Source organism: Camelus ferus, chromosome 16, assembly GCF_009834535.1.
Source record: "Camelus ferus isolate YT-003-E chromosome 16, BCGSAC_Cfer_1.0, whole genome shotgun sequence".
NCBI lineage: Eukaryota > Metazoa > Chordata > Mammalia > Artiodactyla > Camelidae > Camelus > Camelus ferus.
The window spans coordinates 37177094-37241223 of NC_045711.1; the positions used below are offsets into that span (position 1 = coordinate 37177094).

General features: G+C 51.9%; 2 protein-coding genes across 2 annotated transcripts; both read right to left on the bottom strand.

Moving 5' to 3' along the window:
• Window positions 1-579: 579 nt before the first annotated feature.
• On the bottom strand, window positions 580-18868 carry KIF18B (kinesin family member 18B). The gene is made up of 16 exons (XM_006173117.3): window positions 18738-18868; window positions 11105-11431; window positions 10368-10525; window positions 9931-10035; window positions 9616-9726; window positions 9339-9536; window positions 9008-9184; window positions 8281-8355; window positions 8013-8113; window positions 7439-7625; window positions 6931-7058; window positions 4129-4334; window positions 3324-3849; window positions 2264-2353; window positions 1674-1777; window positions 580-1458 (listed from the first exon to the last, which is right to left on the bottom strand). Exons 2-16 carry the CDS (start codon window positions 11421-11423, stop codon window positions 1424-1426), a joined length of 2520 nt encoding a protein of 839 aa, XP_006173179.3. The 5' UTR covers window positions 11424-11431; window positions 18738-18868; the 3' UTR covers window positions 580-1423.
• Window positions 18869-27188: 8320 nt separating this feature from the next.
• Window positions 27189-34675, bottom strand: C1QL1 (complement C1q like 1). The gene is made up of 2 exons (XM_006173104.2): window positions 33733-34675; window positions 27189-28247 (listed from the first exon to the last, which is right to left on the bottom strand). Exons 1-2 carry the CDS (start codon window positions 34327-34329, stop codon window positions 28068-28070), a joined length of 777 nt encoding a protein of 258 aa, XP_006173166.2. The 5' UTR covers window positions 34330-34675; the 3' UTR covers window positions 27189-28067.
• Between the last annotated feature and the right edge of the window lie 29455 nt (window positions 34676-64130).

Sequence of the window (64130 nt, forward strand, 5' to 3'; positions counted from 1 at the left end):
GGACTCATTTGAAATTAGCCACATTATTTACACACCACTCACAAAGTGCTAAATGCCTTTAACGTGTTTGTTTTCAGAAGCAAGTTAAACACAGACTCCTGTAATTTTGTTTACGCTATTCATTCATGCAGCCAGCCACATCTTCCTGGGGAGACAGAGGTAAACTTGGGTTGAATTGTCACAATCCAAGTGACAGGAGAGGAAAGCCACGAACGGGGGTGGGGAGAGGAGAGTCGGAAGCTGGTGGGAGGAAGACTGCAATGGGTTCAAGCAAGTTGGGGCTTAGCTTGGAGCCTGGGGACCACTATGGCTCTTTCCCTGATGGCAGGACTCCAGCAACCCACGCCCAGGCTGTAGGAGGATGGAACAGGCCTCTGGGTGTGATAGCTTCTTTACCCACTAAGGAGCAGAGGCCCTCAGCTGAGGATGGGGCTGCGGAGTATGGGGCATCCCTAGGCCCAAACCTAAGGCTTCAGGAGCAGGCAGAGGGGAATGTTTTTTAAACCCAGAAGTTGAGGTCTTGAAGAGTGGGAAGGTGTTGCTATCCTACCAAAGTGTACAGAGAGAGGCACACACCAAGGATGGAGATGGTTTATTAATCATTATAATAAAAAAATATATCTATATCTACACGTGTGTGTATGTGTATATATATATATATAAATGTATACATGCAGAAATAAAGGATCAGAGGATATAAACCCAAGTATTAACACTTCTTATGTCTAGGACCACCAGCATTAAGGCTGAATTTCCCTTTCTTCTTTACATGTCTTTTTACACTGAGTGTGTATCCTGTTTACAAAAGGGTAAAAACAATAAGCTTATCTTCACGTGGAAATCAAAGCACCACCATCTGCATCATCACCGGGACTGTGGCATGGGGCTGGGGCTCTTGCTCCAGGCTGGGGGGATGGGGCTGAAGATGCCTGTCTCTCTCTCTTCCTCTCTCCCTCCATCTCTCTCTCGCTCTCTCTCAAACTAGGAAGAGCCAAGCTGGGACTCCCCCACACCCCCGTCCCATGCTCATCCCACCTCTACTGAAAAGTGGCCATCACTGCACAGAGCCCTGTGTTAGATGGGGATGGGGAATAAAGGCCCCCCAAAGCCACCTTCCTGCACAGAGAGGGTAATAAACTAGAGAGGAAGGATGGCAGCCCCTTTTAAAATAGCAACACACTAACACACAAATGAATATATACAGGCTAAGAAGCTGAGTGTAACAAGAGATTGATAAAGAGGGTAAGTAGCAGAATGAGCGGCAGGGGAAAGAGTGTTAATAAAGGAAGAGGGTGTTGGCATTAGCTGCTCCGAGTTGAGGAAGGTGGGTCAGGGCTCCTGGTGCAGGTGGCTTCAGGGACCTTGGTGGAGCAACTCCCAGCTGACAGTACTCCCCCGACTCCCATCAGTTCCTCTGGCTCCTCTAGTTTCCAGGGCAGTGGGGACTGGAGGGGAGCTCTGCAGGCCAGTTAGATGGGGGGAAGCAGGGAGTAAGGAGAAAAGTGAGGCTGTGTCCCACCATTCCCCATCCATATCCCATCAGTGTCCCTGAGATACTTGGAAGTCCCCAGGTCCTCCTCTCATCTGGGTCTCAGCCCACCCTGTCCCCTCCTATTTCTGGTTGTCATCAGCCACTGTGGTCCAGACCATCCCTGACCCCAAATGCCAGTCACCTGGGATTGCCAGGGGCCCAGCTGGCCTCTTCAAGGTGCTGCTGGGGAGGCGGGCGATGCGGCTGCGGCCCCGGGTGACTCCCAGTGACCGGGAGACTGAGGAACTATGGGAGAGAAGGAAGGAAGGTGGGAAGGTCACAGCCATGCCTCTGGACTGCAGGGGGCTGGGGGTGGGGGTAGAGCTAGACACCAGGCCATGAGAGCAGGGGGAGGCTAAACACCAACAGGAACTCTCAAGGCCAGACTTGAAGGCAGGATTGGCAGCAGGGGAAGGGGAGCTGAGTGGGGTTTGGGAGGGAAGTAGTGGTGATGGGGTGGGTAGGCCATTCCTTGGATTACCCAGTGAACACTGAATGTCTCCCTCATGGAGAGGAGGCCTGTGGCCTTTACCAAAGGAGGGAGACATGCTTCATCTCTAGAATAATCCTATAATAGCAAGAACCAAGTGAACCTCAGTCAGACAACCAGATACTGGCCCTGCTCACTAGACCCCACTGCTGCTGGATCAAGGGGTCCAGAGACACACACACAGGGCTGTAGTTGGTCTGGTGAAAGCTCTTTCTCTGCCCCCAAAACTGCCCCAACCTCACCTGACAACACGCTTCTTCTTGCGGGCTGAGGTCCCAGGGAAGGAGGATGCTGGCTTGGGGCCCTTCATTGTGAACAGAGGCATGGGTCCACTGGGGAGGGAGGAAGATGAAGGGAGGCAAATCAGAGGGGAACCAGAAAAGGGTGCCAGCACCTCCTCCCTCCAGCCCCCGCTTGCAGGGCAGGGAGGTTAGACAAGATGACCTCTGAGGTTTCTTCCCACTAAGAGGCAGATTCCCCTCCCTGCCTCACTCGGCCTGGGCTGACAGTTGAGTGACAGGCCTGTTCTGGGAGAACATCCAGATGTCAGTTTCTGGCGCATCCGGGGAACTGGAGTTCAAACAATTTCACCCTTCCACCTGCCTGGCTCTGAGCTTGTTACTGAAAGGTGATTGGGGCTGTGGGAGGGTTGCTGGGGTGCGGTGGGCATCCTGCTGCCCTTGGTCTCCCGAGTCCAGGTCAGTCTGCCACTTGTACTTGGCCTTGGACTGTCCTGAGCTAGTCACTGTTCCCCTACCCTCCTGTTCCCCTACCCTGCCAGGTGGGCAAAAGGCAAAAGTGAGAGCTTAATCTTCTCACTGAAAAATGCTGAATACAGTTTTCTCAGGATTCCCTTCCCAGTTCCAGCTGCTGGGCTGGAGGGTAAAACCTGGGAGTGGAAGTGGCAGAAACAGGGATTTCTCAGTGGGGCACAGAACTCAGAGCAGGCCCGAGTGATGTGGAGGAACAGAGAGGGCTGGGCTCCCCTCCACATCTCCTGCTCCCTGCTGACCACCCCCAAGGGGAATCTCTGAGCCACTCATGGGAGTGTCACAGATCAGCATGAAGCTGGTGGCTTTGAAGTCCAGATAAGGCAGGGCCCCCGAGAGAAGCAACACCTCCACAGGTACTGCATGTTCTGCTCTCCTGGGCCTGGATTCTGGTCAGACCAAGGGAAAGAGATGCAGAGTCCCAGCTCCAAGTGTGGGGCTGTCTTCCATTCCCTCTGGCAGCACCACTGTTGCACAAGGACCCCTGACTCCCTTAGGGGAGGTCTGCAGGGAGGCCAGAAGGGAGACCCACCTGGGGATGACGGGCTGGTCCCACCTGCTCAGCACCTGGGGAACACTGTCCCAGCTGATGCATTCGTGGAAACCCAGCTTTGAGGGGGGCTCCTCGGAGAGATCAAAGGTGGCATTGAGGTCCCGCGTGGGCAGGGCCAGAGGAGTGGAGCAGTTCTGCAGAGCAGAAGGGCCCAGGGGTACCCGGCTTTTGATGACTGTGGTTGGGCAGCAGTGAGTGGAATGGCTGGACGAGGAGGCCCTTCCTCCTGGGGGAGTGGTGGGCCCGAACGAAGGCTGAGCCTCAGGCAGGGACCCCCTTCTCAGGAAGGGCAGGAAAGACTGGCGCTGGCGCTTGGTCCCAGGCTTCGGGGCTGGGGAGCTGTCTGGCTCCGAGGGGCTCTGTCTCCCCCTCTTCTTCTCTGCGGGTCGCCGGGATGCCTGGGCTGGGGTATGGTCAGGCCCAGGCAGGACCCCCAGAGCATGTATGAGGCCACTCATTTGTCTCGCCATGGTCCGTGTCACGGGGCCAGAGTATCCTAGAGGCTCTGGGCAGAGAGAAGGAGGGTGCTGAGCTGAGATCAGGGATTGGCCAGAAGGAAGGAGAATTTGTAGAATTTGGGGAGAGAGACATGGAGACAGGCAGGAGCCCCTGATTCCTCAGGTCTTCATGACTCCTGGGACTTCTCTGCCGAAGTCCATGATCCCAGGGGTCTAGTCTCTGACCAAACCATAACCCAGCACCTGAGGCCCCAGCCATCCCTCAGCACCAGCTGGGCCTTGGAAACGGCACCAGGAGGCAGAAGCAGAGCAGGGCTGAGACTCACTTGACTCTGAACACAGCTCCTGAGCCAGAGGTGGCCCTCTGGCCGGGCCAGGCTCCCTCGAGGCCTCTCCTCCAGGCTCAGTGTTTTCCTCTTGCACCAGCTGCTGCAGGGTCTCAAACTCTGTGATCATGTCAGGGGTCAGGAGGTTGGCTGCTTGGAGTAGGGAATACTGGCGCTGGGCCAGGCACAGCACCCTGAGGGCCAACCTGGAACAGAGGGACAGGGATTCCCGCTCTGCCTTAGACCAGCCCAGCCAGGTCCTCTCCGCCGTGCACCGGGCCCCATTGCTCCAGGTGTGGGGAGAAGCCATGCGGGCTGGCCCCCTGGGTCCCTGCAGCCTTGCCTCATCACCCTCCCAGCCGTGGCTCCCATCTTGCCACGACCAAGGCCAAGATGACCACAGGTAACAGAGGGAGGCTTTAGCCACCAAATATGTCCCCTGACAGTACCTGGAAAGCAGGGAAAGGGCATTAAGTGGACTCAGAAGGTCTGAGTTTCCTCTCAGCTCTGCCACCTACTGGTGCTGTGATCTTGAGTAAGTCTGTCTCCCGGAGGGGCAATGGAAGGTAGCAGCGAAGAGCCAGGCTCAAGGCAAACTAACAGCCCAAATCCCAGCTCCAACATCTCCTAGCTGTGTGAACTTAAATCACTACTTACCCTCAGTGCCCACAGCCCTAAAATGAGGACGACAGACACCACATAGGGTCATTGGGACAATGAGATGGATTATTTTACATATAAAGTGTTTAAAGGGTACTTAGCACATACTAAGCACTATAATGTTAGCGAATTCTTGTTTTCTACAATAATAATAATACTATCTACCTCGTTAGGATAGGAGGAGATTAAATAAGATAGGCCGTGTTGATCTCAGATCTGAGGAGACCCTCAAAAATGCATCAGTCTGAGCTTTCCACTTACTGATTGGGATCCTGAAAGAGTATGTGTGTATTAACACACACTTCACATGCACTGAGGGGCTATTTAAGGGAAATTACGAGGGTAATGCGATTATTGATGTTGTAAATTTAGATTCTAATAAAGAAAATTTCCTTTCTGTGAGGCACACCTATGGTAAAAGGATAAACACAATTACCTTGGTGGGGATTATTCATGGCCAATCGTTTATCCCCGGGCAGCACTAGCAACCTGGACATCTCTGAGCCCCCTCCTCTGCTTTCAGTGTGTGCTCAGGGAACACAAACTCATTTTATAAAGCAGCCTCAAGGCCTTTTTGAAAGAAGGCAGGATAGAAATTAAAAAGAGTACAGCAGAAATTCATTCTATATCTGCGTGCACCACACATTATATGAAGATTAGGCCACTGAGAAAAGTGGGCATCTGAGGAGAAATGAACTGGCCTGGATGTCAGATGACCGGGGTCTGGCCCCGCCTCTCCCACCCTGTGGCCCCAGCAAATGGGGAGCTGATCTATATCATGGGTTTTCAATTTAGGTTTCAAGAAACTCATCAGAGGACATTTTAGATGGAGCAGCTCTGCTTTATCTGTTCTACATATTAGACCTCAGTATAAGATTTCACTTGAAGAAAGGGCTTTGCTGCTAAAAAAAAAAAATAATTCTGAAAAACCACTGAACTGGAAAATCTAAGATCTACTCAGTGCCCTGGTGGTCTAAGACTCTAAATTCAAAAGCCAAAGTGAAATTATTTTTGATTATCTGGTTGTCTGGGTGTTTCCAAGTATGGAGATGATCTAGAATGTCCTGCAGCCCCTGATACTTGGGGTCTTCCAGCACATTTTATTTGTATCTATTATTAGCTCTAAGAAGTAGGTAGAAAAAGGACCATGATGCCCAAATCACAGCCAAGGTTGAAGCAACTTGTCAGAGACCACAAAGCCAGAGGCAAAGCAGAAATGAGAACCCTGGTGTCCTCTCTCCTCAAAATGGGGGACTCCAGGCAGAGAGACCCTGAGTTATCAGTGGGAGCCCATGGTTGTTCCCTGGGGGCCAAGGGGACATCCCGCCAGTGCATCCTTGACACTCCGGGGCCCTGGGGAGTCAGCAGCAGGAGACAGATAATGAGCCGCTGATTATTCAGGCTGCAGCATTTTTTGCTGAGTCGGGAACAGACACTCCCCGACGAGAAATAAAATTAAACAGGCCCTTCTGTCCGGAAGCTTTAAATACTCTGCCTAGCATAAAGCATGCTGGGGAGGGAGGGGTGCAAGTTTGGCAGCAGCAAAGCTAAGTGGCAAGGGATTTATGTTCTGAGGGCCAAGGAAAAAAATACGAGCAACACCTCTCTGTTAAGCACCGAAAGAATAGTCCAAAAGCCATTTCTCTTTTTGGCTTTGGGTGATAGTTTGTATTTACTTCTGAGAAGAAATAGCCACAGCCAATCTGTTAATAAAGACACATGGTGAACACCTGACTCAGGAAGGCTGTCCCTTCTGCAGCTGCCCAGCTTCTCTTGGCTGCTCCCCTCTTGCTAAGTGCGGGCAGCTTGGCCCTCAGACTGGAAAGCAAAGCACCAGCCCAGGAACCCTGCCCTAACCCGGCGCTGGCCGACTGCCCGGGTGGAATTTGGTATTTTGCGTCCCTCCTGTTGAGCTGCCAGCTACAAGGAGTAATAAATAGAGATGGTAAGTAAACAGAGTAGGTGACAATACCAAATTATTGAAAGCAGGTAAGGGACACTATTGATGAAAAAAGACTTGCCTCTTTAACTAGAGCAGAAACAGAGCTTTTGTGATGTACTTAGCACCAACTCCTGCTCCAAGAGGCCTGGAACCCATTACCTCCCACCTTGGACCCCAGAGGAGAGAAAGAAGGCACCTACTGCTTAGAACAGTCCCTGCCCAGGTTCTGTGGTAAGAGGTGGTCGACAACTGGCTTGGGCTGCAGGGTTGGGTCACGGGACCCTGGTGATGGCTGTCTGAGGTTCTGCTCTGGCACTTGGGTTGGAACCTAGAAAGGGAGGGAGTCATAGGTAGAGGGATGAGGACGGTCTCCCTCTACGTAAGCAGCTCCTAAAACCTGTCCCTCCTCCAAGAGTGGAAATGACAGCTTCTAGAATGACCAGGTCCTGGTAGAGGATCTCTCTCTCCCCATCACTGTCCTCCCTCCCTGCTCCCCTTCTGGTAACACACATGCTCTCTACTTCCAGACACATGGATCTGACAGAATAGTTCTTCCTGCACAAGATCTGAAAGGCTCCTAAGGACTGAGATGTAAGACATCTGGGTGGAGAACCCAGGACTGAAGGGACCTGTGAGTTGGGGCGAGGGTGGGGACGACACATCTCTTCCAAGAATTTCTTCCAATATTCCATGAGCTCCAAGTCCTACCTCCGCAGCTGGGCCTTCATCCTTGTCCTCTAGGGGCTGCTCCCTGTCTGAAGAGTTCCTTTCCACGACCTTCTCCACTTGGGCCTCTGTCCCCAGGCTTTCCTCTTGAAGGACCACTGACCCTGGGCGGAGCTCTGGGGTGCAGGGCTGGCTGGGAAGGCAGGATGGTGAGGGGCAGCTGGGAAGGCTAAGAGGGGAAGGAGAGATTTGAGAGGCAGGAAGCAGGGTCAGGTGGGCAAAGCAGGGAAGGGGCAGGGTCTCTGTGGTTCCCGGTGGTACAGAGTCCATAAGTGGGGGGTGCTTGGGTAACACATGGGCAGTAGCTGAGGGTGGGAGAAGGAGTCAGGGATTTTCTGGTTTAGGAAACATTGAAACCCATCCCTTAACTGCACCTTGTTTTGAATAGGAGCTTATAGGAGTTGGGGTGTGATTTACTCCTCTGACACAGAGCATTCTAGGTGGTAATCGGGGTGCTGGGCACTGAGTGGGAAGCCCTAACCCCAGGTGCCAGGACAGAAGCAAGGAATCCTAGCCCTCCAGAAGCTGGAGAAAGGATGAGCAAGGCAGAACTCACAGCTGATGTGCAGGGCTGGATTTGGGGGACTGTGGGAGGTCCTGCTGTGGGACCTGGGCTCTTGCCTCATATACTCGGAGTTTCTCCCTCAGGGTGGCCACCTGGAAAGAAGCAGCCCAGCCCCCCCCCCCAGAGCCCCAGGTGAGCACAGGAGGTGAAGAGCAGGCAGAGGGCCCTGGCCACACTCCAGTGCTTCCGTCTCTCGCTCTCCTGCCCCTGAGCCTGGGCGCCCTGCCTCCCAGCCAAGATCCCCAGGCGGGCTCCTCACCTCAGCCTGGAGCTGCTGGCATATGGTGGCGTACTGGCTGATGTGACAGTCCAGGCTGATCACGTTGCTCTTCAGCTGAGATGGGGACACAGGGGAGGGGAGAAATCTGTTTGCTCATTCAAAGCAGCTGTTGGCAACAAATGGCCAGCACTGCACTAGGCACCTCACTCACATTCCCGCAACTCACCCTCACGACTGGGGAAACAGGGAGGCTGTGGCTCGCCTAACATAGCAAGAGGCAGAGCTTGCCTTTGAACCCAAGACCCCTGGCTCCCGGACCAACACACTCTGACCAGGCCAGGGGCTTTGCAGCAGTGGCTCCAGGAGTGCCGGAGCTCCCTAGAGGAGGCAGGGAACCTGGAGCAACTCTGCTTTTATCTGTGTTATATGTTGGTGTTTATGTTGTTTTGCCAAAAATATGGGCCTGCTGCTAAAATCAAGTCTGACAAAGATCATGGGTCAACACTCGGCGACTCTCTTATGTTACATCCCTCTTGAGACGATTCTGCCTCAATCACCCCAGTGCTATGATATTTTAAGGGCGAGGACTGTGTCACATTTGTCACAAAGAATTTCCCTGAAGACAGAGGCTGGAGAACTCTTCCCGTGGCCTCGTGGGAATGCTCACTCCAGGTACCAGAGGAAGCCAGGAGGTCCTGTCCCCTCTTCCTGCCAGCTGGGGTCTCCTCCCGCACTCCAACTCCAGGCCACCCCAGCTGGCACGCACCGAGAGTTTGATTTCCTTGGCCCGGTCAGCATACTTCAGGGTGTTGTAAGTGTCCTCGTAGACCAGGCTAGAGGGGCTGATGGCAGCGATCATCACTGTGCGGCAGTTGCCCCCGATGGAGTCCTTGAGTAGGCGGGTCAGCTTGCTGTCCCGGTAGGGCACGTGAGACTTGCGGCCCTGGGGACAGCAGGTGGGTGTGGGGTGAGGTGGCTGGACTAGACAGACCCAGGTTGGGACTCAGCAGCTTTTGGTCCAGGGCTGGAGGGAGGGAGCCTTGGCTCGGGCACTTGGGTGCTGTCCTGGGGAGGACTCTGGCTCTGCGCAGCTTTACCTTTGCGTCGGCCAGGGCATTGAGGACGTTGATGAGGGCCAGCAGCGAGCGGTTGATGTTGGCTCCCTCCCGCAGCCGCTCTCCCTTGGCATGGGTGCTGGACGCCCGCTCCGAGCCAGCTAGGTCAATCAGGCTCATCTTGGCCACCTGAAGGGCCTGGGTCAGGCCTGGAACCCGGTCCTGCTGCTTTACGAAGATCTGGGGGCAGACAGCAGGGATGAAGAGGCACTGGGCCTCAGGAGCCCCAGCCTCAGGCTCTGGCCCGTGACCCTCTCACCTGGAAGATGGCATGGGAGCGGGAGGAAGTGGCGTTGGCATCAGTGGGGTGCTGTGTGCGGTTCCGGTTTCCCCTGGTCAGCATCCCCAGCAGCTGCTCAGCTGAGGTCGGCTACAGAGGAGATGCACAGGAAGGGGGCTCTGGTCGCCCCAGCCGGGACTTTTCCCCCAGCAGTGGGCTGCTCTTCAGGACCAGTTACCCACCTGCTATCACCACCACCTCCACTGCAGGATCTATGACACCCCCAAACTGCCTGGTGAGGGGATCCCAGAGGACCAGAAGGGCTGCTCATCCCACCTGAGCCCAATCTCTTACCTGGTGGAAGGAAAGTCCTTGCACCACCACCCCCTTATCAGGGTCCTCACGGATGGCAAGGGGCCCCTTGGGCTCCAGGAGGTCATGGATCTGCTCATTATACACCTGAGGAGAAAGGGACCGGGGAGAGATGGGAGGGAGAGGCCTGTCAGGAAGCCTCTCCCCTAGAGCCCAGGGAGGGCTGAGTCCCTGGGCCAGGGAAGCATGACGAACCACATACCGTGGTGAGGGCACTTTGTGTAATGTCACCTTGCCAGCAGGATGGGCAGGGTCAGTTGGCATGTGGTCTCTCTCCAAGCTGTGTCCGTCCTCTGGGTCCCCATCTGCCCACTCCCTAACACCCTCTCCCCAACATACCCTCTCCACTCACTCCCTCTTCAGGTGGCTGTGAGAATGAGGGTTGGGGCTGCCCCATCCTGGGGTGCAAACAGCCCTACCTCCTGGTAACTGATGAGCACCTCGAATCTCTTCTCCTCCTGACGGGCCTCGAGCCTTCTGTATAGTTCCATGGTGGTCAGATACATGATGCCGGGGTCCCCCTCTCTTCCCAGCATGGTGTGTGTCTTCCCGGCCCCAGTGGCCCCATAGGCAAACACTGCAGAGGAGAGAGTAGGGAGCAGGGTGGTGGCAGGGCCAGATCCACCTTCTCCAGGGGCTCCCTGGTGCATTTCCACCTGCTTACCCCTTCCCTCCTCCGCAAGCCCCTCTCCTTTCCTTCCGCTCGTATGGTTCCACTGCTCCCACCCACCCGCATCCTTGTTTGCACCACACCTATTGAGTTCTCCGTGTCCCTGTCCCGATCCCTCTACAGGTTTGTGGACTTGAGGGCAAAGGGGTCTCCACCATGGGTGGGAGCTTATCCCTTCCTCAGGGAGGCCTTCTCCAGCCTGGGTAGCTTCCTCTCTAGAAAGCCCACAATTCTTTCCCTCATATCACTTAGCTCGGTTTATAACCACATACCTGTGGGTGTGATTGTGTGATTAGTGTCTTCTCCCCCTCTAGACTGTAAGTATGGAGAGGACAGGAACCATATCTGTCTGATCTGCTGTTGTATCCCAGGGCCCAGCAGAGTGGCCCACACACAGGAGAAGAATGAATGGAGTGGGACCCACAGAGAATGCAAGGGCCAGAGACCCCCTCAACCAGTGCCCAGTTGAGGGGGAGGCGGGCTCACCTGAGCAGTTGTAGCCTTGGAGGAAGCTGTCCAGGATGCCGTGGGTGGTGTGCTGGAACACGTCCTGTTGGGTGGCCGCCTCACCAAAGACCCGGTCAAAGACAAACGTCAAGTCTTTACCCTTCTTCTTGGGGCCATCATGGGTGCCACCCCATTTCAGGCCAAGGATGCCCCCATCGGGCTCCTCAGGGTCAAACACTAGCACCCGCTCATCCACCACCTGAACCACAGGCCTCCGCTGACTCTCCAACTCCCGCGGGGTGGGGGGCCGTACCCGCACCACGACCTGCACCATGCTGTCCTCCACCGCCATGACCATGGCAATACCTGGGCAGAGACATGACAGAGATTAGGACCAGTCCAACCCCAGGCCTGAGCAGGTGCCCCCTCAGCCTACACTCAGGGGTCTTCTTCCACCTCCTCCCCACAGCTGCTCTCCACTTTATACAAGAGAATAAAAGTATTGATGCCAGCACCAGTAGTTAATAAATAACTTTCTCACTTAAAATACCACTTTTGCCATATCCAGATGACTATATTTTTCTTCCAAGGCGTATTGCTGGACTTTCTATTATGTTCCACTAATCTGTCTACTCCTGTGCCAACACCACACTCTTTCCACTCCATTCTTTTACAGAAGACCCACCTCTCTCCCACCTAGCTTTCTTTTTCACAATTTGCTTGGCTATTTTCAGTCATTTATTCAGCCTATTTGACTTTAAGAAAATTTTATCAATTCCATTCCCCTTCCCAGAACACCCCCCTCCCAAAAAAATGCTACTGGGATTACAACTGGAATTATAGTAAATTTACATATTTATTTTATATTAAACTTTTTTGTACAAGAAGATGGCTATTGCCTTTGTTCAGATATTTATTTCCCTCAATAATATTTTCTGTCTCTTCAGATAGGTTCTGTAATTGTCCTTTTAACACAATTACCAAGTACTTTATGGACTTAGTGACTCTTATGAATGGAACACCTTCCCCCATTCTCCATTTCCAGGTGGTAAATGCTAGTGTGGAAAAACATGACTGATTTTTATATATCTGCCTTATACCTGTCACCCTCAAACTGTCTTATTAATCTCAATTATTTTTTTAATCCTTTTTTTTAAAGTTTTTTTTGGGGGGAAGGTGATTAGGTTAATTATTTATTTAATGGAGGTACTGGAGATTGAACCCTGGACCTCGTGCATGCTAAGCATGCACTCTACTACTTGAGCTATATCCTCCCCCAAAACTGGTTTTTATTAGAGCTTACTGAGTTTTCTGAGTATACAATTATGGATCAGAAAATCATTTTTTATCTTTTCTTCTCCATACTTACACCAAATAGTTCATTTGTTGTCGACTGCATTCCCTAGAACTTCCAAAACAGTGAATGGTAATGATGCTAATGAACAGCCGTGTCTTATTCTTGATCTTTAAGGAAATGGCTTTAGCGCTTCACTATTTAGATATTAGTTTTGGACAAATTGTCATTGTCATATTAGTAATTTCATCTGTTCTTATTTTACTCAGAGTTGTTATCAGGGATGTCTAGAATTTTATTTAATGTCCTTTGAGGATCTTCTGATACGTTTATATGTTTTTTTTCCTCCTTTATTTTGTTGATGTGGTAAATTATTCAATATTATACCTGCTATCAAACTAACTGTGCATTCTTGAAAAAAATCCCACCCTGGGCATACTGAAGTCCAATTTTTAAATGGTCGAATGTGTCAACCTTTTCTTTTATGGTTTTATGTCCTATTTAAGAAGACATTCCTTTCCTAAAGTAATAAACACTTTCCTCATATTTCTAATGCTTTTCCTGTCTTACATTTAGATGTTTATCCAGATGCAATTGTGTGTGTGAATGGTATGAGAATATTTCTAAATATCTTTTCTTTCCAAATGGTAAGCAGTTATCTCAAGATTGTTTATTAAATAGTGCATTTCTTCTCCACTAATTTAAATGCCACTTATAACTAAATTCTTATATAAACATGAACTTGTTTCTGGACTCTCCATTCTGTTCTCTCCATCCTTTTCCAGTAACTCACTGTTGTAATAACTGTGGTTCTATAATATATCACCTCATTGTTCTTTTTCTTGGCTATTCTTGGCCATCCTGTCTTGCATATGAGTTTAGAATCAGCTTATGAGGTTCTATGAAAAATCCTGCTAAGATTTTAATTGGGATTATTTTGAATTTATAGATTAATATGAGAATGGCATCTTTACAGTATCAAGTCTTCCCATCTAAGAATATTGTATCTCTTTTCATTATTCACAACTTTATAATCTTCACTAAAATTTTATAGTCTTCCTCACATGAGTTTTGTTTATTTCTCGATGGGTTTATTACCATTTATTGCATAGTCTTTGTTATATTGTAAATAGGCTGTTTTTAAAATTACATTTTTCTAATTCATTTTGCCAGAACATAGGAAAGTTACTGATTTCTATATGCAGATCTTGTATCTGGCCACATTGTTGAACTTCCTTATTAGTTCTAATAGATTGTCATTGATTCTTTTAGGTTTTCCAATTAAATGATGATATAGTTTGCAAATAATGCTAGTTACTTTCTATTTTTAGCTCTCCTATATTTAGTTCCCCACCCTCCACTAACCACTAGGAATGGGTGCCAAATTTTATCAAATGCTTTTTTGGCACTTGCTGAGATGATCACACAGTGTTTCTCCTTTAGTCTGTTAATATAGAGGGTGACATGGATAGATTTCCTAATGTTGCCCTGGTAGTAATTCTAAAAGCTTATTTACCTATTCCCTCTTTTGTTCCCCTCAGATCTCTCTATGCATTTTCCATTTCTCCTTCAAGCCAGCCTACCAAGGGTAAAGATGGAATTTCTGGAATGCAGGAGTCACAGATGTCCTGGAAAAGTTCAGCCCAAGTCTAGGGATATATTAACAAGGGCAAGAAACAAGGGTTGTTCCTGGGAATTATAAATATAAATAGATGAATGCTTTCCTAGGAAAGACTAGGTCCTGTTGAAGGGTCATAATTACCAAGGTCATTCAGCAAAGAAATGTGGGATTTCTATCTAATACCCCAGCAAACAACTCATATTTTCCTTGGGGAATGAGGCAGAATTGAGTTAATTTCAAACTCCTGCCCCTCACTTCCAAACTTCTTAATTTCTTCCCCCAACAAAATTAAGATATCAACCAATAATTATCTTTTTAAGTGTGTATAATTAATTCTATTCCTGCCCCAGTAATCAGACTACCACAATAATAAACACAATAGGTAAGTGCCCACTCTGTTAGGGACTGTTTTAAGCACCTTACATGTTTCATCTCCTTTCAACTCCATTGCAATCCCACAAGATATATACTATTATTGTCCTCATTTTTCAATGAGAAAATTGAGACAGAGAGGGTTAAGCAACTTGCCCAAGATCCCAGTGGTAGTAAGTGATCAATCCTGGTTCCAACCCAAGCGGTCTGACCATGGAGCCTGCTATACTGCCTTATAATGACATTACATATTATGCTCTCATGATCGCATTGTTGTAATAGTCCCTCGTGTTTGTATAATAATTATAATCCCTTTATGTAACTAACATTATACATTCTGCAAACACTTTCAGATAAGTTGCCTGGACCTAATTTTCAACACTCAGAATTCCTGTCTCCCATTCCCACATTCCCACCCCCAGGGAACCTCACCCTTGTAACCAGAGAAGTGAAGGCAGAGGTGCCTGGCCCCACCATCTGAGTCTATATTGCCTGCCTTAATGGCAGTCCTAGCTCCCCGTGGGGAGGGTCTGAGCTGAGGAGAAGCCATAGAGCAGTCTAACATTCTAAGCAGGAAATTAAAAGGGCACTGGCAGCAGTGTGCACATAACCTTTACAGTTCTCTCCTCTCTGCCTCCTGAGGGCCAGTAAGGCAGACTGTTTGCCTAATGAGATGTTTTCCCTCTTCCCGAGACAGTGCTGGGGGCATGGGATGGGAGGTGGGGAGGGTTACGGTGACACTTGGCGTGGCCGCAGCTAGGACACCTGGGTCCTGGTCTCTGCTTTGCCTCTGACTGGTGGGGAGGTCTTTCCACCAGCCACACCACCTCGATGTCATATCAGCTTCTCCACTTTGAGAGCTAGAGAGAACAGCTACTGATCTGCTCCTGCCCCAGGGGGATGGGAGATTAACGAGAGAACGTTTGTCAAGTTTGCTTTGATCCTCGGTTGGAAAGAGCATTTCAGCCCATAGTACAAGGGAGATGATTCTTTAATAAGATCTTCAGGGTTCTGAGCCAGCCAGTCACGTCCTGTTTCTAACCCGGGGCATCTCATTAAAACCCAGAGGCTAGTTCGCTCCTGAGCTGGGGATGGGAAGCCAAGATTCAGTTGTTTTCAGGGTAGACTCCTCTGCCCACCCTCATAAGGACAGAGAGAGTAAGCCCAAGCTCCTCAGAAGCCCCTGGAGAAGAATTTCTGAAGACTTGAGGGGATCTGCCTGCAGACATTGGGAAGTGGGAAGGCAGGGAAGGTGCTTAGCCCTTGGATATGGTACTTTTCTGGGGTTGCTGTAGTCCCCTTCATCGCTCCTTCACAGCTCACACATCATGTTTCTTGTCTTTAAGTTAAAAAAGAGCAGGACCCTCTTCTGATACAGTCTGTGCAACCCAGATCCCTAGCACCAAATCCAGCATGCAGTAGATGCTGTATAATATTTATCCTATGAATGAATAAAGGCCAGAGAAAAGCAGTCTGAATCCAAAAGCCTAAAAACAATTAAGATGATAGCAAACATTTATTGAGTACTTACTATGTATCAGGCACCAGGCTAGGTGCTTTACAAGTGTTTCATTTAACTTTCACAACAATTTCATTCTGTAGTTATTGATAAAATTGTTACATTGTATCAATAACTTGTTACTACTCTACAAAGGAAACTGAGGCACAGGAAGCAAATTGCCATGTGGATGGTAAGTAGCAAGGCCAGAACTTGGCTTTGTTCTGTCACCAGAGGTACTACTCTTCATCCTAGGCTGCTCTGCTCTGTCCCTGGGCTTTTGCAACTCCTATGTCCTCTTACCTCAGTACTCACAGAAAAAATGTCCAAAGACCACTGGTATTCTCTGTGGGTGGTGGTGCGGAGGAAGGAGCTGTGTTCTTTTGTTTTTTGAATAGATAATCATAGGCTCTAACTAATGATAGTTTTGTTTACTCCTTTCTAACCATTTTATTTTTCTTTTTTTATAGCTCTGGCTAGGATCTCTGATACAATATTGAAAGCAGAAATAGTGAGCAACTTGTCTCTTTCCTGATTTTATAGAGAATGCTCCCATTATTTCACTCTTTGTTGGTTTAACGAAATTTAAATCTATTTCTAGTTTACTATTTTTTAAAAATCATAAATGGTTATTAAATTGTATTGAATTCTATTTCTGTGCCTAATGGATTATGTTTTCTCCTTTAATCAGAGAATTTAATTCCATACTAATTGCTTTTTAATTATAAATATAATATCCTATTTGAGTTATTTAAACATCTTTCCAAAAAAATATCCAGAGGGGAGGGTAAAGTGCATGCTTAGCTTGCACAGCATGCAGGAGGTCCTGGGTTCAATCCCCAGTACCTCTCCTAAAAATTAATAAATAAACCTAATTGCCTTCCCCCCCGAAAAAAACCACACAAAAATTAATTAATTTTAAAAATATCCAAAAGTGGGTTTGTTTCCTTTTCTTTTGTATTTTAAACTTAATTGCTTGTGCAAGGAAAGCCACTGTGGAAAATAGTATGGAGATTCCTCAAAAGACTAGGAATAGACTTACCGTAGGACCCAGGAATCCTGCTCCTGGGCATATATCCAGAAAGAACCCTACTTCAAAATGACACCTGCACCCCAATGTTCATAGCAGCACTATTTACAATAGCCAAGACATGGAAACAGCCTAAATGTTCATCAACAGATGACTGGATAAAGAAGATGTGGTATATTTATACAATGGAATACTACTCAGCCACAAAAACCAACAATATAACGCCATTTGCAGCAACATGGATGTTCCTGGAGAATGTCATTCTAAGTGAAGTAAGCCAGAAAGAGAAAGAAAAATACCATATGAGATTGCTTATATGAGGAATCTAAAAAAAAAAAAAAAAAAACCCAAAAAACAAACAAAACATAAATACAAAATAGAAACAGACTCATAGACATAGAAAACAAACTTGTGGTTGCCAAGGGGGCGGGGGGTGGGAAGGGACAGACTGGGATTTTAAAATGCAGAATAGGTAAACAAGATTATACTGTATAGCACAGGGAAAAATATACAAGATCTTGTGGTAGCTCATAGCAAAAAAAAAAAAAAAGTGACAATGAATATATACATGTTCATGTATGACTGAAAAATTGTGCTCTACACTAGAATTTGATCCATTGTAAAATAACTATTACTCAATTAAAAAAAAGTTAAAAAAATAAACTTAATTGCTTGTGAAAATGGAATATGGTTTGTACAATACTCTGATAATTGTTTAGATTTGCCATGTGGCCAGATAAAGACCTCTAAAAATATAGTACTTGTACACTTTTAAAAAAATGTAAATGGAGCTGGGCTGGATAATATAAAAATCAACAAACTGAAATGCCTTAAAATATCTCTCTGAGGGTGGTGGAATTCAATCATGAAATATGCAGAGAAGGACTGGGTACTTTGCCAGTTGTTTAAAGTATGGGACGTGGTGATGTGAGAGGAAATAGAAGAGTGATGAGAGGAGAAAGCAATGTAACATCAAGGAGAAGCTCATACAGAAAACTTGGGGATGCTCTCTTCTGAGCTAGGCTTAACTTCTCTGAGTTTCCCAATCTGTAAAATGTAAATATTAGTATCTTTCCCGTTGGGTTATTGCGAAGATTAAATGAGTTAACTCAAAACTGGTAAGTGCTCAATAAATGTTAGCTATCATTATCAGAATTGGTATAATATACGGCATTTTCCCATGATTTCCCATTTTCCCAGGAGAACCAATGTCTGCAGTAAAACCTCCTATTTCCTGTGACACAGACCAGGCTTATCTTTTCCATGTCACTTCAGTACCTCAAAGGGTCAAAGCTAAGTGTAGAGGCATCCTAGGCGCAAAAGCACAAGGCCTGGTTTTTCTGTTATGCAGATGTTCTTTGGTTTTCCTCTATCCAATCAAATATTTACTGGGTGCTGGCGTAACTAAGTTACGGTCCCTGGCACAGCTCTGCAATCGGTTCTGCATAAATGTACAGAGGGGGTCTTAGCTACACCATACAGATGTGCAGGGAGTCCCAGGACTCAAGTTCTAGTGCGCAGGAGGACACTATGCATGAGCAGTCAGACGTTTCCCAGAGCGGATGTACAGAGGGCTGGGCCGTGGTGCAGACGTGCGGACCCAGTCTAGGTCCTGTACAGATGAGCAGAGGGTGCGGATCTCCCGTGCAGGTGTGGATGAAAGCGCCATGCTCCCCGCACCGCCCCCCGCCCTGTTCAGAGAGAGGCACCCAGGACCTGATGGGTCTCCACGCTGCACCTTGGTGTCCCGCACAAAAAAGGCCGGGCTCCAGCTTCCGCCGCCAGCTGCAGACTCCGCGCGTCCAGACCCTAGTGCAGGAGCTCGCGGGGTCGGCTCCGCCGTGAGCCAGCGCTTACCCTTTATCGGTTCCCCGCCGCTGGTCGCCGCTCCCTGCCGGGTCCCGCCTCAGCAGACCGGAAACCCACACCACCGGAGAGCGCCCCGCACACGCACTCCACCCGCGCCAACCTCCGGCCCGCGCCGCGTGTTCAAATTAGTCGGGTCGGCTTATGCGCGCTTCCCATTGGTCACCGCCCAGATCGCTGATTGGCTGTTTCCTAAGTAACGAAATACAGCTCGGGTGGCGGGTGCTGTCAACAGTGCGTTTGCGCACTTCCTCTTCCCGCTTCCTGAAGGTTTGAGGCAATGTCTCCGAGGCTGGACGGATCAGACTGACCAGCAGAAACCAATAATGGGGTTAGGATACGGAGGTTGGAGGTAGGCTCCATCTCTGTCGTCCCTGGGACTGCGTTCCTCAGCAAATGCAGCAACCAGGCATCAAACATGTTTCAAACCTGCCTTTTCTGTAGGCTAAGTCGGCATCCACTTATCCAAGAAGAGATATTTAGCCACTGTCCAGGGTTCTTCTCTTCCGCGACTATCCCAAGAAGGAATTTCAAGAGCAGCCTTGAAGTGGAAAAGCCGGCAGAGGCAGAGAATGGCAATTCCATTCGCTTGGCTTTGACAGTGTCAAGAGTATCATGGACAGATTATCGAGTATGGGGCGGGGTGGAGGGGGGGGGAGTGCTTAGGGTACCGCTGGGCAGCACTGTCTCTATCCACAGCCGCCCGCTGCTTGGATTCCGGTCAGCCACCCTCACGTTGATCCCCAATACCGGAGATTGTGGGGGTCGAAGAGAGAGCCTTGCTCTGGAATCAGGAGGGCTGATTCCAATCACTAGTGGCTGGATCACTAATTAGTGCTGAGACTGCAGAAGTCACTCCTGCTCTCTGGCTGTCAGTTTCCCCATCTATAAAATGAGGCAAATATCCTACCCTTCCTACTCACCTAGGAGAACATAGGTGTGAAAGCCTTCCCAACCCCCAACTCATATTTCTATGAGTCTGATTAGAATGAAACAGCGATGGCTGCCATGAGCCAGCTGCTCACCACTTTTGTTAGTCTGGTCTCTCCCCACACTGAGACCAAGAGCAGGTCTGAGGTATGCAAGAAAGCAGGGGGAAAAATTCCCTGGTGGACCTGTCATCGAGATAGCAGAGTCACTATTGAACACCTGGTTGATTTGGCCCAAACTCCATTCACCTACCTGGACCTCTATTGCCCTCATATATTGGGGTAGCACCGCTGGTTTGATGACAATAAAATGAGACGCAAAGATGCTGTTATTGTAGAGCTACAAGAAAACCAGGGTACTCTTGCCATCTCCACTACCCTAGAGAAATAAAACTGTTAAAAAATGGCTTTCATCTGAGGGGTCCACTCCTCCCTCACAGGGATGTGCATTTTAACAGAGGAGCGTTTAAGTTGGAGTGTGGTTGAAGGCTTGGGGTCCCCAGGGGCCACCAGGGGAACAGGTGCCTCTCGTGTCAAGTAAGCCAGGTCTTGCCCTGGTTCTATTCTGGCTCTGACAATTAACTGAAGAAGGCAAAAATGTGTCACAACAAGACAAGAAACAGGCTGGCCCAGCTGTGTGCAGTGGAAAGAGGATACATACTTGCTTGATAATTTGGGGCAAGTCACTTACCTCTCAGCGCCTCAGTTTTTGCAGCTATAAAACAGGGTATAAAATAATACTTAGCTCGTTACAAAGATTAGAAATAACATAGGTAAAGCAGACATTCAGTATAATGGTAATGAGTGTTCTCATATTCATTCAGCAAGTATTTACTGATACGAGAAAAGTGGGCTCAGAAGATAGGGTGGTAAATGATAAACACCTGCCTCCTACCCTCGTAGAGCTTACAGTCTGTGTGAGAAATCAGACTTAAACAGGGACTAACAATGACATGGGATGTGGGATATAATGATGTCAAGAGGAAGTCACAAGCAAGCTGAGGTCTGAAGGAGGAGTAGAATTTGATTGGCAAATGGAGCCAGCCCTAGAATCTCAGAGGCCAAGGGAAAAGAGTTTTGCAGGTGAGAGAGTCAACCAAGCCTAGTGATGCTGAGAGAACTTGGTAGGACCTGGCTAGTCCTACCTGAGTGGACACAAATGGAAAATCCTTGGGCCCTACACCACAGAAGCTGATAAGGGAAGATCAGCCTGGTACTAGCCTAACAAGAACTTCAAGGCCTAGAACCCAGACATGAGGGCCGGGTGCAGGATTTTTGTCTGGTAGCAGATGTTTCTGGGCTGATGTAACTGGGGGATGTGAAAGGCAACTGTGCTGTCATGAGGTGTGTGGTATCTCACTATCTGCAACTGGCAAGACTACTAACCCTGGATGTTCAAAGGAGGCAGAGAGGTGGCACATCCACTCACCTACACCCTTATCACTGCCCATCCTTTGCACCCAGATGTAGCATTAGCTGCTTCGGATATAGACCAATTTTAAAAGATCCTTGAACCAAGTCCAACACATCATTTTTGCCATCCTTCAACTTGGGTCAGACTTCCAGGTCTGGCCTAGTACGGAGGCCAAGCACAGTGAAGACTGAATAGTGTCCACTTGGTTTATCAACAAGGAGGCCATAGGTGGCCTTGGCAGGACGAGTTTCAGAGGAGTGCGACAACCAGACAGAGTGGGAGGTAAGAAATAGTAACTATGCTTTTAAGGCATCTGGCTGTCAAGGGGAGCAGAGAAAGGAAGTAGAAGCTAGAGGGGGATGTGGGGTCCAGGGAGGATTTTTAAGGCTAGGAAAGATTTAAATGACGATGAGAAGGAGCTTATACAGAGCAAGCAGCTGAAGATTAACAGAGAGGTGTGATTATCAATTAAGTTAGGTCCCCTAAAAGATGAGAGGTATAGTGATAAACCATCCCAGTTTTCCCAGCCGGGTGTGAGGGGTTTAACAAAATTTGGGACTTTCCATTTTAAAACTGGAGCAGCCCTGGGCAGATGGAGACAGACTGGTCACCCTGGTGAGAGGGCACAGGATGCAGAGCCTAGTGTCAGGCTGGGCCCTGAAAGGAGGAACAGCTCTTCCATGGAGGCAAAAGAAGGAGGAGAAGGGCACAGATGCAGGGAAGTCTGTGGATTTTATGGTGGAAATTGATAGAATCTCCCCTCTTGTGACTTCTGGCTTCTCTGTGGGGTAGGAGATGTGATCCCCCATTGGTAGTTAGCTTTAAGCTCCAGCTCCTGCCTTTGCTGCGGGGCCTGGCACATAATAGGTGCTCAATAAAACTGGCTGAAGGAATCAGTAAATGAACAAGACCAGGGGTAGTTATTGCAGGCTGGGTTCTCCATGGAGCAAGCTCTGAGTTGGGGATCAGTGTGCAGGAAGGTTATTGGGGAGCGCTCTTAGCATTAATAACTTGTGGAAGAGAAGGGAAGGAAGCAGGACTGGGCAGAAGGAGAATTTGAGCTGGGAGCGCTGAAGCTGGCAAGATTCTTCAGAGTTGTCCAGAGTTTAAAGGCCGTGCTGGGGGTGGGCCTTTAAACCCCCATGTGGATCAGTCATTGGAACAGGCTGCAGGACACTGGGCAAGGCAGGTCACATGAGCAGAGGTAATCCCTGGAGGGGCTGGTAGCTGAGAGCCATCTGCTGGCAGTACTCCCAGCAGCTGGGGAGTAGATCCTTCAGTCCTGAAGGAGACCTGGGCAGTGCATCACCGAGTCCATCATAGGATTGGAAGATTCAGGAAAGTGAGAGATGTTTGAAATAGCTGCTACTATGGTAGAATGGTAATTATGCAGCAGACACAGTGTTAAGTACTGTCAGCCACTTGGAAGATGCTCTCAGTATGGCCTTGGAGACAGGTAGATACCTGCTGGGAAGTCCAGGAAGGCTTCCTGAAAGAGCAGGTGTTCTGCAGGCAGCTGAAGTAGCCCAGGGCCCAGCAGAACCATCCCTGGCTCTGGGGAGGCAGGGAGAGGTCTGTAACTCTGCTGGCCTCGGCAGTTGTCCTAGTGCTGGCTGGGGCTCCTAACTCAGGGAGCAAAGGGGCCTGTGCCCTGGGGGCCTTGGAGGAACTCCTTGAATTTGCCCTTCAGGATCTGGGAAAGGGAGGAGCCCTGCCCCTGCACAAGCTGCCCGGGGAGCAGGCATCGTTGGAAGGGGCACATGGTGATTTAGGGGAGGAAAGACTGCTCTGGCTGGGAGGGAGTAACATTCAACCCTTCCTCTACTCCAGGGAATGGCCAGTCAAGAGGGCTGTTCCCAGAAAGATTAAGCCCGGTGATCTTGGGCAAGATTCACCATTCTGTACCATATTTTTCTCATCCAAAAAATGGGTGTGATAATGGTAACTACCTTGTGGGATCACTGTGAGATTTAAATGAATGGGTACGTGCAAAATTCTTAAAGCAGCACATGGTACGTAAACTACTGTTACAGCTTAGCTATTGATACAGAGATGAGAGAATATTTGTTCCTCCAGATCCAATATTCCGCAAGCCCCTGGACAAGAGAAGAGAAACCTCTCAGCTGCCTGCTTTCTGCCCCCTTCCCTAACCCTAAAAGAACAGCTTCAGCAGCAATTGGGGTGGGGGTGGTGGGAGATCTCAGATTTTAGAAGAATGCTTGTTGTAAAACCTTTCCAATCATTATGTAAGTAAAAACTGTTAAGCCTGCAATTAGTCCAGCTTACTGTTAACCCCTGTTAACAGTTTGGGACACTTTCCCTGCCTCTCTAATAGCACCATGTCCTGGGTGTATCTGTATGATCCCTGTAGGTATCTTGACACACTGAGTGTTTTCTTATCAGTCTCTGGATCCTCCACATCAAGTTAGGATCTGTCCCAGAGGAGGTATTTGGTAATGTTAAACGAGCAGAGCAAATAGAGACAGAACAGATAGGTTGGCCAGGGCCACGGCGGGTATCCCTGTGCTCTCACCCCAAACTGGAGGCCACAGAGCTGAAGGGTGGGGGAATCCACATTGGAGACTGGAGGATGCAGGACACTCCTTTCTCAGTACTTAGCTCCATATCCTGGGTACCACAAACCAACCCCTCCCCTAGTGCCCCACACTCACTTCAGGGTTACCAGGGTAGGAGAAAACCCAGGTGTCTTCATCTTCTTCAGTGATGACCATCACCATCCCAGGCATTGAGGAATAAAAGAATTTTAAATCAACAGGGCTCAGGAACTTACATTTGCATTTTGCTTTATAACTTACAGAATAGCTTCTCACCCACCGCCTCACAGTAGCCCTTCAAGGAGATATTTTTATTAGCCCCATTTTATAGATGGAGAAACAGGCTCAGAGGTGAAATGCCTTTTCTTGAAACACTGAGTATGGCCAGGACTTGAGCCCAGTTCTCTTGTCTCCATTTGCAGCATGTCTGCTGGGTCCTGCTGTCTCAGGCTCTAACTCTGTTCTGAACCAACTGGAGCAAACTTGGGCTCCTCTCTGGGTCTCAGTTTTACCAGCTGTGTAATGAGAGTTCCTGGTTCTGTGGCTTGATTCTCAATTTTGGCAGATGGGGCAAATGGGTAGCATGCGGAAAGCATAGGGGGTGGGGAGTCCTCTGATCCCTTTTCCCTCCAGCCCCCAGCTGCTACCTCTCAGTAACCCTTCCACCCTCTCCCAGTTCCAAACATGTGTAGACTTTTCACTTCCACTTTATTATCACTTCATTTGTAGGATTTTAAGGTTTGTTACCTGGAAGGGAGTGAGGAGATCACACCTCCAGTTCCGCTTTTCAAATATACCTTCATCACTTGTGAAAATAACCTTATTAACAGCACCTAACCTGCTACAGCTTATGGGGCACCCAGATAAGTAAATGCAGAAGGAAACAGGGCAGGGGAAACAGCATAGCTAGCTGGGGTAGCTAGCCTCTGGACCCTTGGGATTTTCTCCCAGCTCTTGGGGGTCCTGGAGCTGTCATCAGGGTCAGCAGAATGCAGGTGAGGCCCAGAGTATCCTTGAGCAATTGGTCCTAACTTCCCACCTCTTCCTCTGGCTCTCAGAGATCCTCCAGGAAACAGCTCCCATGCCTCTGCAGCTCTCCTGTCTCCTGGACGCTTGTCCGGGATTGATTCTCCGGGCAGCTCCCCCTCTGAGCAGTAAATGAAATATCGGTTACCAGGAGTGAGGTGGGAGGCAATTAACCCCTAGACCTCACTGTGGCAGATGTGTTTGTAGCAAGCTGAAGTGGAGAACCAAGCGCACCTGCCTGGTCTTCCTGCAAAGTCATCCAATTAGGGTAGCCCCCAGTGGTGGGCTCCTGCTGCCCCCCTGCTCCCCATGACCCCAGGAACCAGGGCAGCACCAGCTCCTATGGCTAGCAGCTGCCTGGGCACAGGATGGCCTGCCATTCCTCGTGTGGGAGAGCTCTAGGGGCGTTGCCATCCTCACACCCCTTTGGCAGGGACATTATTCGTTAATTAATCACACATCTTTCTAAAGGGGAGGCAGCCTGGGGAGGCATCTTCCTTTCTTCCTCCAAAATGGGACCGCCGTTCTGCCTGTCCAGCCTTCTTTCCACCACCCAGCCAGCCCCATCCCATGGAATATTCCTGTGCCAGAAACACCCTTGACTGAAGAGGAGGGAAGACACACACCCTGCTTTCAAGGAGACCCCAGTCAGATGAAGAGACAGAGTTTGTCCTTCAGGGAAACACTAGTCCCAGAGTCTGGTCTCAGAAAGCTCTAGTTTAATAGAAAATACAAAGTGTCTTCCCTCAGAGCCACTGAGAGGATGGCCACAGTCTTTGCATTTAGGAAACTACCCCCCACAACCCCCCGTCTCTGGAGATACACAACTTGCCCTCAACTCACTCAAAACTCCTAACTTCGATGACCCCCCAGTCTGATGTGGGAGACACTTCCCCAATAGATTTCCCAGGCAGCCAGGATACCGACTGAGTGACAACCCGCTAGCAACTGGCACTGCTGGACACCCCTGGTGCCCTGCAAAGGAAGAAAAAGTCCTTGGCTTCAGTCCAGTCCTGGTTGTGTCACAAACTTGCTGCATGCCCATGGACAAGTCACGAATTTTCTTCAGACTATGACTTCCTCATCTGGAAAATGGAGATTTTAGATCCATCTCTCAAAATGACATGAGGATTATCCAGCTACCAGAAAGAAGAGAGAGTCAGCCAGCCAGGAACTCCCTAGAGAAATGATTAACATGCTTTTTATTGTAGCAGAGGTCCTAGACCAGTCCCTGTGGTCTCTGTGGAGGGCTAGGGAGCCCCCCGGGGTGTGGCAGCTGGTAATTTGGGGCCAACGTGGCCACTAAAGAATCACAGGGGCTGTTGGCATCACTGGGGGGGGGGGGATGGAGGCAGGGGGTGCTGGTTAATCTAATCTCTCTTCCCAAGGAAACTCTTGTTCCAGCCAGACCTGCCAGGGGTTTTATTGGGTTTGTGGGGACCCGCAGATTTCAATCTCCAGACCCCACAGGGAAGTAACAAGTATTAAGCTAATTTTATTAAATGGCCACAGCTGGCAGTAGGGGGAAGTAGGGGAGAGAAGGGAGGATAAAGAAAGTCATTCAAGTCTGCCAGCCATGACAAGGGTCCATACATGGGGCCTGCCTGGGAGGGAGGCCACCCCTCCTTCCTGTCTCTCCAGCTGAGCCAGCTGGGGGAAGGGAAGCCAGATGGGACTTTTCCTTCAATGCAGAGCCTTGGGATTCTCCAAGAGGCTCACCCCATGGCTGCTGCCCAGGGCAGGTGCTTGTAAATACATCAAGCCTCTGCAGGGCAGTGATGTAGTGGAAGGGCTGGGTGCGGCGAGGAGGGAGGCTAAGCTGCCACAAAGCCACCCTTCCTCAGTTCTGCTTTGGAGATCCCAAATCTTTATGAAATATGGTGTGCTGGGTCTTTGGTTCAAATACTGGCATTTGTCTCTTCCTAGCTCTGTGACAGTGGGAAACTATCCTGAGCCTCAGTTTCCTCATCTGTGATGGATAAAATGACAACATGTTTGTTAAAGGGCATGGGAGAATTTCTTGCTAATCCACCATCACCCCATACACATATCCATGAGATAATATTTATAAAGTTCTTCTATGGTGCCTGACACAGAGTGGGTACTCTCTAAATCGTAGCCATGGTGATTTAGGAATGCCTTAACTGTGCGACCATCATGGCCCGTTACAGGAGGTAAGGGAAGCAGTGGCAAGGCAAGGAGACTTGGTGTGTTGTCTCCAAGTAGCAAGGACTTCTTGGATTCAAGTGCAATCACAGAACTTAGTGACTGTGACTGTGTCATATTTTAAAAGCTATTTAACCTCTTTGGAAGAAGAATAAAATCTACTCATCCAACTTCCTACACTCTCGGGAGACTTGAGTGAGATGACATACCTGAAAGCCTTTGGCAAACTTTAAAGTGATGGATAAATAATAAAAGCTCTGTTTGTTTGTTGAATGCCTACATTATACCTCTTTAACCAAGTGTGGTAGGTCTCCTCACCTATATATTGTAATGAGAAAACCCAGAGGTGAAGTACTTGGGTAAAGGTCAATCAGTATTTAATGCAAAGCTTGTTCCTTTCATTGCTGTCACTAACCCAGGAATGAGTCAGAAAAGAGTGACTTGCTCAGGATTATACATGATGGCCCTGGGTCTCCCAATTTAAACCTTGCCGTGCCTTTGGAATGCTGATGCCATTTTCAAGGTCGGAAAAAAACAAAACAAAACAAAACAAAACAAAACAAAACAAAAAATAACCGGAGCTTGGCCCATCTCCTCTTGGAGCAGCTCTGACTCAGGCACTTGTCTTCCCCCAGACCCCAGAGAAGCGTCCAGCCTATCCATCCCCAGTCTGGAGGACCGCAGGGTTCAAGGTCCCCTCCTGCAACTCCTCTCCAGGGCACAGTCGGAAAGCCAGCGGGGTGGAAGTGTTTTTATTATAGCTTTGGTCAGAGGGGGCGCAGCCGGGCTGGGGCTGTAGGGAGTGCTGGGAAGCTACCCAGCCCCCAACCACCACCCCTCCCCCAGGCAGCACCACTCCAGATCAGGTGGGCAGCGCATGGAGCGGGGAGCGACCCCGCCGAGACCTCTCCCCAAGCTGGGGTGGGCTGGCCGGCAGGGTGGGCAATAAACAATCCTATTGTACAAATATACAGCGCGGGCCGAATGGAGCGGAGGTGGTCAACACCGCCTCCCTGGGACCGGGAAGGGCGCGATGGCCCCGGCTTCTGCGGCGAGCCGGCGGGAGGGCTAGCTGCGGCCCAGGCGGTGGCGAGGGCGGGCCGGAGGCGTCATAGCCGGGAGGGCCTGCAACCGCGACGGGCAGCGAGGGGGTGGCGGGGGACGCGTCATTCTCTGCCCCGCCGGGAGAGGAACCCCGTAGGGGACAGGGGATGGAGGGGTCGCGGGGAGCTCAATCCGAATAGATGATGAAGCCGGAGAACGTGCTGTATTTGTTGCTATTGCCGCCGTGCGCTTTGCCTCCGTCGAGCTTGATGAAGACCTCGTCGCCCGCGTCCAGGTGCAGGATCACGCTGTTGCTGGCATAGTCGTAGTTCTGGTCTGCGTCCTGGGCAATGGCGCTGGCCCGCACCTGCGGAGGTTGGAGGGGGTGGTAGGAGGGAGAGTAGTGGTGTGTGTGAGAGGGAAGGGGAGGAGGAGGAGGGAGAGACTTCCGGTTGTCCGGTGGTTCGATCGGAAGGGAGGGGGACTCTCAGAGATAAGGCAGCCACATGCGGAGTAACTGGAGGCCCTAAAAGTCCCACCTCCAGCCCCAGCAGAGCTCTCAGCTTGCTTTTCTCCTGACATCCCACCACCCCACTTTTCAATAACTGTGTTTTGGAAGAGGGTTATAAAGGGGCCCTGAATTTCTAGGGCAGGTGTAAACTGGGTCTGAATTGGGATTCAAAGTGAAATCAGCTCCTTTAACTCCTCTAGGTCTCACTGTCTGGCCCCCTGAGGACCTCAGCAATGCCTCCAGGATGCCCCAGCCTGGAACTCTTTCCTTGCAGAGAGGAATTCTCTGGACCCCCAAAGGATGGCGAGCCATCCCCGCTCTCATCATTCTCTCCTCTCTACTTTCATTGTAGTAATGAGACCTTACATTTCGGCCACATCCACTTGTTCTTATGTGGGTGGATGGACACCAGGGCACACCTTGGTCTTTTAGGTCAGGGCTTGGACCAATGCCAAGCTGCTAGTAAGCAACCACCTTAGTATCAGAACCTGAACTGTGGACTCCTTGTCTGAAGTGCATTCTGGAGTCTTTCACACCAGAGCCGTGAGATGGAAGGCCTGGTAATTATTTCCTTTCCCAAGGCTCACATTGGGCCTGCATCCTGCTTCCAAGGATGTGTAGCTTTACTTGTGACTATTACTGCACCCAAAGAGGATTTCTGGCTCCTCCTGTGTCCTCCAAACGGTGGTAGAAAGGAAGTGGGTGGGAAGAAGGGAACTAAGCCTCATATCCCTCAGTGATCCTCAATCTGATCTGAATCCTTGCTAGTCCTTGTTTTGATGAAGGAAGGGAGGGACAGGCAGGATAACGGGACAAGGGAGCACTTGCATTTGGGTTTGAAGCCCGAAGCATCACTTTTGGGAGCTCAGACTATAATCATAAGATATTGAGGAGGTGGGGTGGTGGACAAATTCCCTCCAGGCATTCCTTCCTAATAGCTGAGGCCAATGAAAGTCCTGGGCCATATGAGCCAGGATATTCTGGGTGGAGAATGGGAAGAGAAGAGCCATTTCCAGGTTCTGGCTTATGCTGAGGGGAGGCTGCATTGAGTGGGGTTCTCTCAGCCAGGCTCCTCAACCAACCCTCCACCCTGCACCTTCTGTGAAGGCACCTTCCCCAAGGGCCTAGACTTCCCCCAGTCTAGGCTGGACCAAGCCAAATAAGGGTAAGGGCCCATCCTCCCTTCTGGGCTGGAGGCAGAATTGCAGGTCTGCTGTGCCCAAGCTGCTGAGTCAGCAGCAATGCTGCACCAGGAGGACCCAACATATTTGCGTGCAGTCTGCCATTTAAAGCCCACATCCCTCCAGCCCCTTCTCTCCCCTCAATCTCTTTCCCCAGCCTGGGGAGGAATTGTTTGGGGGTACTTAGTTGGGACAACTGTTTCAGCTAAAGGTGGGGGGAAATTAAATAAAGGACAGACACTATCTGTCAAGGAGCTCAGTTTCAGAAAATGGATAAGAAGATCCTACCTCACCACTGCCACCTCTGTAAAAGCCTTTTGATGGTGAAGGGAAAAAATTTTTTTAATCTTGGTGGGGCTTTGAGCTACTAGGAAAGAGCTCAAAGCAAGCCGCCAAGTTCTGTATTGTTCCCTGGGCCCTAATCCTGGTGGTATTTATTATTACACATGCATTTCATTATCTTTGCTAATAAATTACTACTAATAACAATTATTTTTATTACCCAGATTAATTTAGCCTTAACTCATTAAAACAGTGTGCTTCTTAATAGCCAAATCCATTAGAATACAGTCATCTGTCATCAGGAATCTCCTGGTGATGTGACAGGCATCAGAACTGTTATGCTTATGTTTATTATTTATTCATCACCATGATTGTTGCTGTGATTATCCTAATTATCCATGGAGGCAGGGAAAATTAATGCTCTTCCAACCTTAGACAGTGGGGAATCCAGGAATGGAACCCAGGGGTCCTGATTCTCTGCCCAAGACTGGAAACCATTGAGGCATCCAACTCCTCCTGGGGGATAAGGGGAAGTTTAGGGATCTGAGGTTATCATGGAAGCAAGAAAGCAAGTCAGGGTCTTGCCACGAGGGGGCACTACAGAAGCATCTCCTCAAGGGTTGCCAGGAAGGGAAACTGAGGCAGTGATGGGACCAGGGGCCTGGAGTGGGGGTAAAGAACCCAGGAAACGTGCCCCTGCACCCAGAGCAATGCTGGGGTCTTGTATGTTGAGGTGTGGCTCCCACAGGCAGCCAGCCTGGCTCCCAGGGGACATGTGCTTTCAGACAATTACTGGGTCCCTACTTGGCCAGGCACTGTGCTGTCTGCTGTGGCAGGTATCAGAGGCCAGACAGGACAGCCAGGGGACCCCTTTCCCCCATCAGAGAAGCTGATCTGCAGTTAGGTCTTTATACCACGCTCTTCAATTTACACACCCCACCACCTCTCACCTCACTCAGACTCTGGTGTCTGTCCAAGCCCCTGCTCATTTGTTATACTCACCTTCCCACAGGCCCTGACCCATCCTCACACAGCCCTGTCTTCCCTAGCCCAGTTTATCAATCCTCCCGGGCCCACCTGAACTGCGCATCTTAGAGGGAGCTGCAGGGAGCTCACCTCACCCAGGGCACCAGCCCCAACCCAGAGTCTCTTCCTCTGGCTCCTTACGTCCCCATGTCCGAATGACCACGGTTTAGTGCCATCAGGCTGTGTGTGCAGTAGTGACTCAAAGCTACCCCTAGGGAGAGGGGCAGGTGGGCCTCAGACAGGGACAGAGACAGGGCCTCAGCACTAGGCAGGAGGCAGTGACTCCCCCCTCCCCATCTTGCCCAGGGAAAGGGCAGCGCCCAGATGCAGCTCTGCCTTCCTGAGGAAATTCTGGAAGCCTCTCTGCAGGCAAGAAGCCAGGAAGGAAAAGCACAGAGCCCAGGATCGCTCCATTCTTGAAGGTTGTAGGAGGAGCAGCTCCTCTCTTCTGTTCCCACCCATCGCCCAGCCCCATCATTTTGTTCTCTGCTCACTTTAATGTCCTCTTCCACCTCTGAGCCAGCCTTTCCCTCCACTTGACCTTTTAATTTTCTCCCTGTGTCTTCTCACCTTGGGGACCCAGGTTCACCACAGTTTCCCCTAACCAGGTTGTTCTGAGCTGGGGCAGGCCCCACTGAACCACCCCATTCAGCCAACCTCTCTGGGGACAGGAGTTTCAGTGGGCTCCTCGTCCTCCTCTCACACAGTAATCGCTGGGCTGTGCTATTGTGTGATTACGACTGTCTCCCCTGCACAGGCCATGAGGTCCTGGAGGGCAAGCAGATTGAACCCCTGGAACCAAGCCCCAAACCTGACTCCTACTAGGGGCTCAAAACTAATAGGTGGAATGACTATTGAGATTAAATGAGTTTCTTGGACAATCGGGAAGGAGAAGTCACAGAGGCTGCTGGTGAGGCCCCAAGCCTATAGTCCCACTATTTGTCTTGGATTTTTTTTTTTTTTTTTTTTTTTTTTTTTTTTTTTTTGCAGGGGAGGAAATAGTCTGAGTAACTGTTAAGATGCTGGGTCTGTGAAACCCCTGGCTAAAGCCACCTTCTTTCTTCTACCATCCTGTGATGCCACCTCCTTGCTGGTGGGGTAAAAAGAGGCTTTTGAGTCAGATTCACCTCCCAGTGACCGAAGCAAGTGCCCCCACCCCAAGAACACACCATCTTTGGGGCCTCCTCTTGCCTCATCTCTGGGGCCTTGTGGCACCCTCCTGAAGCAGCTCGGAGTCTAGGGCCCACTGCTGTCCTGGTGACCACCTCCCTATCCAGGTAAGCTGGGTTCACAACTTCCTGAAACCTCAGCTTGGTGTCAGTGCAAACTTTCTTTGGGAAAAGAAGAAATTCCATTGATGAAGGTGACACTGTTGCATCCCTTATTGGTTATTAATAAGGGGAACTGTGGGGCTGTCTGCAGAAAGAGCCCTCACTGGATACCAGGGCCTCCCATTTGGTCAAGAACCAAGGACAAAGAGGAGAGACACAGGAAGCCTGATAGACACAAGTGGGAGAGAGACACCCAAGGAATATAGAGAGGGATAAAACCGAGGAATGTGGGGCCAGAAACCCAAGGAGAGATGGACAGAACTGGCAGACACAGGAGAGAGGCAAGCAAGAGATGGAGAGATAGGAGAAAGAGGAAAGGGAGAGGCAGAAACCAGAGAGAGGGAGAGAGAGCAGGAAGTGGAGAGAGAGGAGGGGGCAGAACTTACAAGCACCTGGTAGGCTTTTTGCTGACTCCCATGCCTGTCCTTTCCCCCACCCCCTAGCCATGGTCTACCTCAGGGGAGTGCCGCAGTGAAAAGGATTCCAATCAGATCTTGGGTCTCAGACTCAGGAGATTCTTTCCCAACTCTCACCAGCCTAGCTTTAGTTCTGACTGGTACTGGCCCCTTCTTCCACAAGAATGCTCTGCCTGACCACCCCCAGGGGCCCCAGGTCACCATGGTCTGGGAGCACTAGGAAGGGAGAGGTAATCAAAGCAAAGGGAGCTGGGTAAAACTGCCATCCTGGGACACCATTAGGTCAAGATTGGTCCCGGGGCAGCAGTTCCAAGGAGAGCACCAGGCACTACCAGTCACCAATACCGAAGACCTCGGGAGCTTGGTAGCTGTCACTCTGGTCTCTGGGGTGGGGATAAGGAAGGAAGAGGGAGCCCTGGAATTACGAGTTGCAGCTGGGAGGTAAGAGGAGAGGGAGTTTCCACCTCTTTGCCTGGCCTCGGGAGGGAAAACTTTTCCCCCCAGGCCACCTTCTCAAGCGCTTAGCTCTGACACAGCGCGAACGGGGCTGCGCAGTCTCGGGTTTAGCAAAGGGCATCAGATTGGCCCAATGTACCTTCCCAAAGGCGGGGTATATATTGCAGCTAAAGCTTTGTGCGCTAGGCTACCTTTGCCTTTGTGCGCAAAACACCTACAGCTCGCCTTCTCCGCTTGCGCGCCTAGCAATGCGCTTAGGCGCCCGCGGGCGCCGAGGCTGCCTTTCCCGAGTCCATCCTTACCGTCCCCTGATCGCCAGCTGGTATCAACCAGAAGCTCAACTCTCAGATGCTGCTTCCCAAGGGCCAAGCCCCCAGGGGCTAGTCCGCGCGCTCGGGAGCCCTGAGCTCTGATTATTAGTTGGATTTATCTCCCGCATTTCCATACTGCCGGTGCCCTGCGGCGTCTGCCTTGGAGCTGGCGCCCAGGAACCAAGGAGTTAGGAGTGCCAGCCAGCCCTGACTATCACCGCACGTGATGCCTAAGCTGGGCCGCTGCAGGGTCTCCACCCGCGCCCGCCGGTACCCATGTATCCTGGGCTCCCTGGGTGCCCTGCCCCCAGGCCAGCCCCATGCCCCCCCGGGCCCACCTGGCCGTTCTTGCAGAGGTCCGCCCACATACTGGTGCCGTCGCCGCCGCGCATGAGAACGTGGTAGGTGAAAAAGTAGGTGCCGGGAATGTTGCACGTAAACTTGCCGCTGGTCGCGTCGTAGTTGTTGCCTAGGTTGGTGACCACGTCGTCGAACTTGAGCACCTCGTAACCCTCGTGAGGGTTCTTGAGGCCGGCGTAGAAAGCCACGCGCGGCACCGTGGTGTAGGTAGCCGTGCTGATGGCGCCGCTGCCCCCCGCGCCGGGCAGCCCGGGAGGGCCGGTCTTACCCGGCTCACCCTTCTCGCCGGGTGGCCCCACAGGGCCCGGAGGACCCGGGTCCCCGGGGGGCCCGGGAGGGCCGGGCTTGCCTGTGCGGCCCGGCTTCCCCTGGGGGCCCTGCACCAGCGTGGAGGGCGGGGGCGCGCCGCTCTGCTCGCTCAGGGCGTCTCCGCCGTCGGGCCGCGCGCCGGCGCCGGGGCCCCGCGCGGGGTAGGGGTCGCACACCATGCGGCAGGTGCCCAGCATTTCATAGTGGCCATCTGGGCCGCCCGAGCTCACCAGCACGGGAATAAGCACCACCAGCACCAGCAGCATCACCACGCCCGCGGCGGCCGCCAACAGAGTCTTCCGGCCGGCGCGGAGCCTGGGGAGCGCCGGGCCTCCCGGCCGCGCCGTCGGGGCAATGGTGCCGGCGGGCGGGGGGCGCGGGCGGGGCGCCCGAGCTCAAGGGCGGTCCGGCAGGGCTGAGGGCATGGGGCCGGGCCCGGGGCGCCACGCTGCGCTGGTTGCGCTGCCGAGCCCAGCCGCCCGCTCCTGCCTCGCGCCTCCCTCCCGCTGCGCGGCCGAACTGCTCGCAGCGGCCACCGCCTCCTGCCTCTTTCCTCCCGCCTCCCAGCGCTCGGACCACCGCCCCCTCCGCCCTGTCCAGCCCCACCCGCTCGGCGCGGCTCGGCTCCCGCGAGGGGTGGGGCTGAGGGCGGAACCGGCGCCTAATTGGGCCGCGGGCGGTATGGCTCCGCCCACATAGGGGCGGGGCCGCGGGGCGGGGCCACGGGACAGAGAGCAGGATCCTGGAGAGGAAAGGGGAGACTAAGGGAGCAAGAGACAGAGCCCCGGAAAGGGGGAGGGGACTAGAGTCTGAGACACAAGAGAGGCTCCCATAGGGGAGGGGAGAGTAGGGACCAAAGAGAGAATGGAAGAGAAGGCCACAGGAAGAGCTAGAGAGTGCCGAGATGGCTTGGGAGAGGAGATGCCTCGAGGGTCGGTGACAAGGAAAACCGAGAGGACAGAGGGAGGCACGAGGGACCACGGCCCGCAGGGGGCGGAGGAAGGAGGGTTCCCCAGTCTAAAAGGGACAAAGCGATTGAGGGGAGGACGGAGCGGGAGCAAGAAAGAAGGACAAGGAAGAGGGTTATGAGGGGATAGAAGAGGGGAAGGAAAAAAGAGGATGGAAAGGGCCATTCCGCACTCAGTCCTAGCAGACCACCCGTCCGGGAGATTAGAGGGGTGGTATAGTATGCTTGTCAGGCTGCCCAGCGGGATCCAGAGTACTGACAGCAGCTGCCCGTACCCTTTTCTGGCTCCTGGCTGTTCCCGAGACTGCCTTTCCCCAGAAGGCAGCTACCCACTCCTCCTCACCTCTGCTCCTTCCTCCCTGAGGTCCAGGCAATCTTAGGCTGCTTTTTCCTGGGCGTGGGGCCAGGGGATCTTCCATCTTACTCTGATCACTTCCCTTTTTCCTGCTTTTAGACAAGGGAGAAATCGGGACCCTAAGAAAGTGGGCATCCCAGGCAATTTATCCATTCTGACCAGTACAAACCCGTCCCTAGGAGGTGACCCCTTTTGCCAGCCTCCAAGAGGAGGGGTTGATCTCACCCAGCCCATCAGATCCCCCTTCCTGCCCCGCCTCGAGCCTCCTGAACTCCTAACTCTTTTCCCCAATCAGGTTGTATGAGGCAATCCTCTTCCTCAAGTGCAGTAAAGTGTTTAGGTTGCATAAACTAAAAGGCGTCTGCTTCCATCAAAATATTTGTCACATTATTTGAGGCCCAGTTTGTGCTACTCCACAGCTCCTCCTCACCCTCCTTTATTCAGTCTACCAGGGAGGGCTCTACCATTCGGAGGCCACTAGCTGCTGCTGAAGGATGACTCTCCAACCTCTTTCCTTTCCCCTGAGAGGACCCCTCCCAGCTCACACTGCGGACCTGTCACCACGTCCTTATGACTCCCTGGCTTTCCTTACCAATAGCTGGGATTGATTAACCCTACCGAGCTAGAAGGAGGAAAGGGACAGAAGGATGTCAAATGGGGGACAGTGAGAGAGGACCTTCCAAGCATTGACGACTGAGCCCAGGTTAGAGGGATCTCCACGCCAAAGAAGGAGCTAAAAAAAAATTCAATCAATAGCATTTATTCAGGGTTTACTGTGTGCCAGGCCTTCTGTTGAATGCTTTACATACCCCATCACACCAGATCTCCACAGCACTCCAAAGAGGTAAAGCCCATCATTATTTTCATTTTACAGATGGAGAATTGAGGCTCTGGGAAGTTAAGAGATTTGCTCAAAGTCACACAACCAATAAGAGACAGAGCCGGGATTCAAACCGGCGGCCTGGCTCCAAGCTCTTCCAGCCTCCACGCAACTGGGTCTCTAGGTACGGTTTACTACTCAAAGGAAGGAAGGTGTTAAGTGCAGGGGGAGGAGGGCAGCTGGACCGCCCCAGGCTCAGGAAGAGTAGTCCTGACTCTCGACTGTCAGTCCGGCCTCCTATCCCCCATGGCAGTCTTCCCAGTGTGACTCTCCCAAGAGCGACAGGGCTGGTGACTCTAGGGGCAGGTGCGCGGTCATCAGCGCATGATTTGTACAAGCCCCCGCCTCTGAGTTCGCGCGCCCACGGGTCCCTCCGCCGCTGTGCCACTGGGACTGGTCCACCACCCGCAGTCCTTCCAGAATCTGTTCGGGAAACCGCAGCTGGTGGCCCGAGGCCGCGGGGGGGGGGGGGGGCGGGAGCACGCCCTCCCCGCACTCTCCAGGGCGTCCAGGGGCGCGATCCGCGCGGCAAGGCGGCCCGCCCCCGCCACGAAAGAGTGCCCGCTCCCCTGGCGCGGTGTGGCGTCTGTGTCAGCCGAGCCGGATTCTCCCCGCTTCGCTGGAGTGGAAAATAACGGCTTCAAACTTTGCAGAGAGGAGCTGGTGCCAGCACTTTAATTAACAGCCATCTTGGCCTGTGAGCCTGGGCCACCAGCTCCGCACCTCCCCCGGGCTCGCGGGCCCCGCCCTGGCCCCGCCCAGGTCTGGTCCCGGCAGGAGAGGGACCCCAGCCGTGGCGCTCCGAGCCCCTGGTCCCCCCGGACAGGAGGGCCTGGCTGACTAGGGGACAGGTGCTACCTGGCGGCGTCTCCCCAGCTTAATACCTGAGGATGCCCAGCCTTCCCACCCCACGCACCCCCAATTCTCTAAAGCCTGACGATTGATTCTTCTGGGATTAGAGACCTGCATGCCAATCCCAGCTGGTGATTTTTGGCTGTCGGCTAACCTGCAGCGCCTCAAGTGTTCTCCTCTGGGAAAAGGGTTGCTGTGAGGATTAAATGAGTTAAAATGAAGGTAGCAAAGCGCTGGCCTCGGTATCTGATCCTTATTAGGCACCTAGTAAAGGGTGGCTAATATAATTATTTCACATCAAGGCTAAGAAGGCCCTTCCACCACCCCAGGAGTGGGGTCTCCTCATCCTGCTTCTTTCCTACAAAATGCTGTGTTTGGTGCCAGGAGAGGAGGACGATGGCCTTCCAAGGTCAGAGACAAGACTAGGTGATTGTGAAGGGAATCCGGGAGTTCTGGCTCCCAGGCCTCTTCAACCACCTGCCAAGTGGGGGGACCAGGGTTTTCTGAAAAGGAAAGAAATGAGCCCCCGAGGAAGGGAGGGAGGGCAGTGCTCTCTGTGGCTAGGATGCTGACAGTGCTGGGGGCTGAAGACCCAGCTCTGCTTTCCCTCCTGTGAGTGGGAGCTCCCTGCCTCCTACAGCCCCCATCCTTCTAGGGGTGAGGAGGGGGTACTGGGCATTGGGGTGGTATGTGGTGGGTGCAGGAAAGTGGGTAAGGCGCTTCATTGATGCATAGCTGACTTTAGGAAGCTGGGTGACTGTCTGTGGTATTTTGGGGTTCTTTGAATGAATGTGAGTGGGTGTGAATGTGTAAGAGACTGTGTGTTCATGTTTGTCTGGGTTTGTGCATGATGAAAGGGTGTACAGTGCCCTGACTCATCGGCTGACAAACCTGCATTCATTTGTTCATTTGTTCATTCAGTAAACATTTATTGAAAACACCAAGGTAGGCACTGTGAGGCTGTGGTGGTGTGTCCAAAAATGAGTAAGACCTAAGCAGTAACCCTGAGGAACTCACTCTTTGGCAGAGGACACAGGCAGGAAGAAATGATAAATACTACGATAATTATTAACATTTTTTTGAGCACTTACTAAGTAACATGATCTTGTTCTAAGCACTTGATGTGGATTATCTCATTTAAATTTAACAACCTGTTATCATGGATTTAAAACTATTACATGGCTTATCAATAACACCACCAGGTAGGTATGATTATTTCCCCCATTTTATAGCTGAGGAAACTAAGGCTTTGGTAGAGGTTTGCACCAGGTTTGTGTATTATGAAGCACAGATGGAAAACTTCCTGCTCAGAAGACTCTATGGGAGAGGTATAATTTTTTCCCATCTATTTATTCATCCATTCATCCATCTTCCATCCATTCTATAAGCCCATATCAACTGATAATTGATATCTCATTATCATAAGACACAGTGATGACTGTGAAAAATCTTCTGACCTTATGCAGTTACAGCATATGGCAGAAACCTGGACAACTAAACAAGAAACGTCTATCTAACTTGATAAGCTGCCTGGCCTATGTGGGATGCTACAGAAGCATGCAGCAGTGTTGCCTAAATTCATTGGGAGGCAGGGAATCATGGGAAACTTCCTGGAGGAGGTGATATTTAAGTTAAGCCTTAATGAAAGGACAGCGAGGTGGAGAGGATGGCTGCTAGAGTTGGAGAGAGGGAGGAACAGAGGGTTATTCCAGACAGAGGGAACAGTATGTGCTAAGGACAAGCTAGCAGGGCTTGTGGGCTATGATGAGGAGTGTATAATTTATCCTAAGGGCAATTAGAAACTACTGGAGAGTGTTGAGTGAGTGATACCAGATTTTTCAGATTAGAAGGATCACTCTGGCTACTGTAGGAAGGATGGAATAAAACAGACTAACAGTGTCATAGGGAGATTAGGTAGCAGGCAGTTGCAGTGGTCTAGGTGAGAGCTGATAGTGCCTGATCTGGATGGGGATGGGGATGGGGTGGGGAGCAGGAGACTTCCAGGTCTCTGAAAAGCTCTCGAAATGTTTATGAAATTAATGAAGGATGCATGAGTGTTTTTGCCATTACCTGAGTACCAATATGTGCCAGACACTTTGTATACTCTATTTCACTTAATACTTACCAGAAGTTTAAGGAATAAGTATTATCATCTTTACTTTGGAGATGAGGATGCTGAAGCTCGGAGAGGTTAAGTAACTTGCCTAGAATCACACAGCTAGTGAGAGAGAGAGTCTGAATTAGAACTCGGGTCTATTTGACCCTGGGTGGGGGCTCTTCATCACTTGGCCCAGCAGGTGCACCCCTGGTGAGTAAAGCAAGAAAAGGCCCTTTAGGAAGAAAGAACAGCTTGAGTTAAGAATCAGTTGTATAAAAGGTATATTTTTGGTTTTTGGTTGAAGCCACTGGTCTACAGCCGTGTCTTGGGCAGGATGGGGAGCTGGGCGCCAAGAGCCAGAGACTGGCTCTCAAGGTCCAATTAGGCCACCAACTTGCCAGGTGTGTTTGGGGAAATTTCATCACATTTTAGGGCTTCCATTTCTTTCTGTGGGCTGGAGAATTGTCTAGGGCAGCTCTGAGAGGCCATGATTCTCATGTTAAAGAAAACTCTCCATTGTCATTCATTTAAATATTTAAAATCCCTTCATGACATTTTAACTCAGACACTTCCAGATCCTCCATGGGAAAAGCCTCCATAATTTCACCCTGGCTTTGGAAAAGTGGCGTTTTGTCAGAAAGTGTTGGGGGAGGATGGAAGTTGTGTTGTGATTTGGGCTGGTTGGGGGGTGGCGCCAGGACACACTAAGCTGGGACTCGGTGCGGAACCTCCTTCTGGAGCTCCTCCCCCTGCCCCATATCCTGAGGAGGAGAGAGTGGGATTAAGGGAGCAGAGCCTGAGTACTTAGGTCATAGGCAAGTTTTCCCAGGATCCTTCAGCAGAGAACTCTGGGCCTCATGCCTGAGGGTTCCAGGGACCTGCCCAGCCCTGGGCCTCCCTCCTGCCCACCCCCTCTGACTGGCAGGCAGCTACGGGAAGCCCATCCCCATCCAGCTCCAGGGAGGCAGCTCTGAAAAGGCCTAGTGGTGGTAGGAGGGGAGACCTAATCAGAGGAGGGGCCAGGCCGTCTCCCCTCAGCCCAGCCTGCATCTCCTGGCTGCATGTATAAGTAATGAGATTCCTCGGCCCCAACAGGAACCAATATAATGGCGGGTGCACGGGGTCAGCCTGAGAGACAGATAGCAGGGATGCAGGAGTGACAGGCAGTGCAATTATGCTGAGCCTCCTGCAAAGGCAGCAGAGAGAAGGCCCTGCCTGGCCAGCGAGGTCCGCATGCTTCCCACCCCCTCCCGCAGGCCTCAACTCTTCCTGGCCCACTGGCCCCCAGCTCCAGCTCCCCAGCCAGGTGGGGGAAGGCAGGGAGGAGAAGTGGTGGGGAGAGAATGGTGGAGGAGGAACCAGCCTGGTGGGGAGCAGCTGGTTTTCCTGGCTTCTGGGGAAGATCCCCTCAGGGCTAAGATGAGGGTATAAGGAAGAAAGCCCCCTGCTCCCCAGGATGACTGGGGAAGGCTCTTTCTTTGGAAGCCTTGTCTCTTTTAGGAAAAATCTTCCCTTGCATTCTCATCCCAGGAGACCTAGAACTTAGGGTCTAGAAAGGTCTTAGAGACCTCTCCTTTGACAGACAGGGAAACTGAGGCCAAGAGTGATGGCTTGCCCAAGGTCATAGGCCAATCCCAGGCAGAGCCAAATGGGACCTCTGGGGGCTCTTTCCAGGACCCCACTGGTGGGGGTTGTGGGGGGCAAGGGGAAGAGGAGCTGATTGCTTGCGCCTGTACTGGGTAGTCCCCAAAGACCCTCTGAGGGTGGTGATACAGGGTGGGGCTCAGAGAATTCTGACAGCTGGGTGTGGGGGTGGGAACTCTGCAGCAGTATTCTTGGAGAAGCCAAATCAGCCGGGGTTAGGGGTGGCCCAGCCCCACTTCTGTGTTCAGAGAGGGGTCTTTGAGGATGGGAGTGACTGAGAGGGGATCTCTGAGATGGCAGAGGCAGAAGAGCAGTGGGTGCTTAGTAGACATTCGTTAAATGGGACCTCTGAAAGGCCAGCTTCATGAACTAGTTGATTGACAAAGTCCCTGCATTCAGAAGGGACCTGCTCTTGGTTTAAGGCTCTGATGTCCCCGTCTTGAATTTTTTAACAATTTTTGAACAAGGGACTCCACATTTTCATTTCATAATTTATGGGCCCCATAAATTATATAGCTAATCCTGTCCTGAAACAGAGATGTGGTTTGTTCTTGGAGGGGATCTCCTGGTCCCTCCCTTCCCCAATATCACCCTAAGATGCTCCAAGTAGAGGGGAGCACAGAGCAGGAGAAGCTGGTGTTTGATGAGCTTCTTAGAGGCCCCCACCCTCCAAAGGCTGACACATCACTGACCCAACTGTGTATCCATCACTGACCCAGGCTGGGATATATTTGGAGAGGGATACCGGCTACCAGGACTCCTGGTCCCAGCAGGAATCCCCTGTCTTTTGGGAAGAGGTAGCCCCTCTGCTCATTTCTGCCCCCACCCCCGCTAAGGCAAAAGGGGCTGGTGGAGGGGTAGGGCGGGAGGCTTAATTAGCAACTCCAGCCAGGCAGCAGGCGGTGGGCACAGAGCAGGCTGACTTTTCCCGCTATAGATCCGCTCACTGGGAGAGGCACTAGCCGGCTGGCTTAGGCTCTGGCTGGGCTATTTTAGGAATATTTTTAACTCTTCCTGCGCCACTGCCATCACTGGACTTCTCTTCCAAAGCACAGCTCCAGACTGTCTTCCTCCTTGTCCCTCCTCCCCAGCCCCTGCTTTTTCTCTCTGGCTGGGGGCCAGGTGCCTTTCACCAAGGAAAGTGCCCATCTCTGGCCCCTGAGCCCTGCCCCTCCTCCCTCTCCCCCTCATCACAGCTCTGACCTAAGGAGATTGGCAGTTTTCAGCATCACCAGGGTCCTTCTTCTTATTTTATGAGACTGAGATAGTTAGACTCCCCGACCCTAGTGAAAACAGCTGCCCTGGGCCCCAGAGAGGAAGATAGGAAGCCACAATTCAGGCTTCCGTCCTCTGGCAGAGCTGAAGCCCCTGCTGGCCTGACTTCGATGCTACGTTAGGGCTGAGTTTCCAGCTGTGTGTTCCACACAAGCAGCCAGAGACCCCACAATATCATAGGTATTTTCCCAATCCAGTGTCTGGCTTCCTGGATAAACCTAGACCAGGTATGTAGATATCACCTGGCCAAGGCCAAGGAGAGTCCCACTGGGGCCTCGGAAGGTCCAGCATTAATAAATCTGGAATTCTAGCCAAGACAGGGAAGAAATCTCAACTCACTTGGTATCAGGAGGTCCTGGTCTGTTCTGGGCCTGCCTGAGCTGGGAGGCCCCAGTCACCCAGGACTCAGCAACACCCCTCAGGCACATGCCTTGTGGGATTAGGAGTTGGAAGTTGCCACCAAGTGCTATTGGGAAGGCTTACCTTGGAGATCCAGGCATGTGGCCGGTGACTCCACACAAATGCCCAAGGGCCTGTGGTGTGTCTGACACTGTGCTGGGCAGCAGGTATAGAGCATCAATAATCAATAATCAATCTCTGCCTGAGAAGGGCTGCTCTCTTGGGCTGGTTCACCAGGGTGTCTGACCACCAGCCCAGCTGTGGAAGTGACAGGGCTGGCTGGGGCAGGGTATGAGACCAGGTGAAAAATGCGTTAGCTCTCAGGGGCTACAGGGGGCTCTTATGATGGGGTGACTGAACTGTGAGTCCTCCAGCCTCCAATTTAGAAAGATCCGGATGGATTTATCAAGGGGTCCTGGGGAAGATTTTGATTTGAGGGGGAAAAAAAACCTTCCAGTGACTCAGGGAGAATTCTATGTGTTTGTTGAAAGGTAAGATCCCTCCCTTCACCTCAAATTGAGAAATGTGAATAGGGAGCAGGAGGCTGGCTGTAAAGGGGGTCCCTTCTCCATCAGGTAGGGGCGGAGCAGGCTTCCTGAGGCAGACGCTTGGAGATTTCTGGTTCCCCAGTACCTGATGAAGACACTGGGGTGCACAGGCTAACCTGTGGCCAAACTGGAAGCTGAACCTGGGAGTCCTGGCCACCCAGGTCTCCACTGCAGCCTGCCTTTCCCTCCCCCACGTTCCTTCCCCATCAGTTTCCAGGCTGGGAGCCCCAGCTGGTGGAGGATGTCTTGCTCCTCAGCAGCTGGGATTTGTAAATATTTATAGGAACATGGAACAGATCAGCGGCTGACAGGCCCACGGAGCGGGCAGGGGCCCCTCCTGGATCTCAGTGGCTTCACCCCCCTTCCCCACAGCCTGACCTGATTTGGGAGCCCAGAGATGGCGGTGATCAAGTAGGGTGTGGGGCCGGCAGCCTCCATGTTCAGAAACACCAGCTCAGAGGATACCTTTGTCCATCTGCCCCCAGGCTCTGCTTCCCGACTCAGTCACTCCCATCCTGCCACCCTCACCCAAACTCACTCACGTGCCCACACACCCATTGCCACACTGACTCCACCCTCACCCGCACTCCTGCAACACTCAACGTCACACTCGTGCGTGTACACACATGCTTTCTAACTCCCACGTCCACGTCAGTGCTCACTCTCACCTTGGCACACACACACCAGTTCACACTCACAAACCCATTGGAATCCCAGATCCCAGCCACTCCTCACAGGTCTTAATCACAGGTCCTGACAGAGAACCTCCTGTTTTCTGCCTGAGGTGGTGTGTGTGTGCGCGCACACACAGCAGGGGGAATAGTCCCTGAGGTCAGGGGTGAGGAAGAGCATGGAGGTGTGGACCAAGAGCTACTCAGAGCTGATATCAGCTGATAACTGAAGTAAGACAGAGGCAAAGGCAAGCCAAGGAAATGGAGACTGACAAGGGTCGAGGCGGTTGGGGCAGGAGCTGGGGACAGAGGTCCCCCCCTGGATGAGAAGCTGTCACATTGCTGCTCCAGTGGCCTGTGAGACCAGCACCACCCCCCAGCTGGAGCCTCTCCCCTCTGGATCTTGTCACTGAGGCTTTGCTTTGCTGCTTGGGCAGCCGGGAGTGGTGACAAGCAGGGAAGACAGTGCCCAGGGCAGCTAGCTGCGCCACTCCAGCCTGGCTGCCAACTCACCCATCAGTGCCCATCTCATCACCCACAGGGACTCAGATGAGACCAGTGACCTGCCTGCCTGTCCTTACCTCGCGGGGCCTCAGTGGGGGGAGGGAGGCAACTGGACAGCCCCCGCCCCAACCAGTGCCAACCAGACCTTGACCACGCCCCCAGGCCCCGAAGCTGGGCTTGGGAACCAGGGCTGACTCTCTGCTCCTGGGCACCCAGGACCCACCAGACGTGGACAGGAACTGGTGCTTGAGGCAGGTACTTGAGGAGAAGGCTGGGGAAGAAAGCCATTAGGAGGAACCAAACACGTTTCTGACCTAAACTTTATATTTCATCTGCTTTGCCATGCACAGAATGATGTTCTCCTACCCCGTGCCCCTGGGTGCTGTATTAAATAATCATCCTTCTTGCCTCGGGTCTGTCTCAGGGTATTAGTTCTGGGGCATCAATCAGTCAGTTTGTGCTATGCAATCTGGGAGCAACCATTTCTATAAAGTCAGAAAGGCAAACAAATAATAATAATGAAAAGCACGGAAAGTTGTGCTGACGGCTGTTTTCCTGGTTTTTAATTGTCAGTGCAGCTTTCCACCCAGGTTTTGACGTCCTGATGGATTCATGCTTTCACGGGTTCATTCATGGATCTGCTCAACAACCATTACTCATCCAGGTGCCAGGCCCTGTGCTGCGTCCTGAGAGCCAGTGCAAACACCAGGCCAGGCTCTTGCCTGCACGGTGTTTGGAGTTGACTGGAGAAGACAAATAAATGCACAGCAAAGCCTGCTCCACCCCTCTCCCAGAGGTCAGGGAGCAGTAGCTGGGTGCTCCACCTAGGGCCTCAGATGTCCTTCTCTTCTGGCCGAATGCTGTGGAAATGACACAGAATCCCTCTTTCATCCCAGGATCAACATTGCCTTCTCACACCTCTTCTGCCTCTGCAGGTCTGCCTTCCTGGGCAGCCATGCCCTCTGAGAACAGTAGAAAGAGTGTGAATTCAGGACTGAATCTCAGCTTGGACACACACTGGCTGGGTTACCTCAGGCTAATCATTCATCTCTTTGAGTTAGTTTCCTTCTCTGGTAAAATGCAGTGACTAATACCCATCACAGGGGTACCATCAGCATCAAATGAGATTAGGTTTATAAAGCACCAAAGATGATGCCTGGCACATAGTGGGGCCTCAGCTCCTGCTAGCCCCTTCCCCGGCCCCTTTGCCACTGGTGTACATGGCATCTCTCCTCACTGGAAGGAGGGGGAAACTTAGGGGAGGTTTGCGGGTGTGAGTGACCCAGCAATCCATGCACTATGAATCTATACTTCACACAGTCCTCCCAGGAAGTCTGGTGCTGCTCCGATGGAAGCCTCTTATTTGTGAGGAAGAGGGTGGAGAGGCCTGGCTTTGCCTCCTGGACCACCTGTACACTCCGAAAAACAGCTCCTTTCTTTATTCTGTTTCTCCTCTCTCTGGCTCTCAAATATAAAAAAGCATTGTTGTGTGTGTGGTGGTTGTGGGGTGGTGGTGGTGGAGGTGGTGATGGTATTGGTGGTGGTGTTAGTAGTGATGGTGAAGTGGAGGGGTGGTGGAGATGATGGTGGTATTGGTGGAGGTGGGGTGGTGATGGTGACGGTGACGATGGTGATGGAAGCGATGGGTTTGGTGGTGGAGGTAGTGATAGTGGTGGTAGGACCTCATTGCAGAACCATATGCTCAGATCTTGAGAGCTGGAAGAGAGCTCAGTTCCAGCTGATCCACTGAGGGCCTACTATGTGCCAGGCCCTGTGAGGCTCACATCACTTGCACAGCGATGCATGAAGATTACTGTCTCCTTTTACAGATAAGGACACTGAGGCCAGAGATAACAAGTGACCTGGCTGCCAGCTCACAGCTGGTAAGACATGGAGAGGTACTTACACCTAGGTCCTTGGACTCCTAGCCTCATGTCCCTTCTCTGTACTGTCATGAAGCCACCTACATTTCACAGTAGGGAAATGGAGACCCAGGGAGGTTAATTGATTTACCCAAGATCATGTAGCAGTTGGAAGCAGAGCCTGTTTTCTCTGTACTTCTAGGTCTCAGCAGGGGCTGAGATCTCACTGGGGTGGGTGGAAGGACCACCAGGGTATCCCCCCCACAGCCCTGACAGAGGCGCAGAGCTCAGACCTCCTCAGGCCCCAGGAGTAGGTTCTGTATCTGTCGTCCTCCTGACCCGATGCACTGTCAATTCCAGTCTCCTTCTTCAGCTTCAGAGTGAGAGTGACAGATGCCCAGCTGCTGCCTAACCCATTACACTTGACACCCCCTCCCCCAGATCGGACCAGGGACCTCCACTGGCCTGTGCACCATGCTGCAGCAGCTCTTACTGGCCCTGCGGTGGAAGGACGGGGACTGGCACCCTCCACCTGCATCCATGTCCGAGGTGGTGAGCTTGGGGGTCTGGTCGCCTTGCTTTCCTTGTCCGTTTCTGGTCCTGGACCTTAATCTTTAGCCCCAAAAATGGATAACTCCACCTTGAACTCCCCAGGAGTTAGTGAAAAATGGAAGAGGGGAGAAGGAATTGTGTCCAGGCTGCACATTGTCCATAGGCTTCCTCCCCCAGGAAGCCTGCTGGGACTCATCCCACACAGTTCCATTCTCTCTGACCCCTATGACCATGCCTTCAATGTCAAAGCTCTGTGTCTGACTCTGAGTCACAGAGACGATGATGGTGGAGGTGGTGGTGGTGATGTTTGTGCTGGTGGGGTAGGTGGTCAAGGTGGTAGTGATGTTAGCAAAGGTGGTGGAGATGATAATGGTAGTAGTGATGGAAATGGTGGTGATGGTAGTGATGGCGGTGTAGACGCTCAAAGTTGTTATGGTGGTAATGGCAGTGTGGAGATGGTGGTAATAGTGGTGATGGTGGTAGACATGATGGTGATGGTAGAGGTGATAGTGATGGTGGAGGTGGCGGTGGAGATGGTGGTGACAGTGGTGATGGTGGTGACAGTGTTGGTGGTGACAGTAGCTCTTAGATGATCAGGGTAAGGTAGGGCCTCCTGGAGGGAGGGAGGTTGACTAGTCACTACTTTCCTCTCCATCTTCCTCTACCTCTTTAATAATATTTATTGAGTGTCACCCATAAAGCAGATGCATACTCAGTACTTTATATGTGATAATTCATTTAATCCTCCCAACAACCCTGTGAGGCAGCTACTAATATTTTACAGACGAGAAAGCTGAGGCACAGAAAAGTTAAGTAACTCACCCGAGGTCAACAGCTAGCAAATAGCAGAGCCTAGACTCAGCCAGAGCCCCACACCAGTCATGACTCATGCCCTCTACTCCTGCATCCCGAGAGCAGAGCTCTGCACAGGGGAAGAGAGCTGGTGAGTAAGTATGTGTGTGTATGTGTGTTTGGGATTTCAGGGGGCTCCACTGCTATCTTGGGGTTTCCATGGCCAACAGTGCCATTCTGACTATCTGCCTGCCTCCACCTCTCTCAGAAGCACTGACTAGGGAGGTGAGAATTGCAGGTGTCCTGGGTGGTGGTCACAGAATTTCCAGGTGTCGGAGGGTCAGGGGACTCTGCCTGGCCCATTGCAGGCCACTCACCCCAACTTCTATCTCTGAGCCCCCGCCCTCAGGAGCTGCTGGCCTCGCTCCCTCCCAGGATCTCATTATATCCCTAAGAGAAACTGACAGCCTCAATATCTTACTTTGCAAATATAGTTTATTCCTTCAATAAAGCCGCCTGCGCAGGGGAATGTTTAAGCCCCGCTCTCCCCCGAGAGCCTCATTTGAATTTCTAAAGTCTTTAGTCGGCTCCTCCAATGGGGGCAGCTGGGTAATGAAAACGCAGCCGCTTACAGGGGATTCATTTCCTGTCCGGTCCTGCCTCCACCAGGATGGAGGAGCTGGACTGACCCAAAGTAGAACCCTGGTTAGCTGGATGCTGGAGAGTCAAGGGCAGGGAGGTCTTGGCAGGGGTCTGAGCAGGGACCCCTCCACAGTGTGTCTATGCCCAGGGACCCCTAGACAGCATCTCTTAGGTCGGGGTGCTCCCCCCAGAGGCCCAGTCCACCAATCCCTGGGGGTTAGGCCTGGTCCCTGGCTGGACCCTTCCCTCTAGGGCAGCCCCTACCCCAGGCCCCCATGAGAGTCTCTAATTAAAGGACTGGCACGCCCCTCAGGGACTCATTAGGCCCGCTGTGCAGAGAACATTTAATCATTGCTCAGAGCATCGATTGGAAAATCAATTTCTTTGTCTCTCTGCACTTGGCGCTGGAGAAGTGGGGGGGAGCACTGACCTCCTTCTGCTGCCATGTAAAGTGCTGCACATTTAATCAGGGAACAGAAATCAATTAGCCACTTACGAGGTTGGCTTTAGTTACCGAGTCGAGTCGGCAGGGCCTGCGCCACTGCTCCGAGGCTGACAGAAGCGAATCTCCTGGCGTCCCAGCAGTTCTCCGGGGTCCCCTTCCCATTCTGGACACCTGTTGTCCAGATTCCCAAGAACCCCAGGGAAGTCTTGGGAAGGTGCCTCAAACCCCAAGCTCATAGCCACAGCCTCCTAAGCTGACCCATTCTCACTTACCCCAACCTACCGTCCTGTGAAGCTACTTGAGACTCAGTTCAAATCTCAGGTGACTTCTGTGATGTCACAGAAGTTTCTTGACCCTGCTGAGTCTTAGTTACCCGAGAGCACATTACTCATGAAATGGGAATAATAACAGTACCTGCCTCACCAGAGTGGGCAAAAATTCAATGAGACCATCTGAAGCACCTACCAGAATTGAAGCTCAAAGAGAGAGCTTTGCACTCACACCCGCAGGGCAGTGCCCCGCCAGCCCGGCAGTCAGTCAGCTCAGAGAAGAGACAATGAGGGTGTGAGCCAGGGGGTTCTTGCCACGGCTTCCTTTTCCTTCAGGAGAGGGCAGATGGGCCCAATGCTACCCTCACCCTCCCGTTTCCCCATCACCCTTGGGTGCTTGACTCTGAATCACCCCGGCACCCACTCTCCCCCTCCTATCTGTGCGCCCCAGCTCAGCCTCACCTGGGATGTTGTGCCCACCTCATCGAGCTCCAGGGGTACAAGCTTTCCGGCAACGTCTCACAGATCCAGAGTTATACACACCCAATTACACAGAGTTGTACACAGTCTGCACGCCCCATTACACACAGCTTCGCAGGGTTTCTCCCACAGTTAGTCACAGGGTCCTTTCATGCGGTTGTACACACTGCCTCCTGCATCCACACACCGCCGCCCCCCACTGCTGCTCGCACACATGATGTCACACGTGGGCTCACCTGTGGGGCCCTCCACCCTGCAGAGGTGCACATCAGCTGTACACGTGCTAACACACACACATGCACACGCATACCCATTCCGTAATAATATTAGACATGCCATTTCTTTTGCATGACAGTTCCAGTGGAGATGCTCAGAGCTGTCACTTGGATGAAAAATAATGCATAATCCTCGTCTTCCTTCCTTCCCTTCCCTTTCTTTCTTCCCTGTTTAATGAGCTCCTAAAAATATTCCTTGCTGTCTCGCGGAGGCTGTGGGCTAAGTGTGAGTCAAGCCTCCTCCCCATCCCCCGCCTTCCCCCAGCCCCCCTCTTCGGCCCCCTGAGTGGGCTGCAGGATGAAGGATCAAGGCCAGTCTCAGGGCCTGACCAAGCTAAGGTCAGGTAGAAGGGCTCCTCCCCCACCTGGCTAGCCCACCTGTGCTGGGGAGAGACATGGGCAGGCTGGGGAAGGAAAAAAGGCAGAAGCCGCCCTGGCATACTTGACCACCCTCCGCAACCCCCTCCCCAGCTTCTGACCAGTTTCGCAGAAACCCCCTCCATCATCAAGTCCGGCATGTTGCCAAGATCCCTTCTCCACCTCGTGGCACACCTGCTTCATTCTCCCTCCCAGAACTCAGAGGAGAAAGGAGGAAGAGACTTCCTGAAACCCTGGCTTCTACTAGCACCTGAGCTGGCTCTGCTGGGAAAATTGCAACTGTCACAGCTTCCTCCAATTGATCCTTCAAACCCCAGAACAAAGTCACCTCCTCCTGGAAGCCTCCCTGATTCACACGAAAGGAACTATTTGTTCATTGTACATACTGACATAGTTTAATACTGTTAAACATACTGAGGAGAGACACATTGTGCCTGGTAGGAACTTTGTTTCTCTGTGGGACTCTCTCCACTCTGTGTTTTGTTTTCTTATTTCCGTGTGTCACTCTCACTGTATCTAAACCTCTTCAGGCTGGGAAGCGGGACTGCCCGCTTAGATGGATGAATGGATGGACGGATGGGAGGTGATGCAGAGGGAAGAGCTCAGGGTCATGAGTCAGGGGCCTTGAATGCTCACCTGGTTTCTCTGAACATTCACCGTGACTTTGAGAAAGGCAAAAGCCCTCTCTGAGCTTCAATTTCCCCATCTGTAAAATGGGAGAGCAGGGTTAGGTGGTGTCTGAGGTCTTGTGCAGCTCCGGCATCCTCATCCTACTATTCTCCATGGTGTCCAATGGAATAACCCTGTCTATATCCTCTAAGGTCCCTTCCTCCTGTGTGCACATGGCTGGGGACTGTGATGAACGTGCGGGGAGCCCTTGGCACAACTCTCTGGGCTTTGTTTCCCAGCCTTTCCACTGCCTCCCACCTCTTCCACACTTGTTTCTTTGCTCCAGTCTCCTTAATTCTGCTTTCCCATCTTTTTGTTCTCCATCCCTTTTCTTGCCTTTTCTAGGCTGGCATCCTACCCATTAGGAGCTCACAGCAAGTGCCGCCAGCCTCCCTTCCCCACCCTTCCCTCCCCCAGGCCCACCTGCTTCAGAAGCCCCCTCCCCATGGGCCTCCCCATCTTGTCCCAGCAGCTCCAGTCCCGAAAGGTTAAGCTAATAGCAGCTCCTTTCCCATCAGCTGCTCTTGTTTGCTCTACATAATTGCAGGAGAGAGGGGCTGAGAGGGGGCCTGGGCCCTGAGTGGTAGCGGGTATAGAGGGAGGGGGTTGTGAAGCCTTGTCCCTGGGAAGGGGGGCTGAGGGCAGGTGGCATTCACAGAAATGGGATGGTAGGCTGTGGGGGAGCTGATCTTATGGGACAAGAACTGGGCAGAAGGCCCAGCTGTGGCAGAGCTGCCTGGAGAAGGGGGGAGGGGGTCCAGAGAAGAGTGTCAGAGACACTGCCGCTCCTGGGAGGGAAATAATAACAACAACCAGAGCCCAGAGTGTTCGTCAAGTACGTACTGCGCGTCAGGCCCTGCACTGGACACCTTGCTGGTTTTATCTCCCCGATCTTCACAACAACCCAAGGAAGCAGGTTCAGATCTTGTGTCCATTTTTTCTCTTGTGCCCATTTTACAGGGAACTGAGGCTCCAGGAGGTTAAATCATTGCCTAAGGCCTCATGTTGCTAAGTGGCAGAGACTCAAATGGAGACTGCTCTTAATCAGTTCTTCTGCTCAGAGAGGGTCAGTGCTTGCAGGGACCTGGGAGGCCTACTCATTGTCCAGAGAGGCAGAGGGAAAGGGATTTGTCCAAAGTCGCAGGGCAAATTGTTGCCACAGCCGGACTGAGGATTCAGGTCTGATGCAGAGGTGTTGCTCCCGGTCTGAGCCTGTCCTCCTGGAGACTTCCTGTGGATGGGGTTCTCAGGGGAGGGATGATAAGGTAGGCCGCAGGCCTCCCTGGGAGGAGGGTGTGGAGGCCAAGTGGGCGGGGTGTGTGCATGTGTGCAGCGTGAAGGAGGCACACCTGGAGATGCCACCTCTCTGCCAGGGAGTGGCAGCCCTGGCCTCCTGCTGATTTGAGCATCTTCAATAATTCCTCAGGGACACAGCAGTGAGCAGAAGATGGGGTGGGGCGTGTCACAGGCAGTGGCAGTGAATTTAGGCCAGCCTTGGAAAATTGGAGACAGGAAATCAGTGTGCCTGGTCCTCAGCCTGAGCCCTCTCAGTTGCAGACTTGGGGCCATGCTGGCCTGCACATTCCTGCCTCTCCTCTCAGGTCTGGGGCACTGAAGATCTGCTCCAATTAGGATAACCTGCCTCTTGTTTTCCTCCCAAGGGATGGATACTCTTGGGGTAGGTACTGTCTCCCCCTTTAGACTTGGGGTCTTCCCAAGGCAGGGATTGTTATCTCTCTCATCAAATTGGGCTCCCAGGGCAGAGGGATTGAGTCTCCCCATCAGACCAACACTCACCTAAGGCAAAGATCGTGCCTCCCGCATCAGATTCCTTCCCCCTCCAGCCTGTACCTCTGTGATCTGATGGTCGCAGCAGCAGCAGCATTGACTCCATCCTGACTGGCCCCTTGCCTCCCTCCTCAATACCACCCCAGCATTGAGTTATCCTGTCCTTTCCTGACTTCCTGGGTACGCACCAGACTCCTTCCAGTGAACTGCTACCAAGGGATGCAGCTCTCCCAAGTGGTTGCTCTTCCTTCAGCCTGGTCCCTTAGCAATGGTCAACATGACAGCTACTCCCCTTGCCCTCATGGTAAGCATCCAAATGCCCCTGGCTGGTCCTGGCCATTTCCCACCATTTGCACCATTGATGGGACCCCTGATGACAATGTAGGGGCAGGGTTGGTGGGTGGTGTGTGCCTCAGAGGCCATCTTCCTTGAGAGAGGATCTTCCATACTGTACTTAGACAGCTCCAGCCCAGGGCACTCAGTGCCCTTTGGAAGGTTTCTCTTGTAGAGAACTGCATGTTTTCTGGAGAAAATGTCCAAGAAGCCAAAATCCATCTCCTTGTGACAATCCCATGCAAACCTGATATTCCCTGCATGTCTGCCTGCAAGTCTGCAGTTTGCCCAGAGCTGGGGTGCTCCATTCAAGAGTTGCATCTCACTGCCTTTCACAGGTGCCCCAACCCCAACATCTGCAGCTCACTCCATGCCCAGGTGCATGTACCGGACTCCCATCAGCACCGCAGGGGGCAGCTGTGAGGGGCCAGGTGAGCAGATGGTCTTATTTGTATTCTGAGCGGTCAGGCTATGCCACAGCTTTCTCCGTGAGAACCCCATTGTCTCCCCCAGCTCCATCTTTCGAAGCTTCTCCCAGCAGCATCAATAATGGGAATCGATTCATCAATGAGCATCCTGGCCTTAAGGCCCACAGCCCCTGTGGAGCTCTGCTGCATCCCTAAGCACTTCAGCTCCCTGCCCACTTCATCCTCCAAGTCCCTTGCATCACTTCTAGGACCCTGGCCCTGCCCTTTCCCTCTGCCACAATCCCAAGAGACTAAGCCTTCACCTTAGCCCCAGGACAGTTTTGCTTTGACTCAGCCAGAAGTGTAGCCCGGGGCTGGAGGAAGCCCTGGGGCAGGGAACCAGGGGTTGAGCCCAGGTTGCTTTATCGGGTACCAAGCAAACTAGCCTTCAGAGCATGGGAACTGATAACTTTGTCCCAACTTTCAAATACTGACTGCAACATCTACCTCTTAACACTGATTAATCAAGTGATCATCCCCGGCAGTACTGACTAACTGGTGACTCAGCTCGACACTGATGGCCCCATGCCCAGCTGATGCAGGAAAACGGATGTGGGAAGTGAGGAAGGCCACGTCCCAGGTCTTGGTGGAGCCCCTGGAACGCGCCTTGCCTTGGCTTCATGCAGGAAAGAATTCAAGTGCGAGCCACAGTTGAGTAAAAGTAGATTTACTTAGAGAGACACACACTGCATAGAGGGTAAGGCAAGAGAAAGGCAAGGAAAGAGGTGTGGGAATTGGGTGCCCAGGTTAAAGTAAAAGTCGGTACACGCTCCATAGACAGAGTGAGGGCTGTCTCCAAAGAGGAGGGAGCGAGAAAGGGCAGCCAGGCATGGTGTTGCCAGTCTTTATGGGCTTGGTAGCTTCACATGCCTACAGGTGGGACCATTCCAACTACCCTGGGGAAGGTGCTGGGATTCCCAGGAATTGGGCCACCGCCCACTCTTTGACCTTTTGTGGTTAGCCTTGGGGCTGTCATGGTGCCTGCCGGCATGTTATTGATCATGGTAATATGTTACAATGAGCATATAATGAAGCTCAAGGTCTACTAGAAGTCAAACCTCCTGCCATCTTAATCCTCAAGGCCAACTGGGAGTTGAATCTTCCACTATTTTGGTGTTAACTGCTGTGTCATTCCTTGAATGGCTGTGCCCTGCCCCCTTCTATCCTGTCTCACAACCAACAATCCAATATCGATAACCCCTGATGGCCCGACATCAATATGTTAACACATCCTTTCAACGCTGGCCACCCATCACTAACATCTCTACCCCAACATTCAGTAATCACCCTCTCTGCAGATTTCCCCAAACTGACCATTCCAAATTAGCCACTCTCCACTGCCCATGTAGGATTCTAACTAACAGGGTCCCCACCCCTATCAGTGACTATCACTGTTGCTTTCTGCTGGACCCTGTGCTTTTGCAACTCTTAGATATCTGCTGGTCACAGCTAGACTGCCCTAACCCTGCCTGGACAGTCATCTGAACTTCCTTCAGCTTCTGGGACCTGTCCCATCAGCCAGTGTGGAGACTTTTGTGTCTCCAGTGCTGCGCCTCTCCATCTGACCAGGCCCTCATGGCTCCTCCCAGCCAGCACTGACCATCTACATAGAGTTTGGTAGGGAAGGGCTTTTCTCACTGTCCTTGAGCTGTCCTCGGAGAAGTCTGCTGCTGCTTGCTGGACATCTCCATCACCCCCTCACCAGCCTGCTCCCGTCAGGGTATTAGTTGCTAGGACTGACCATCTGTGGAGGGTCATGGCTCTGGGCTGGGCTGATTTCACAGGGAAAGCCCTAAGATTGCTGCTTCTGATGTGAGCTGTAGGTGGAAGGAGGCACCTCTCCCTGCCCGCCTCCTCCCAGAGCCAAGGGAAGGGTGGGGGCGGGGGTTCAAGGTGAAGCAGTCAGGGGAAGGCTCTGAGAGGATAGGATGGACTGGAAGTGAGAGAGGACACAGAGGAGGATGCTAAAAGCAGGGACGGGCACTTGCTGGGCAAGGGGAGGAAGAAGCAAGGAGCTAAGAAATGGCTGAGAGGCGGAAAGTGGGCGCAGTCCTCAGCACATGGGTCTGTGCGCTGCCCGGCTGCTCTCGCCCCTTCCTCCTGCCCCTGCTTAATGGAAGGCTCCATGGAGGCTCATACAGAGCCACTGCTCCTGATCCCCCTTCATCAAAGACTCAGCACCAGGGCCATTAATTAGATGAGGGAACAGCTGCTCTGGGGCCAAGTGACAGGAAATCACTCTGTCCCTGGAAGCTCTGGCCCAGCCCTGGCCCCAGGGTTGGGAGGCAGTCTGTCCACCCTCATCCTCTGTGGGGCCCGTCCAGGGACTCGCATGAGCCAACTGTGATCCTTTGCCTGTGGCCAACTTTGGAGCCAGGGACCAGGACCATACATACCCCAGGGGGAAACTGGCTCCTGGATTTAACTCTGACATGCTTTGTGTCCACGGTCAGGTCATATCCCTTAGTTTCTTTATCATTCCAACGGGGAGGCTCGGTTCCTCTTTCAATGATGTTGCTGCCCCAGCTGCGCTGAGGGATGATCTTTGAGCTCCTTCTTTCCTCTCCGGGGCACTGCCACAGGCTCCCTGTCAGTTGTCCCAAGCTGAAATTGCCTGATGGCAATGACTTCTCCTGGATTCTGAACCCTTTTCCTGCTCTTTAGCCCCACCTTGGGGATCCCAGGAGAGTCACTGTCTGCCCAGGTGGTGGAGAGGAGGACACTCACAGGATGGCAGGGAGGGAGAGTGGGCTCTGGGGCTGCAAAGCTGCCCAAGGCCAGCTGGCTCAGAGCAGAGGACGAATCAGGGGACACACAGGGGGCTTTGGGAGCTGAACGGATTGGAGAAGGAGGAGACGGAACAACGAGCAGGAGCCAAGATACCTGTCACCCCCAGGTGATGGGGCAGAACGCCTAGAGTGTCACTCCACCACTAGAACTTTCTGAGTAGGCGAGTAGGAGACAAAAATGCTGCAGTGGTACCTTCCAGCTGCACAAGTCTCCAAGGCCATGTGTCTAAGGCTGATCAGGGAACAACCACATGCTGCGCTGTCTGCTGTGGGGGTGGGGATGATTGGGATGGTTAAGATGTGGCTCCTGATGGAGAGGCCCTTACTTTCCAGTGGAGGAGATGGGACTCTTGTCCAAGAAACCACAGGAGTGCAGCATCCACTGAGCCTCCATGCATAAACATTCACATACATAAACACTCACACTCAAGGGAGATGGCAGGAGTGAGGTTGCTGTGTGGGACCGACCACGGGAGGTCGAGGAAGGAAGAACCCCAGGAGGATGCCAACAGCTAGAAAAGTCTCAGCAGGAGGTGGGAGTTAGTTTGGGTTTTTGGGATTACACAGGACATGGATCTGTGGAGGGCTGATGGAAAAGGCATTCCAGGCAGAAGGAGCAGCCTGTGCAGACAAGGAGGGGAAGGTGGGGGCCTGGGGGGGAACAGGTTACCAGCTCTGAGAAGCCTAGAGTGCAGGCAAGATGTGGAAGAAGCTGGAGGGTGTGGCTAAGGGACCTCTTGAATACTCTTTCAAGGCATGAACGTTATTTTCTGACCCTCAGATCTGAGTATTTGCTGATTGGTTAGGTGTGCTTAAGGGCCTGATGGGGCAGGGTGTTCGAAATATGGGTCATCTTGGAAAAGCAGGTATTTTTGACTATGGAAACTTTTCTCTTGTGTTTTTCCCACTCCTTCCCCCATTGCAGGTCATACTAGTTGGATTCTGGGGCCCATCTTCTAGGAGCCTGAATCCCCAGGGACAGATAGAATTGGGGGTCCCACTTCCCCAGGAACACAGTCAAGGCCCTGGTGTCCTCCCTCTGACTCTGCCCGCCTGTCCTAGGCTGAGCTGCCTTTCTACTTCTCTAGCTAAAACCCAATCCCATTCCTGCTGGTCCCAGGGCTCCCCCCAACAGGACAGAAATCAATGAGCAATTTGCTGCTATTTGTAGATCTTTCCTTTCCTTGCCTCAGCCAGTTTTGACCAAATTCGGCCCTGCCTCCCTCTTTGGTCAGATGGCCAGGCACTGACCCAGCCACATGGAGCCTGGTACCCAGTACCTGGGGGGATGGGGGTGGGGCGAGGGGTGGGGAGTGGGTCACAGTCCAGAGGCCCATGCAGGTGGCAGAGCTGATTCTTTACCTGAGTAAACTCCTGAGAATCTAGAGGCAATAAGGACAAAGCAAAGCATCAGCCAGCCCAGGAATCTGCATTTTAAAAAACCCTCCAAGGGATTCAGATGAGGCTGGTACAGGTATTGCTGGGAAATTAATAGCATTGGCCATTGTCAGCCTTCCTTCCACTTGCTAGCTGTGAGGCCTCACTGACCTTCTCTGTGTCTCAGCATCCTCATCTGTAAAACGAGGGCAATAATAGCTTTAGCCTCCAAGGGTGATCCAGAGGATTAGCAGAGAAAAAGCAGGCATAGGGCTTAACTCAAAGCCTAGCACTTAATAGGCATTCAATAAATGATTGATGACAACGGCAAGCAAGTCTAAGGGCTCTGAGCACCAGCACACTGGCCTTCCCTCGGGGTCCCTGCGTGGTAAGCCTGGTACCTGCCCCAGAGCAGCGCACCCATGCCCCCTCCCACTGCAGTGGAGGCCCATTACGAGTCCCTGTGTGGTAGATGGGAGAGGCCTCTTGGGGATGTGCAGAGGTGGACATGATCTCTAGGTACGGAAGGAAGTAAAACTTTGACTGCCTGGGGAATCCTGACCCCCAAGTCAGAAGGCTGCTTGAGGAAGCTGTAAGATGCTTCCTATTGAAGGGGTCAGGAAGGGGCCCAGTGGGAGACTAGACACCCCGAGGTGGTCCATTCCTAATGTTACAGGGAAGGTCATAGGGAGCCTGGGGTGGTGGTGGGAAGGGGAGGGGCAGTAAGGCAGAGGAAAGCTGGATGCTTCCTTCCTGTGGGGGCGGGTAGCCAATTCTAGAACTTCAGCCTTTTCTCTGGCTCAAAGGGACCCCGAGGTGCCCACTCCTCACCTCCAGAGACACAGGCTATAATAGTTACAGGTGGGGATTTTAGCTCAGCTTACCTGGGTTTCTTTTTTTAAATTCATTGAAGCATAATTTGCATACAATAAAATGCACACATTTTAAGTGTTCAATCTGATGAGTTCTGACAAATTTATATGCACATATAACCACCCCTACAAACAGGATATAGAACATTTTCATCATCCCAAAGAGCTCCCTCATGCCCCATCCCAGTCGATCCCCAACCTTCCCCCAGCCCCAGGCTACTACTGATCTGCTTTCTGTCACTATAAATTAGATTTGTCTTTTCTAGAGTTTCACATAAATAGAATTATGTAATATGTACTCTTGGTATCTGCCCACTTTTCACTTTTCAAAATGTTTATGAGATTCATCTGTGTTGTTGTTTTGCCAGTTCATACCTTTTTACTGCCAAATAAGGAATATATGACAATTTGACCATCTGTTGATGGACATTTGTGTTGTTTCCAGGTTTGGGCTGTTGTGAATCAGGCTGCTGTGAACATGCGTGTACAAGTCTGTACGTGAACATATGTTTTCATTTTCTTGAGAAAATAGCTAAGAGTGAAATGGCTGGGTCCTATGGTAATTGTTTAACTTTTTAAGACACTGACAAACTGTTTTCTGAAGTAGCAGTAGCATTGTACATTTCTACTCTCAGTGTATGAGCGTTCCAGTTGCTCCACCATCTCTCCAACGCTTAGCATGGTTAGTCTTCTAATGGGTGCACAGTGGTATTTGTTGTGGCTTTAATTTGCATTTCCCTGATAATGAGTGATGGCCAATATCTTTTTCATGTGCATGTTGGCCATTCTATAGCTTCTTCTAACCATTTGACAATTAGATTGTTTGTCTTCTTCTTATTGAGTTGTGAGTGTTCACAAAGCCCTTTGTCAGATACATGTATTGCAAATATTCTCTCCTGGGCTGTGGCTTGCCTTATTATTTTCTTAGTTATCTAAATCTTGAGTCTGCTAGTTCCATGTGTGCAATCTTGAGCAAATAACTTAGTCTTTCTGACCCTTAGTTTCCCCATCAGTAGAATGAGAATAATAGGATGTATGATACAGAAGTATTGTGACATTTAACTTAGTTTATGTGTGAAGTGCCTGAACCCAGAGGAAGTCCTCAACTCCTGGTATCCATTACTGCTATTCTTCTCAGGCAGCTGATGGCCTCTCCTTCACCTCTCCTGGGTCTGACCCTGATGGGGTAATCTCTTTTCTGTCCATCTGGCTCCTGAGGATCCCACTGGCAGCCAAGGCAGGGGCTGGATGGGGGCAGGATGACTTCTGACAGCATCCCACATGAGGCTGGGCCTCCATCCATCCTGGCTGTTGGCCAGATACATAGATTTTGGGGCCAGGGGACCACAGAGTGCTGGGCCCAGAGGTCCATCACCTGGAGCTTTGGAGAAAGGGAAAGTGATTCTGGGAACCCACGACTCCTACCTGTGGTCCCATAATTGTTCATGCACACCTACAATCCCTTAGGCACAAAATCACTGCACATGCATGCAAGCCCATCACACTCCACCTGGCACCAGCACAAATTCAGACACTTACACCAAGAGTGAAATGCAGTGATTGCCTGCCCCCAACTCTCATTGCCACTGATCAGGAGTGGCAGGCTCACTGGCCAGACCATGTATAATTCAGAGGTTTGACTCAAAATAGGTCTATTCAGGCTCAGCCTCTTGGACAGGAGAGGAGGAGCAGCAGGAGAAGAAAGGGGGTGGGGATAGTGACCCCAGTGGAGACTCTAGAGTCTGCCTCCCACTTGGGGTGTCAGGGCAGGGCCTGGGGAGAAAGAGGAGCCTGTAGGGCTCCTTTCCCAAGTTGAGGGGGCCCCTCTTCTCCCTCCCCGACTCACATCCCCAAATCCTCCAACCTAGGGAGAAAGTGTCCCCCGAGGGCCAGCTGGGAGGGCAGCCTGGAGAGCTGCTCTGCCCACTCGGGCCAGTCACACCTGCTAGGTCCTGGAGTCCCCACCTGCACGTCTCCAGTTCCCTGACACTTCCTCAGGGCCCAGGGTGAGGGACACTGCTTAGTTCTCAGGCATCTTTGTCCTAAGCCTCCGGTCTTCACCATACCAATCAATCAGTTGAGAAGTCCACAAATATTTACTGAGCCCTCTCGTGGGCAAGGCTAGGCCCTAGGACATTGGAGGGCACCCACGCTGTACACAGAGGCTCACAACTTGCTGAGAAAGCAGGATATTCACAGAAAGGACAAGGAACAGGCCAGGAAAGGACAGGTCACCAGGGTCAGGGATAGGGGCTACATGAAGGCTTCTAGCTGAAGAACTAACTTGCACCAGGCCTCCTGGATGAAGGTTGGGATTCGGGGAGGTGAGAGGGTGGGAGGCAGGGAGCATGAGCTGGATAGGGGTGCTGGAAGGTTCAAGGCTGTCTGGATGTCAATGAGAAGACTGGCTGATGGAACTGGGGTCATGTGAGGAAGTCATGGGGGTAGCCTGGCATGTCCTTCACCCTTCCATAGTTCAGCAGGGACAGGGACCACACCATATACAATCCCCTGGGGCTTTCGCCCAAGATTCTGTCACATGGTGACACTAGCCACTCTGCGTTGGTGTCAGCCTACTTGGGTTCAAATCCTGAGATGGTTACTTCACTGCCCCAAGGCCTTGGGCAAGTGACAAAACTGTAGTTGTATCCTCACTTGCTACATGGGGGGAATAACAGTCCCTACCTCATGGCCTTGGTGAAGGGATAAGTAAGAAATGCACAGTTGATGCTCAGCCAAGGGGCCACCCTGACTGTCTCATCGACCATGCCTTCCCCACCCGGGCAGAGAAGCGGCAGTACCCAGTGCCTCCAGGACCCAGGGAGCTGACCCTGGGAGGGTGCTACTGCCCAAGCGTGAAGAGATGGTGCCGCCAGATAGAAAGCAAGAGGGCTTCTTGGCAGAGGAGGCCTCTGAGCTATGATTTGATTTGAGGCACCTGACTCCAGAACACCTCTAGGCAAAGTGGACTAGTGGGCCCAGTGTCCTGGGGGCCACGTTATCCGTGGGACACGACGCTCCCCGGGATGCCGTTGGAGTCCCATGGAGCTCTGATTTTGCTTTGCTGTGTTTTCTCCCTGAAGAAAGTCAGTGTGTGGGTTGCTTTGACCTTAGGTTCTGGAGGGGTCCCTCCCTCCCTCCTCACTACCTGAGTCTCCATCTCTCGGGGCCTCTGAATCAGTCTCTCCACCACTCTCTGCCTCCACCTCTCTTAGTCTCACTAATTTTGTCTTTCTTCCTGTCTCGCCCTCCCTACCTCCCTCATTCCAAGTCTCTCTCAGGCTCCTGTTCCATCTTCCCTACCTCTCCTTTGCTCTCCTGTCTCTCCAGGGACCTCCCCAAACTCCGCACTCTCTTCCTGGGACTGGATGCAGCTGGGGAGCAGGGAGGGGGTGCTGCCTCTGAGGGGCCCACCCCAGGCCCAGCCCTATCGATTAGGGCTTTCTTCAGAGGGAGGGAGACATCAATGACTCTGCTACAAGCCCTGCCAGCGCTGCTAATATTAGCCCGGGAAGGCAGCTCACTGATGGATTAGGAGAAATTAAGAATTCAAATTCTGTAATTTGAATTGGAGGGCCGCTGCTCGCTGACAGCTCATACTTCCCCAGAAATTAACGAGTGAAGGAGGGATGGCAGTGCCGGTTTTCCTCTTTGACAATATAATTTTCCCCTGTGATCTGAACCTTTGAAACCCCAGCTCTAAGCAGGCACTCGCCTGGACGGTGGGCTCCTGTTTGTCTCAGATCTTATCCAGGATCCTCTTGAATTCCAGAAATTCCTGGGAACTGGCCTCCTCATTCCCGACAGAGCCCTGGGCTTTAGCCCCTTGGTGCTCTCAGTGTGAGGTCAGCCCACGCTGGGGGAGAGGCCAGAGGATCCCCAAAGGACAGGCTGTGGGGCACAGGCAGACCTTGCTTCCCGTTCCTCCTGGCTCCTTGTGACCCTGGTAGTGTCTGAACCTGTCCGTCTTCATCTCAGGACCCTAGTTTATAAAATGCAGAGCACAGCTGCCCCCTCCAGGGGGTGTTGTGAGACACAGAACGTGCTGTTTACCTTCCTTCTCTCTCCCTCCCTGGCTCTCATCCCTGGGCATCTCTGCTGTGTGGTCCTTCTGGAAGCCCACCACCCTCTCCATGGCCAAACCGTGCCCAGACCCCCTTCCTGCAGGAAGTCCACCTGGCTTCGTCCTATCGAGACTAATGGCTCCTGAGTGCTCGAGGCCTTATTTCTTCACCATTCTCCTGTGAAGTCTCAAAGTTCCAGGTTATTCCTGGAAGGGGTGTCCTTTCTCCCAGAAGATGGTCAGCTTCCCTGAGGTAGAACTGGCGCAGCGCTTAGCACCCAGTATATGCTCAATTACTGGTGACTGAATTTAACCAACACTTTTTACTCCCTTTGCACCTGCCTAATTGTCCCTCCACCCATGCCCACCAAGTGCCTGGTCAGTGCTTGCTGATGACTAGCAGATGCTGGGATCCGCCAGGGCCTGGTCAGTCCTCCCTGTAACCCCAGTGCCGGTGTCAGGGAGTGAGGTGCAGGGGGGCACATTCACTTCTGCTGTGATTAGCTCCCCAGAGAACATTCTCCAAGATGGCAGCTTATAAGCAACTTTTTTAAATTGTGGACACAGTGTCTCTTAAGGCAACGGGTAAAAGTCTTTGGAGAGAGTCCTGGGAAGGCGAGGCCTTGAGACACACAGAGATAGAGTCACAGGTGACCCTTCCCTTGTCCCTCCTCCAGATCCCTCAACCTTTGGGGCACACCCTGCCCCTGCCCTCCTGCCCCAACCCAGGCGTACTCTCTCTACCTGGCACCTGGCTGCACTCTGGCTCAGGGGTAGGGAGGGACCTTCTCAGCTGCCAGGGCAGAAGGGCCTTGCATGGCTTGGAACCCACAGAATTGGCTACTGAGGATCTAGGGTTGGATGTCCCCAGCATCACGGAGGACACACAAAGAATCAGCTGAAATGTATTCCTTCAGAGCTGGGTGGGACCCTAGGGGTCACCTAGGATCAACCCTCTCTTTGACAGCTCGGGAAACTGAGGCTTAGAAAGATTACTATGTAGTGAAACCCAATTATCTGTCTAATAGGCAGAAAGCTGGCAGAGTGACCCCTGGAGCAGGTAATCCCAAATCCCTCTAGAAGGATCTGCTGGATTCTGGAGAATCAGAAGTTCTTTCCAATTCTGCTTCCTTAGGGCTAGTGTTTGAGCAAGAGTGTACCCTCCACCCCAGGGTGGGCTGGGGCTGGAGGCAGAGAAAAAAGATTGACAGTTTTCTAAGTGACTGAGGGTCACAGTGACTGAGGGTGCTTTGGGCAGGAAACACAGCTGCTGGAATCCTGTCTGCTCCCCCAACTTGCTTGCCTGGGCAGCCCCCCACTAGCACCACCACCAAAGTTTTCTCCTCTGCTGAGATTAACACCAGATGCAGGATGAATATCAGGGAGAGGGTTGGGGTCTGGGGAGAGTGGCTGGGAAGCATCTACTGCCATTCAAGGCTCAGGGGCTAGCGGGCTCCTGCCTGCCATTCCCATGCCACTGCTCCCGCGCCTGCCCCCGCATGGCCCCTCTGGTGCCCAAATCGCCTTTTCCCAGATCCAATTAAAACGGTGTTTGGAGCAAGGTTGAAATAATCACATAATCATTTTCTCCAGTAAAGTTACTGGCTAGAGCCCGATTTGAAGGCTGAGCTGGTAATTGAACCTGAGGAGTGGCAATAGCAGAGGGGCTGGGGGGAGTGGTGGGGGCTTTTCCTGGGTTTCAGAGGCTCCTGGCTGTGATCACCCCTCCCACCGCAGCAGCGAGGGTGTCACAAGCCCCACTCCTATTGACCATCACCATCTCACTCACTTCTTCTGGTCACTGGGTTCTCTTGGGGCTGC

Coding starts and splice junctions, on each gene's coding strand:
- KIF18B (XM_006173117.3), bottom strand. CDS start 11,423: ATGGTCATGGCGGTGGAGGACAGCATGGTGCAGGTCGTGGTGCGGGTA. Junction 7,059..7,438: donor ATGAAGGCCCAGCTGCGGAG/GTAGGACTTGGA, acceptor CTCCCTTTCTAG/GTTCCAACCCAAGTGCCAGA. Junction 4,335..6,930: donor GGCAGGGACTGTTCTAAGCA/GTAGGTGCCTTC, acceptor CCTCTGTTCCAG/GTTGGCCCTCAGGGTGCTGT.
- C1QL1 (XM_006173104.2), bottom strand. CDS start 34,329: ATGCTGCTGGTGCTGGTGGTGCTTATTCCCGTGCTGGTGAGCTCGGGC. Junction 28,248..33,732: donor ACCTCTGCAAGAACGGCCAG/GTGGGCCCGGGG, acceptor CAACCTCCGCAG/GTGCGGGCCAGCGCCATTGC.